Genomic DNA, 72,089 nt, shown 5'->3' on the forward strand with positions numbered 1-72,089 from the left:
ACGAAACATTTTAAGAAAGTCACAATTAAATTTATAATATAAAAGACAGACTTGACTAACACTGTCATAGGTACCTGTACAGATCATTGAGAGCAGAAAATATATTTGCCAAACCAGCCAAAAAACTGACAAATGGCTTATACAGTACATAATTATACTATATTGTATATATATACTACAGAGGGTCAAGCTGGACTTAAACCGTAACATATTGGTGAGGGATAACGATCTCTGACAGACTGGGAATGAGGGGAAAATTTTAATGAGTAAAGTTGAGGGCCAGTGGCAGGCAGAGACTGTTAAGGGTGACTAGAGTTAAAAAGGAGTTCCCAGAGAGAGTCCAAATCCCCGAGAATTGGTAATAACAGCCCGAAAACGTTTTGGTTGGAGGACTGTGGTGCGTTCATTCTTGACTAGTAATTGATTGACTGGTATTCTGTTGGCTAACGAGCCGATGAATAGCGAAGAGGATAAAGTGATCGTTTTGGTAATGTTAAGAAAGCTAAAGGAGCGTCCACCGCGGGTTGTAAACAGTGCCTCTGAGCCATGGCCGCTCTAACACGGGTCATTCCTCGGTTATTGTCTTATAATTATTCATTACCCAAAAGAAACGGTATTTCAGCAAAGCCGTATTTTATTTATCTAACGTCTATACACCAATTAAGATGCAAATTGCTGCAAATCAATCTATTTCACACAAGTTTACCGTTGTTAAAGGAAGTGGTTGAGGGTGGCTTGGGAGGAGACCCATACAGAAGACAGGTACAGTATAGTGCTGTATATAACTGTTGTATTAAAGGTTGTTCAAAAGAAACTCCATATTACCGAAAGAGTAATAGTCAGGAACAGTTGAGCACCTTAACTACGTACTGTACATTTCACTACTGCTAGTGAACATAAACTGTTTTCTTACCTCACTGAAATCTATGAAATATACACGAACAATAAGTTTTGCATTAATCACCGAGGGTTTTGGATGGGTTTTGAACGAATTTAACCTTCATTTGTATTGCAAATCACTAGATTCTTATTTAACGGGTGGGGGGTGATATCAGAAACTAGTGATTTGCATTAGAAACGAAGGATAAATTCGTTTAAAACATAAAAATCACTAGAAAAATCCCCATAGTTTTTACTTCTATGTCGTAGGTTGGGAATAAATGCCATTTTATTTAAATCACTTATGCATTTTTAAGTCTCGTCTGGGGAAAGGACTCCAAAATCCTTCTGCAGTGTCTTCAGTGTTTGTCATATATTACAGTACTGTATTGATTCTTTTCATAGTTTTCTTAGAGGATGAAAATACAATATGACTACAGTACTGTACAAGCGTTTTAGGTTGGGTAAGGTTTAATAGATTATATATTATTTGATAGTTTAGTTTGGTTCATTTTGCGAATGATAAATGAATTATCGATGATCCCTCTTGGTAACTGCTAGCATTCATGTAGGTATTGCTACATTCTATAATTTATGGTTTATAGAATGAATCAAGCTAAGCTCCATAACAAAATCTAACCTAACTTAACTTCGTCTAGCCTATCCTAAATTTTTTAGGTTCCGTGTACCTACACATTATCACCAGGAAGACAATATGGTGTTAGATGTCAGTTGGCTGTGCCGCCAATGTCATTGAATTAAAGCCGAAATAAATCCTAAAATTTATGTCACACAAAACACATTACTTGTGCACTTTACGTCAATTTCATGGGGTAAGAAAGCATTTATGTTCTTCGTTGAAATGTCGGCATGGAAGGGTATGGACTATAACCAGTAATATTTACCATAATCGATCTTGTACACCTAGACCACCTATTTTAGACTAGTTTTGTGTTGAAGGCTATTTCTTTCTTAATTAAATTTTTTTTAGCTAACTTAAGTGCTGGAATTGTAGAATTTGTAATTCCGTTTGGTGTTATGGTAGCACAGTGTCCCCTAAGAACCAGCAATTTTATGAACATTTACTATAGAAGAAAACTTAAGTTCTTCTTTCAAGAATATAGTACTGTATCCAAATGTTTTTTGTTTCTTCTGAACACATACCAGAACCCAGGAACAATCACCAAAACACAATTTAAGAAATGATGTGGTGAACTTGGTACAGTAGTATTCTCAGATTATTAGGTTAGGTGCATTTGATTACTTGAATGATTAATTTAAATAGAATACAATACTGTACACATACATACCTGTACTGTACTGTACATTGCTTATTTTTTGTCTGAACATCTGATGTGTAGGTGAAGAAATCATGCTCAAGTCTTTTACTGCATTAAAAATTACTGTACTGATACTGTATAGCAATTTAAATTGATGTAAGCCAATATTTTTGAGACAGGTAGTGTTGGGTATAGAGACAAGCTGTGATGACACGGGTGCTGCTGTTGTTGCTGACAGTGGAGAGGTTCTGGGAGAGGCACTTCACAATCAGCAGAGTGTACACTTGAGGTAAGTTGTTGAGTTGTTAGTATGTTACATACTGTATACTGTATCAGAATCAGAGTTGGTAAGTTGGGTTAGTTTAGGTTAGGTTATTCAGAATCACAATTATCCTGGTTAATTACAGTACTGTACTACTTTACTGTATATTTAACCATGACATCCATGGCCAAATATTCAATTATGGCCATACATTAAGTTCAATTAAAGCACATTACAGGTTATAAGTGTAATGTTTATTTACAACTATGAGCAATATCAAAGTGAGTTTTTGGGGGTAATGTCTGAATAGCCATGTATTTTATTATAAGTTTATTCAAAGTATTTTACAGGTTATATTGATCCATAAAATATGGGACAAAATAGATATATCAGTCAAGTAAAGTAACAGGTTAGGTTAGGGTGATCAGGGCCTCATAGCCACTGGCCATGGTAGCAGAGAAATGGGGTGTCAAGAGTATCTAGACTAAGAGACTGTTAAAATGATATGTGAGTAAAATTGCAGTTTCAGCCAATATGCCCTAGTAGTTTAGAAGTTAGTTTATCCTGTGCATTTTGGTGTGATTTAATCTAATTTGACCTTTATTTCCTCAGGCATGGAGGTATCATTCCACCTGTGGCACAAAGACTTCATGAACAAAATATTGAACAAGTTGTTAATGAGGCTCTGGAGAAGGCAGGAATGACAGTGAGAGACCTGGATGCTATTGCTGCCACTGTCAAGCCAGGTATCATTCTTTTCCTTTCTTGTGAAGTTATACTGTAGGTGGCTGTTCTGCTCTTGGCAGCCTCAGCATGTTTCATTCTTACTTATCATAGTACTGTACTGTAATAATACTGATGTAATATTTGAAACCTCAATACAGTATGATATAGAATATAGTATGAAATGAATATAAGGTGGTACAGTATTTGCCAAATTAGATTGATTTATTAATGTGTTTGTAAAGTTGTGTAAATCATATTAGATAATACAAAAATGATACAGAAACTGAACACTAAGCTTTGATAGTAAATTAGGAAGTCATTATCCTGCTGTATACTGTGCTGAATTCACGTTCATTGTTAAGGTTCCCCTCAGTTTTTTCTTTATGGCCAACAGGTCATCAAATGACCTGAGAGATCCATCAACACATTTTGAAAAGTTTTCCAATATTTTCCTCATATTTCCTCTCTCTTATCATAGTAAAAAGAGAAAGTGGGTTCAAGGGGGTTCCCTGGTCAAGAAACAGTGACATTTAGGACAGGATTCTTGTGCTACATTCAAACAGTTGCTGCACCCCACATTATCATTGTAACTTATAGCTATTATTAGATGTTTGTATAAAATAACATTACTTTTAGGTCTGTCCCTCTCCCTTTCTGTGGGCACAAGATATGGAAAGAATCTTGCAGTAAGTGGTAAGAAACCCTTCATTCCCATACACCACATGGAGGCCCACGCTCTTACTGTCCGCATGGTACACAAGGTAAGTTGGTCTATTTTTTTTTTTTTTTTTTAAGAAATAAACAAACCACTTTTAGATCATACAGTATGTTAGGAAGTTAATAATGAAAATGTTATTGATTTGAGTGACTGTGTTACAGTGTACAATTTATGACAGGAAGTCATATAAAAGCTACAGGGACCGAGTACATGATTTTTTTACATCTCAGGGTAGTTTAGGTAATGAAACCGGAGAAGTGGCTGTAGTTAATGTGAAGTGAAAGTTTTTGTATACATGCAATATGAATGAAGACATCTTGCCTGCTGATTCATATTACTTATATGAGTAATTATGTGAAACCTTTGTGCAAATACTGTATAGGAGCTTCATTTAACGTATGGGAATTCATAATTTTTATATTTTATCCTTCCCAGGCAGAATTTCCCTTCTTGGTGTTGTTGGCATCAGGTGGTCATAGCCTACTGGTGATTGCACACTCTCTTGACCATTGGTCAATTATTGGTCAAACAATTGATGATGCTCCGGGTGAAGCCTTAGATCAGGTAATTGTACTTGGATTTTATAGTAAACTGTAAACCTGATAAAATGAAATTCTGTTGTACATTCAATGACAATATTTTTATCAAAATGAATAATTACCATTGTCGGTGGTACAACAGTAGTGCACTTGCTTCTTACCACAGGGACTTGGGTTTATGCCCAGGTTGGATGTGAGAAAGGTGCTGTCTAGTGTGACCCTACTGAACAACACAGGTTTTCTTTGGTTACTCTGATTTCCTTTTGTACAGTACTAACACTGGACACTTGAAGGACAAACACATCAGGAAAAATGGGGAATTGAACAAGCCATTGTCTTTCTCCTCTCAGGAAAAGGGTTAATTCAAAATTAAAACAAAGTGATTAATGCAGACACCATCCATGAATGGTTTGAGCATATACTGTACTTCCTCATTCAGTAATACAGTACAATAATTTCAGATATTCATTGTCAATAGTTTTTAAGTTATAAGGTCATATATAAAGGAAATGAGTTTCTTTTCATGGGATACCACATTTCACATGCATTGATAATCATATTTGAGTACTAGGAGAAGTGAGGTTAAGGTTGAGACTGTTATGTTTATTGAAAAGGAGCCATTTTTCTTCCACAAAGACAATAGAACTAGGGAGGCTATTGCAGTACAGAGTTTATTGGGTGAGGAATCCTTGCAACATAATCCTAATTTTAATTTTTTTTTGGACTTAGGGAAGGTAAACATCACACGTTTTCTCCAGGTCCTCTGGCTTCATTCTGTACTAACACTGGACAGTAAAGGTCATAACAAAATAACTAAGAACTGCTCGAACAGCGAGTAAGCCCAGTGGTAAAATGATAAAATAAGAATGAATTAAAAAGATCTTGAGTGGTGAACAAAAAAAAAACTTTAATCAAGAGGTTTGTGAAGCTATGGTTTAGAGTTTGGTATTGTGATGCCTGTAAGTTTTTGTAATGTAGGTATGGGTAAAAAAAATTCTTAGATAAAACATAAAAGCACTGAGGAAATACTAGATCTGGTGAATGATGAGAGGTCTTGTATTTGATTCAGTCAGAAAGAGGCAAGAAATGGAGACAAAAGTATTTTGAATATACAGTACTGTTTGCTGATGGACATGGAATGGAAAAAATGGTAAGGTGCATAGTAGAAGATTAAGAGTGATGTTGTTGGACTGGCAAACTGAAGACTGTTTCCTTTTGACATAAGGGCTCAGAACTAAAGAACCTGGTACCTGTGGAGGCTGCAAACCAATCACTAAGATAGAGGCCCAGAGATTTAGTTAATCTGTTGTTACATACCCTTACTTTACTGTTGTGCTCAGTATGAGAATTTTGGATGAGTACTGTACTCCATATCACTTTTTGTGACAGTAATGAGTATCTACTTTTTATTATAGGGTGCAAGAAGATTGAAGCTACGAAATATACCTGAATGTGCCTCAATGTCTGGTGGCCAAGCAATAGAATACCTTGCAACAGGTGGTAACCCACGTGCCTATGAATTTCCAACACCTATGGGAAAGTACAAAGATTGTACTTTCAGCTTTTCAGGGCTTAAACATACACTAACAAGGCTTATTGAGAGACTGGAAGAGGAATATGGTAAGAAAATTATTGTTGTATTGTCTTTGGAAATTAGTGAGGTTATAATTATTTTGCAAACTTCTATTTTATATTTATTTATTTATACTATATAGTACTGCACATGACTTACAAATCATTAGCAAGTGTCCAGTTAAGTCCAAACTGCAGAGCTGTCTTTTGCCTAAAAACTTTTTTTGAATATAATTGGAAAAAGTCCATCATGTTGATAGACTTTAATATTGAGAAAACCTCCAACTAATCAATGGTTTTTATCCAGTTCTTGGTCTGTAATTAATGCCACCACATTGTTTAAAGGTTTTTCTCTACAATGCTCCAATCTCCACATTTTTGGGAGTCTCACAAAATAAATTTATGAATTACTGTACAGGTATTGTTAAAAAATTAATTTACTTACCGGTACTCATGCACCTGTGAAAGGCTCATTCACTTAACCTTTTTAGGAATTTTTCCATCTGATGAATTTACTATTTTCATTAAATGTTTTTTTTTATGTTCATCTGCAGAAGTTGAAGGTGGAAACATTATTCCACCCATTCAAGATGTGTGCGCCTCATTCCAGTATGCTGTAACCAAACATCTGGTGAGGCAGACTCAGAGAGCGATGGTATATCTTGATGTTCGTGATCTACTTCCCAGCCAAAATAAAACCCTGGTATGTTAATAGTACAGTACATGTAATTTGGTTTGTATTTAAGTTGTGTCCAGTCTCTACATGTTATCCATACATTATGTACTGTTGTCTTCTTAACTACCTGAAACTAGTGTATAGAGGATTTAGCTTATTATAGAGGAATTTTATTGAAAAGACATTTGGATAAAAGTATTTTGTGATGGTACTGTATAACATAAAGGATGAACCATAATTCAGTATTTAGAGGTATGAAGAGGAACATTTATGGCAGAGGAGATTAATGTAAGGAAGGAGAGGAGTGAGTCACCCTGACTGTCTAACTTAATGAGTGAAATAAATTGTAGAGTTATATTCCTTCAAGAGATCTTTAAACAAGATATGAAATTTTTTGCATTGAATTAGTTGTGGAGTAATTTACGTTTAGATATGTTAGCCATGACTTTTTTATCTTTTTTTCATTCTCAGTGCTAGAAATGAGAGCAGATACACACATGCAAATTTACCATTCATTCATTATGTTCATTATTATTGCTGTTAAAATTTTCAGCATTTCTCCTTTTCCTTGATCACATTCAAGCGCCCCCATATTTATTTGCTTTTGTTTCTTTTTGATAACCAAATACTGTACTGTACATCACCAGACTACAAGGGGGAATGCCTAAAGCCCCCAAAAGGATGGCCCTTCTTCCATGCCCATGAATGATGATGTGCAGTTATGAACACCTTAAATTCATGAGCCATATGTTACTGTAGATTTTTTAACTACAATTTTGATGCCCCAAAAAAGTACTGTACAAGTACAGTATTAAGATATCTAGAAATGCAAGGCATGTCCAGTTTGATAGTCTTTATTTTATACAGCTGTAAAATAAAGTAAACAGGAACCACTGTTTAAATGGGAAAACTGTTAATTATAATGGGGACAATGTAATTTTCTGCTCATATGTATTTTTTCCACTAGGTTGTGTCAGGTGGTGTTGCTTGTAACCAGTACATTCGGGCAGCGTTACAGAAGTTATGTGATACTACAGGCTATCAGCTCCTTTGCCCACCACCAAAGCTGTGCACCGATAATGGCATCATGATTGCATGGAATGGCATGGAACGTTGGTTGGCTAAAGCTGGTGTTCTCCATGATGAAGAAGACATAGCAGCAGTTGATTTTCAAGCAAGGTAAAATTTTTTGGGGTTGTAAAAGCCATTTTTTTTTTCAGATTTGTATTCAGTATGGATGAGTAGTGAGTTGATAATTTTGCTTTGACTAAAAAATGGGGAGCTAATGTGGAAAGGGTGAAATATGGATGAAATTACAGGTCTGTTTATTAACAAATTTGTTTGGTTTACATTACATGGAAAACTGTTTAATGTACAATATATATAGTATAGATGAATGAACATAGTTTTGAGTCATAATTAGTAATTATGACCAGGGGTTAATATCCTTCTCATAAGTTAAAGTTATACATTAATACTCCAGTTTACATCACCTTTTACGCCATTCTCCAAATATATTGTCACTTAACTTATACCATTACCCGATTTATGTCATGAGTACAGGTACTCTGCACTGAGACATTGTTGACAGTAACCATCTTTTTTTTATCTGTCTCTCAAGCCACCTCCCTTTTTGTCATGAACCGCATAGCTACATGGACTATGTAGCATCACTCATACGTGCTTGTACATATGGTACTGTTCAGTAAAATATATTATTTATATACTGTAGAGTACTGCTTTCTTGTTTCTCGTAGTATAAACAGTTTATTTCTGTACTCTTGTACTCAAATCTGTGGAGATGTATTACGTACAAACTATAAAGTTGAGGAATGATTCTGCTGTTGTCTTGGTACTTGTGAGAAACAGAGTCTAGAGCTGTAATGTGCCAAGATATACAGTACTGTATACTATGTACACAAATGCTATATGAAACACCTTCTTTAATAGAGAAAAGCACAAATCAAATGTTGATGTTGAGACACTGTAAATTATCAAGGTTATCTTTCAAATTTTCAGGTGTCCAATTGGAGAAGATTTAACAAATGATGTTCGAAGTCTTAGAATACAGGCTCAGAAATGGGTTAAATTTTGATGTAAATTATGGCATTGTGTACATCATAGATTTTATTTTAATTATCAATAAAACTACTAAGCAATTGCTCAAGTTAATTAGTTCCCTAACATAGGTATTTTTGGGGGGAGGACAATCAGTGTGAAATAATCGAGGCATAGGACTGGAAACTTAAGTCTTTTTATAGCTAACATAAATGAATTAATGAAAGTTATGGATATGTGGGAGGAAAGATGGTATACTGTACTGAACAGTGCTAGTGTATTTGCCTTTCACCACTGTATCCCAGGGTTAATTCCCCTAGTTAGATGTGAAAAGTTTGCTATAAAATTTATATCATGTGTTTATGTTTTACCACAAATATAAACAGACTATCATTTAGTCTTAATACACATTAAAACAATCTATTTTAATAATTTTAAACTACTAATGACTATTACGACAATTAATTACCAAAAACAATTTTGCTGAAAATCTCAGTACAATATACCGGTAGGTAGTTTTCAACATGCTGATTAAAGATGTCGTCAGAAAGCTGAAACTCTGATAATTACGTTGTACCCGTAAGTTTTAAATCACCTTTATATACATTTTTTTCCAAGATTATAGACTAACTTTACCATTTAAGCACGTTAGTTTTCACATTCCAGAAAATCTGTATCTCACTCAAGTACGTTGTGCCCATAAGTTGTAAATCACCTTTATATAAATTTTCTTAGTAATATGACTGCCCATATGCTTTAAATATAGTACATTAATTTTCAGTTTCCAAAGAAAAGGAAAGTTGTTTATTGTGCAAATGACGACTGACCTACTGTTCCTATTGTTTCGGCATATGAGGTCAAAATGTGGAATTTTTTCAAAATTCATACAAACATACTCTTTTACTTTACATGCTAGTTATGGATCTGGGTTAAGAATTTTAAAATTCGAGTAATTGTTGTTAATTAATGAGCTTTGAAATACACGGGGCCCCCTAAATTTGCAGTGGTTAGGTTCTCAAAATGGCCGCGAATCGCAAAATCGCGAATAACATTTACGGACTGGGGGAGCAGGGGGGGTTACATTTTAACTTGTGTACAAATAAATGTATATTCCCTCTATGTGTTTGCCCTTAGGACAATTATTTCTTTTACCTGTAGTATTGTATATGTGTGTGGACATGCACAAAACACATACAAATAAATAATAACTGGAAAATCCTCACAAATAATCGGAAAAAAGTTTATTAAAAATGTGAGTCTACCCCCAAGTCCGTGCTCTGCTAATAAAGTACTGTAATAGAGCACAGACTTGAGGGTAGGCTCACATTTTTAATAAATTTGTTTCTGATTAATCGTGATAGTATTTTCCAATTATTATTTATTTGGATGTGTTTTGTGTGTGCGTGTGCGTCTACACACACACATTTAATTACAGTACAGTTAAAGGAAATTACTGTCTCTAGAACAAATGGCTCCCTGTCCCAGCCGCAAAAATGCCGGCAACTTTAAAACTATACACACACATTCTTGGGTACATCTAGGGTGTCATCTGCGAATAACAGAGAACCGCGAACTTGAGGGATCCCCTGTACTTTAATACTTACACAATATTTATAATGTCAATTACGTTGTGCCTATAAGTTTTAAATAACCTTTGTATACATTTTATTAGTAATACTGTATAGACTATCTTTACACTTTAAACATGTTAGTTTTCAGTTTCCAAAGAAAAGGCGTTTTATTGTGAAAATAACAACTGACACAAATCTACCAATCACAAAGGCAAGTTCACCTACAGTACATGAGTTATCATGTAGCTGCTTCTTTTAATATGGTGTGCACCAAGGCCCCACATGGCCTGTTCACAAGCTCCAAAAATTTATCTTTATGTCACAATGGACAAAGGATTTTGACAACCTTGCTGAAACACTGGAAATCACAGTGTTCATTTTGAAATTCATCAGACACATCCATAAAGATACTTTTTGGGGTGTGTGTACAGTTGTGGTTAAAAGTTCTCTCCCCTTGGTGAAACCGAGTCTCAGGAATGACTCTTCGAACTTACTTACCCTGCCTGTCGTCTGCTGTGGTTGTGCTGTTTTATCCCATTTGGTATCGATACTGCTTCAGTTGGGAGGGAGCGAACTTTTAATTTGATCCTGACTGTACATAAAAATACAGTCCAGTATAGGAACCAATGTTAACCTCATTTCTGCCATTCAAATACTGTACTGTCAACCTTACTGAGTAGAGTACTTAAATAAATAATGTAAGAATTTTGATATTAAAACAATTTGTACTTCTCTATGTATTAAAAGTGTCACACTGTCAATCCAGTAAGCATAACATTACAACACATATTTTCTTTGTATGCCATAGAACTATTACCAAATTTAACTTAAATCTTCCAATTGTAAACTAACATGTGAAAATCCACAGCCAATAACATCGGATGGTTGTGTTTTAACATTAAGTCTTATAAATGGTTGCTCTTAAATTACATCACACTGTGCAGTCTAACAATAAGGCCTCATGTTCATCTATTAAAATGTACTAATAACAAAGCACAATCATAGTTGTATCCTGTGTGCAGTTTGTACAAGTGCCTCTTTATATGGAAGGAGTCAACAACAATGGATGTACAGTATTGTATATTCATGTATCAACCGTGAAAGTTCTATGATTTCAGTCTTGCTATGATGTAAAATTTGAAAGGTAATATTTGGTATACAGTCGAGTCTGGATTTACGCGGTTTTTGTTTACGCGTTTTGTAATTTACGCGGTGCCTTGCTAGAATTGAAATGCTTTAATTACGCGGTAAATTTGGTCATTTACGCGGAGAGCAGCTGGCGGTCCAGCCGCACGCCATTTTGGATTCAAACCTCCCGCCATGCCTGACCACAAGCGGGGGGAAGCGGCGCAGGGAGGGGTGCGCAGTATGTCGCTGTTGCGTTATCGGTGACGTCATATGACGTATCGGACTGTGATTGGGCCACGCATCCTTACCTCCCTCCCCCGCTAGCTGTGATTGGTTTAATGTAATATGACGTGCCCGGCCACGGGAGGGAAGAAGTCGCTGACCTAGCAGGGCCTGTCTCATTGTTCTCAGTCCGTGTATATACAGTTCTCTCTTGTGCCCGCTATTCCTCTCACAACTCACAATGGCTGCCGCGGGACCCCCACCACCAGAGAAAAACATTGAATTACCTGGACCAAGCCATGATAATGTGAAGGAAATCATCGAGTTGGGGGAGAAACTTAAGCTCATCCTTGACAACGACCCAGACAAGCATCGGTATGAAGTGTCTAATAACCATCTGACGAAATTTATGGAGCTGTATATCCAGATCAATCTCGACAACATCAATGCTAGTCGTCAACGTAGTATTGAGGACTTCCTCGCCCGCAACCCACCACAACCACAGCCAGCCCAAGTCAGTGATAGTGATATTGACAGTGAGGATATGAACTTTGAGGGGTTTGTCTGGGAGGCCCTGCAAACCTCTGCGAGTAGTGAAAGTGATTCACCGGAGGGCAACTAATATGCCCTCTGCCTCGGAATCAGCTGCCATCCACGTGTGCCCAGCCATCTTTTCTACTAACGTAAGGGTTAAAAACCCTAATATTATTGATACTTCTCTTAATTATTAATTCTGTGTGCATACCATCATAAAATTAAGATGTTATTTTTACTACAACGTAGGTATTGTGTCAGAAAAAGTGGAGTTTGGGGGTCGGCCCAGTCTTTATTTCAATTAATCCCATATGTTCTGTTATTTCATTTACGCGTTTCTCGTTTTACGCGGGCCTCCACGGGTTCAATTGACCGCGTAAATGAAGACCCAACTGTATAATTTGATGCTATTGTTAATACACTGTCACATAAAGCACACACTATGGCAACTATTCACAACTGCAATACTGTACATCTAAGACTGTAAATTAGAAAGAAGGGAGGACAACAGATCAACATTAAAAATGTAGCCTCTATAAACAATTACCATACATCATTGCCACAAAGTAAATTAAAAACTAATATGTTCAGTAACCTAAAATACATACAGTACAGTATCAGTAACTTTGAAACAATATCGGGGAGCTGTCACCGAATGGTAACATAATTAAAATTTGACTAAGAATATGACCAACTGCTTATTAATACAGTACACGAATTTATTATGGGTATTTTTTTTATCTGTTTGCAAGATAACTAATGTTCATTGTTTTGAGTTTTTCTTGAATGTGAGAACTGTTAATCATGAGCTGTAGTGTAAGGTATGATCACACTCACAACCATATGCCCTTGTTTTAGGAATGAGCTTTTTACCTGTAAATAATATTGGCTCTGAGTCTTCACAGAATCAGAAATGTCTGTGCAAAGTACTGTAACGGACTTGGAGAGAGCCCATCATTATTTATTTGTATGTGTTTTGTGTGTGTATATACACACACACACATATTTACAATACAAGTAAAGGAAATTACTGTCTCTAGAACGAAGGGCTACCTGTCCCATCCGTGAAAATGCCGGCAACTTTAAAACTACCCACAGACATTCTTGGGTATATCCATGGTGTTATCTGCGAATAAGCAAGAACCGCGAAGTAAAAATCCGCAAACTTGGGGGGGGGGGCCTCTGTATTGTATTGCAAATTGACACAAATTTTTGCAAGCTTTACAATATAAGTTGTTAAATTCACAGGCCAAATTAGGTGTCCTGGGTATGGTACCACAAAGAGATCAAAGAGAAAAGGTTTAGCAAATATCAATACAGTTGAAGAAAAAAATGACAAAAACACAAAGGCAGGATATCAGAGTTTTCCTTCACATACATGTAGATTAAAAGTTTGAGACACAAGCTATATATATATACCCTAATGATGGGTGATGCTTGGTTGTAGGTTATGGAAGGGGAAATGCCATTTACATGATAAGCTTGCAAGAGTGGAAAAAACTATGTCCTCAGAAAGTGTAGTGCACTGAACACATAATTAGTATGCCAAAAAAATTGCTCTCCAAACTTTATAGCAATGTGAAAACCTCCTCCTTCTTTTTAATGTTAACTCTTACATTGTTTTTAATACTTCAATCACCTTGACAGATATTAAAGCATTAGAGTAAGTGTATGAATGACTGACCACAATATCGGCTGACAGTAAATTTTCATAATTTCTACATCAGTTTCTACATTTGTGAATAACTAGAAAACACAGTGATATACAGTGCCCATATATATTAGTAAAATGTTAAATCAGATTTTGTTACCAAATTAAAAATATCCTTAACAGATTAAACCTGTACAGTATCACCATGGTTTCCAACCCTCAGAAGTGAAAATAATCTGGCAAACCTCCAAATTCATGACACATTCAACTGCCATTTGGCCCCAGACCTAATTCTACCATTATTTTATGACACTGAAACAATAATCACCCACTAAAACAAAAATGTAGTCCTAAAATAAGAAGAAAATTAAACAGTTCTTCTAATAAAAGAGTGAAGTTCAGTGGCCACTCATCTATTTGGGCTGAAACTGAATTAATTCTACATATTTTTAATTATTATTTTATTATTTCCTTTCTTATACATTTATAAAATATTATTGTTAGAATTCCATTAATTATCAAACCTTTTATTTAATGGGAATTTCTATCATCCAGCATGGCCCTGGTCCCAAGGTTAACAGATAAGAGAGCGTCATTCAATACTATCATCTCCAGTTATTACAGGGGATTATTGTACTATATTTTAAATATACCTTTCTGTACAGTACATATATTAAACATTATGGCTAGTCTACTGTATATCTAGGTGGAAAGTATGCATGTAAAACAGCTTCTAACCACATCAATGAAAACTATACAGAACAAGATAATAATTACACTTGCTGTCAAAACCTACAATTTTACTATATTTTTCAAAAAAATATAAATAATAATAATAGTAACTCCTTCCTTTATACTACTGTACGGTACATTTCTTTTCCTACCTTTAAATGATTCATAACATAATCATAACTGTCTCAACGGCTTCAACCAAATTATTGTCACTACACAAAGGCATAATTAAAAAGCCTTCAAGCTTCCTTACAATTCCTTATTACTAGAGCCATCTATTCACATGTTCTCCATTTCCTCTACAACAGTATCTAGTCTCTGTAAGTATAGTATCGTGAAACATGCTTTGATGGAGCACAGTTTGGCCTTCCTACAAAAAAAAATATATATATATATTAAAGGGGCAGTGGTGGGAGGTAACAAGGAGTCAACTGTTGAAAATTTTGTGACAAAGAAGCAAAGTGGAGTCACAAGAAACTGTAGAGAAAGTAGTCTAAGTGGAGTGTAAATGTGGGTGGCGACTGCTTTGGTAGAAGAGCTGCAGCAGTAGAAAAGTTGTGCTCTATACTGTATAGTGTAGTGGAGACAGAGTACAGCTCTTGTGTGGGGGTTGCTAAGACTATGAAGAGTACGTACAGTCTTACATCAGGATAAGTTAGGGTACAGAGACCTGGAAAGGTAGACTCCAGTTCTGAGATAAAAATGGATGATAAAAAGGAAGCACATTTTACAGGTAAACCTCAAGATATGATGGGGTCAGGTTCCTGAAAAACTCATTGCTAGGTGAATTATCTTAAATAGTGAGCATTATAACTTAGGTTCAATGGGATACATTCCCAGCCAGTCCCAAAACACACATGTATCACCAACAATAAAATTCCTACAATACTACTATTAGTCCCCTTCAAGGCTAAGGTGGAGTGGAGACATCAATCTGACTCCCTTACAGCCTCTGGGGAGTATCATGCTTTTTAACAATGTCAAGCTTCTCCTCCAGAGACATGTTTGTCTTGGATGCCTTGGCCTCCCCAGACATTTTCAAAGTTACACTGCTCACTTCATAGTCACAAAAATAGAGCAAAAGCACCTGTCACAAAAACAGATCGAACGATGATAACAAAAACAATGATAGCAACCGACACTGCTCACATTTTCAAAACAACAGTCGACGCACCTTAGTCACAAAAACACAGAAAATATCACTTCACAGTCACCATAACACAGGTTAGTGCTGTCCTCTCACTATATAAGAAAAAACACTGACGATAAGTACAAAGTACGATGCTGTCTGATAATTGTGAAGCCATGCGATGGCGGGTTTACGATCAACAAGGAACTAAACACAGGACTGTAGTGAGCTGGTTGGTAGACTTACAAGTGAAGGTAAAGATGCGTGGTGCAAAGGGTTAAATATTGTTTCCTTATAAAATGTTACTGACTTGACGTAGAAAAATATAATTTGCATTGCTGGAATCCTTGCAAGACAGCGATTAATTTGAGTCTATACAACCCATAATTTACACAAGAGATAAAAAAAACTTTCAACCAATTGATATTCATGGCTATTCAATGGATACTGCGAGATGGTCTTAATTTATAACCATCGTTAAAGTGGAATATCGCATCTCGGGATATTTGTATCTTGAGGTTTACCTGTACAGTACTATGATATATTTTCTTATAAATTAATACTGTACTGGTTTTAAACCAAATATTAAATAAAACTTGTGAATAACTAGAATTAAGTTCAGTATTATATTCTATAGCAGTCTTGGAATGTCAAGAGCCAACACTGAAGTCTGGTGCCATATTATCAGTTATGGTCCAGCTTAAAGCTGTAAGTGTGCAAGAAGCAGAGTTCATATAACCTAAAATGCTTTGCCTGGGGACTTTTTATTTTCTATAGTAATGATCAAATGTAACAACTATTTTTTACCTGTGATATCCAAGAGTCAGTGAAAAAGTACAGTAATTAGGCCTGGTATTTTTTCCACTCAACTATCCAGATGTTCAGCTTTTGGGTCAACCAGGGTCGTATCTGAGCTCAGCATAAATTATATAATAAAATGTTAATCTTGATGATCCCTAGACCTCGGACTTATAATTATCAGGACCAGCAAAGTTGTGAAATCCCAGGCCTGTATAATGCCATGAGTAATTTTTTCAAAGTTAAATCTCACACATATTAAACAGTTAACTATGCTGGAATGATATGGATGTTCCACCACTACCCGAAAAGTAACAGCACACTCTTCGGTTTACAGTATATACTGAGGTATACATTAATATGGCCACTGCGTCCTGGTTAGAAATTAAATCGTGATACATTGACTGACACACCTACTGTATACAAACATGGACAAGGCAAAAGCATACTGCCCTTTGGTGATGCTAGTTAGTGCATTTCTCAACAAAATATTCTAAAATATGCCCAATGTCATTGAAGACATTGACTTCTTTATTTACATACTTTAAGTACCAATGGCCTTCATCCCTGGATATATCAGATCAATAAGTCACCCAGTTTTTGAGAATTCCAACTTCGAATTTTTTTTCTTTCCCATAATCATGAAATATTTGAAAATGTAAGAAAAATCCATCAGTGATTCAAGCCATTAATCCCTTCATCTACATCAATGAAAAGTTAAGAATGATCCATCAACCAGCTCTCCTGACACAACTCTTCACTCACAACTAAAAAGATAGCATACTTGAAACACTTAACAACAGTTTGTAAGCAAATAACTTCTATGATGAAAGTTCACACATACACTGACATAAAAGAAAACTTTTCATCCTCTTGTTTATTTTCCTTTCCCATCAAAATCTTAGGTTTCTTTTTACTGAAAAATCTTAAGCACCCAAATTACATAACTAATTCAGAGGAACTAAAAGAATCATTACATTCTGAGACTTTGTAGAATGGATAAAATTCTCCGTTCAGCAAGGATATCAGCCAAGCAAAGTCATTCAAGATTATCATATCACTGAAAAATGACCAAAGGGCATTCTTGTGACTCAAGGCCATGAATCCTAACTAATACATTTATATAAATCATTAGTATCTCTCGTACTTTATAGATTTCTCTCATTAATTGCTGATGATACTCATTACCTTTATTACCATGTCTATCTCTGGATACAAAATATCTCACTTGCATAAATTCTTTGTTGTGTTTCATAGGGATTTAATGTATGAAAGGTGTTCTTCAGCTCAAAGTACGATCATATCATTATCATTTCTAAACAAAAACCTTTTATGATTATGATAAGATTCTCATAATGAAAGAGAACCAACGATCATGGTTACAGGACATATATCTTGCTTATTGTTATTTTTATTTTTTTACATGTACAAAACATAAAAAAAAGTTCCATTGGTCACTGTGACTGTGGCAAGATACTGTATGTATTTTTTTTATTTTCAACATATGGCTCACATATTACCCTCAAGCTTAGTATTATGAAGTTTTGTACTTTTCTCCTACAAGAAAAAATTATGCTGTTGTCAATTAACTGAGACAATTTTTTTTCTTGGAATTATTATGGTGAGACAGTGTATAGCGGGCAGAGTTAACAATCACAAGAGGCTTTCTGCCATCCCTGATTCTCATAAATATTTCATTTTCTTTTGCTACATTCACACAACAATCCACTCAGACTCTTCTTGCAAATTTGTGGCCTTTCTCTTCCCATCTGCTCATCACTTACTTATGAAAGAGTTACATCACCAGCTGTGGTAATGTCTTCTTACAGAGGAAAATTTGAAGGGTGTGTCATTCAATGAGTGTCTACAGTATTATCACAATACTCTCTGCACAATAGAGAACAGCACACAACCAGTCATAAATTTATTACTCATAAACTAACTTGACAACTGACACCTGGTATATATAAGTGTAATTACAAATATTCATGAAATCACAAAATAAGGTGTAAACAATAACACGATTAAATAACTTAGAAATGTTTCACAACAATACTGTATTTAATAGTACAGGGAGCCCCCCCAAATTCGCGAGGGTTAGGTTTTGAAAATGGCAGCGAATCGCCAAATCCGCGAATAACATTTGCGGCCGGTGGGGGAGGGGGTTGTGCGTTGACACACACACAAAACACATACAAATATATAAATAATAATGAGAAAATCCTCTCACAAATAATCAGAAACAAATTTATTAAAAATGTGAGTCTACCCTCAAGTCCGTGCTCTATTAATAAAGCACCACAGACTTAAGGGTAGACTGTCACATTTTTAATAAATTTGTTTCTGATTACAGTATTTGTGAGAGGATTTTCCAATTATTATTTATTTGTATGTGTTTTGTGTGTGTGTGTGTGTGTGTGTGTCTACACACACACTTATATTTGCAGTATCAGGTAAAGGAAATTACTGTCTCTAGAATGAATGGCTCCCTGTCCCAGCCACAAAAATACCAACAACTTTAAAACTACCCACAGACATTCTTGGGTACATCCAGGGTGTCATCCGCGAATAATAGAGGACCGCGAAATAAAAATCCCCAAACTTGGGGGGGTGGGGGCTGTATTTATAACACAATAAATATTCTTACCCACATATAAACAAACTGGCTTAAAATACACCATTCAAAGGCATACAAGAGTACTGTATAGTATATGAACATAAGTGACCACATAATATGTGTAACTGTATATTACTATACAGTTACACACACAGCCATACCAGTATGGTACTGTACTGTATGTATGCACATACAGTACGGTAATTACAAAAAATAAATAATACGTTCCTGGTACTGCTGTACGGGGTATTCTTAATTACCCACCGGTCATGTATCCTGACATTAACTTGATTTGTAAATTAACTTTATTACAACTTTAGTCTTACTGCTTGATCTTGAATCATGATGGTAGCATCTGTCAGTATTTTCCCAGTAGACAAACTCTGATGACATCAATCTACTAAACAGTATTTGTATTATATCTTAACCACTGCAGAAATGCTGTCTTCATTATTCTTTCTTTCCCTTTCTTTTTGCCTGTTCTCTGCCAGAACCTGTAAATAACAAAATTACTTTTCTAAACCATCTCTTTCTGGGTATTATGCTTCATTCACTTCCAATACAGGTTACTGTCATTTATCTTGGCTTCATAAGAACCAGATTTGCACATATTAGACACAATTTACTTTTTACTACATGGCTGCACGTCACATTCTTCCTTTTCCTCCAAGCTTAATGCATCATGGGAAAACATCTCATACACAGTACAGTATCATGCATCTCAAAGACTCTACCAAAATGTAATCCATTACTTTAATGGGTCTTAGCCACCATACACTACCAGCTTATTGTCCAGCCAATAAAAGAGCCAAGATAACAGCACTTCTGTGAAATATTTTTGTGTTGCGGCAGAGCACTAATGCCTTGAGAATATTTTGACTGAAATATACTTTTATCTCGGAATTGGAATTTAAGGGGTTTAACTACCGGTAACTCAGTACTTATTAGAATAACCCATAGTTGGTGAGTAATTAGCACAGAGCTCCTTAAATGTCCATCCCTCACTTACTCAGTAATGGTACTTACCTCACCCCATCCTTCCACCTCCTTTGGTCTAAAAGGAGGATCTTCAATCTTGTAAAAGAATTGAATAGAATTAATCAATTTGTCACTTACCCCATATAATGTTGTGAAGCTTATGACCAATGTAGACAATTAGAAGATTTGGCAAGAGTAGTGCTGCTAGGAACAGTGTTCTTTCTCTAACAGGCAGCATTTCAAATACAGGGTAAACCCAAATGCCAGCAATATATGCAATGTAACATATCCTGTAGAAAAAAAACAACAACATAAGTTTATCTCATAAAATTATCATAAGCCAAATACAGTACAGTATCATCATCATCGTTTTACAACCATTTTCCACATACCCCGTACACACCTTTAATTTTTATAGTATTTTCTCAAACCATAATGTGTATGGTAGTCAAGTTCAAGATTCTTTGAACACTGCTGGAGACAGCTGGCAACTCAAGGCTATTTGTTTACTATAGTACGTAGTCAAAAATATGAATGAATGTAAAATCCAGACCATTAATTAAGCAACGGGGAACTAAGTAACCAATCGCTGATCACTTTTACATTCATTCATAATTTTTACTCCGTACTATAGTAAACAAACGACCTTGAGTTGCCAGCTGTCTCCAGCAGTGTTCGAAGAATCTTGAACGAGACTGTACAAAGAGGCTTAATGCCACTTCCTCAAACCAAGGTGAACATCTTTCCAAATACACTTGGGTATACAAGATCTAAACTTCTAAAGCATTCCTTTTCACAAAAATGTTGAAGTTTACTCTGACAACTGGACTCATTCCTACAATGTCACCAATATTGTTTACAGCTTCCCCTTTAACACACAGAATATTCCCTAAAAGGACTTCAATAGCACGCCCTCTCATATTTACAATAGAATATGAAACATACCAAGACAGGTAGAGGATGTAGGCAATAATGATGGGCACGTATAACATCACTCCTTTTATATATGAGTGATTCACCATAACCAGCTCTAGGGTGGCAGCAACAACTGGCAGAGTATGCATGATATGGTTTAGCCAAGAAGGGAACCAGGCATCGAGTGAAGCTGGGAAGATCAGCTCACGGTCAACAGCATACAGAGCCCAGAAGATGAACGACACAAACTGTGAATGAAGTGATGGCATTAAGAGATATCTAATTATACAGTAGACCCTTGCCATTCGCGAGGGATAGGTTCCAAGAATTGGCACGAATTGGTAAAACAGTGAATAGCAACTTATACTACCTTAGTGCACTACTGTATACCTATACCAAACAACCAACCAGCTATGGCAGCACTCATTCCCTCTTTTAACTTATCTAATAATAAAACTTTCTTTGTCAGGGTCATCACTGACTTCTGCCTTTTACATTTCACTCCACTAGCATCACTCGCACTGACACTAGGCAGTCTATTAGGGAGGCCATTTCACACATAAACACTAAAGTTTTGACAGTACAGCATGAACGGCTGCGTGGGGTGACTCATTGTGCTGCGGGAAAGGGCTTGCAAGCTAGCCACCATCTGCTTACCGTGAATCGTCAAAATCACGAATCGCAAACTTGCGAATGGCAAGGTTCTACTGTATACCCATATGCAGTACTGTAGTTGTCTATAGTATCTGACTGTGTCAGATTACAAGTTGCAGGATCAACAAATTAAGAACCAGTGCTCTTCACATAAGGGAATAAAGAGGAGTTACAACTACCATGGTCTCAAAACACAAAACTGAACAAAAACCCAGAACCTCATGTAAATCATACCATCCAATATAAAAAAAATAATTATATGTCTTACCACACCCATTGGGAAGATTAAAGATGTGAAGAGAAAATCACGTAACTTCTGCAAGGTACTCCTTCGGCTGACAACTAGTGTTTCTGATCCAAAGATGTCGTTGAGCACACATAGGCCAAAGAATCCACATTGTAAGAGCTGCAAAGAGCAAAGGTTAAAATTTAATTCTTAATAATTTGGTTCTTTTGCATTTACAAAAAACATTCCAAGGAATATTTCAGACAACCAGGATGTTAAATATCACATGTGCTTACCAGTATACTGCATGTATATCATGATACAAAAAAATACTGTACACATCTAGGTACCTGGATTCAACCTTATACCAAACTACATCATTTAAAAAACTTGTAAAAATGCCATGCCATGCAACAGTATTGTACTGTACTGTACATCAATTTGAACTATCTACAGTGTAACTAACTTTTGTTAGCTCTCTTAGTAAGAATTTATCTCTATTATCAAAATCTCCAACATTTATCTCTTCACAACATTTTTTTTAACATCAACCCCAACAATTTACAAAGTTACCTTCCTTATTACTTTTTCAGGGACACAATCATATTATCTCTGTCTATTACCAAACAAAATCATGATTTTCACGATCAATAACACGTGAATCACATTTACTTTATGTCTTCAGCATGAGTTTCACACACTACTGGCTGATTATAAACACTCAATGAAGTCAGCTGTAGGTAGGCTGGTAGTCCTTGATTACCTCAGGGAGTTGCAACCCTGCCCTACCAGCTGTTCCCACCCCATGAGTTGGCATTACAATGGGCGTCCAGTTGTAAAACTTTGCTTCAACAATGCCTCATGGTAACCAGGTCACCAGAGTTGTGTCCATCCCCTGGTTTCTGCTGCATTTTCTGTGTTGCCAACCTGGGTTTGCTGTGGTGAGCAAGGGGGAAATATCCCATTTTGGTTTTACCCAACAACTACCATCAGGTATTTGTGGCTAACCCACACAAGTGTGGAAAATGGCCGTAAAACTTTGATGATATAACTCTGAGTACTGTACATGACATACAGAGACACTGACATGGCCTTGTACCTTATACTGTATTGTACAATGCTGTGTTAAAATATTCATTTGCTGTACAGACACCCTTACATGTTAATTTTTAGTGAAAATATCAAAATATCTAAAGTATCTCAGGAGCCCAGATTAAAGATGAAGGCTAATTTATTCAACATCTTATATACTGTAAGAACTGGGACACATAATAAATAGATCATGAAACTCTTGCTGTAGACAACATTTGATCATACAAGTCCTAACAAATTTATTGTCTACCCTGAAACACCTCTACAGAACTTGCACTGCACTACAAACAAAGTTTTATTTGCAAGGTACAGAAGTCATATTAATTTTAACACTTGATCTGGACTCATGTAATGATTACAAAAGTATTTTTAAAACATCTGTGAATACGTGTACAATATTGTATTATCCATAAGTTGTAGAGCTGTATCCAAGAATGTGTCGATGTATCAAGTTGTCATTGAAGCTCTCACCTGTAACATTTTACCATGTGTTGCATCACTCTTCCTATTGCTTCCCTTCTTTGAGGATTCTTAAGCCCTTCATCTACCTCACACACAAGTGTATAAAGTGTTAAATATCATGCACAGATAGCAGTACTGTATACTATTAATATACAAATACAGGGTATTAGTTTTTCCTTCTTTTGTAGAATACATACCAGTATACAGTATAGGTATTTATCTTAGTTTATACAGTATTCATTTATTATCTGTGTACTGCCTCCTGCAAACCATTAAAATAATCAAATGACAGTTCCCCACTGTTTCATTACACTATACAGTACATACATGTACAAAATGTGCTACTCTTAACCTCAATATTAAATTCTAAATACTGTACAATAAAATAAAAATTCTACATAATATACAATACAAACACTACTGTACTGTACTGTATGTTATTAAATTATCAATCCAGCTCTAAAATTACAGCTCCCAATAATTATTATTTTGGCTTTACTGTATTGCCATTACAATATAAATACCCTTTTAGTCTGATTTGCATGTACCTGTACTGTACTGTACTGTACCTTCACTTATGGTATACTGACCCTGTACATATCTAAACTTAAACCTAATTTTGCAATACACTATACACTTTACAGCCATTTTCCACACTTGTTTGAGTTCAAAGATACACATCACACCATTTCACTCTCTGAAGAGGTCAATGAGTATGTTATGTGGCACCGAATATATATTGAATTTAGATGTAATTACCTTACTTGTTCAGAGGTAATTACATGCTTGTTCAGTAGTTAGGGCTATATTTTATATTACTTTGTTCCTGCATGTAATAATTGTTTAAGGTGTTATAGTATATATACAGTATTAATTTATAATATGTATGTATTAAATAAATCTGCCTAATGTTGTGTATTAGTTTGGTAAAATAGTATGATAATTGAAAACATGGTATCAGCACTGTGTGGGTCAATGGTCCACCAGCTCAGCAGTCAGCAAGTGAGTGCAGGCAGGGAGGGAGGCATGCAGATGAGCCTGGCTGGTGTGAGCGTGTGGTACAAGTGTGGTATAGTTGGTCTGGTCACAGGATATACTGTCTGTATATGGAGATAAGTGGTTTATACTTTTGTACTGTTCAAGTGTATGGTAAGGCTGAGGTGAGGGTTTAGATTAATTTAGGTTGTGGTTGTTTGTATTTCATTAATTTTTGTTCTTGTACCTGTACTTGTCTTTCTAAATACATTCCCAAATTTTGTTAAATTAAGAAATTATGCAGTGTATGATTCCTCCTCAATACGATGCAAATATATTGAGTAAGTCTGAGGGTTAAGAACATAGTGGATATAATATTAGTCACTGTAGTGTTTACCCTGCTTCTTCTTGTGACCACTAGTGGCAGGGGTTTGTTTCTTTAAGCTTTCACAACTAAGCATAACAAGTACATGTTGCAAAAAGTGTATTTTGATATGTCTAAAGTTGAATAAATTGGGAGTAAGAAAGAGATGACCCAAAACTGTGGATAACCGACTTTTGCAGTTATGTACTGTATCTGTACTGTGTGTAAATAAGTCTACTTTACTTGTATAGTAATTTAAAAACTCCTGTACCGTAATTACAAGGTAAAGCTTTAGTTCTATACAACTATGGAATCTGGGATCTTTAACACATGCAATAGATATACAGTAGAAGTCCAAAAATCCGGACTGCTTGGGGATTGGGTCAGTCCGGATTTTCGGGATTCTCAGGTAGTAGTTTTAAAATTCAAATTTAAGGAGGAATAAAGAAGAGATGAACAGGTACATTTTGATAGTTTATTCATTAGCAAATATAGCATGCTTCATTTATCAACACGAGCAGTTTTAAAGAAAAAGCTGTGAATTCTAGAATTTTATTCTTTGCCTTTTTTGTATCATAAATTGTAGACTTTCCAATGTCGTATGTTTCCATTAGAACAGTATTGCTCACACCACGTTCTAGTTTCTTAATTATTTCAAGTTTGTCACTCAATTTCAAGGTGTTCTTCTTTCTCATCACACAACGAAGTTTATCTACTTTATGAGCCATTATTATGGGCTTGTACAGTACTCTGTAAATGGAAGGAGTAGGACTCAAAATTACATATGTTGTCACAGTTTGATTGCTCGTTTTAAGGTGGCGACCACGTGGTCGCTTGTTGTCGCTGTGCAGCTGTGGCGCTCATGCATGCGCACATACACACAAAAGCCTGCAAAAAAATAAATAAAAAAAAGTTTTCGAAAAGTCCGGATTCTCGAGTGGTCCGGATTTCTGGAATCCGGATTTTTGGACTTTTACTGTATCTCATGATTTTCACTAACTTTCAATCTATACACTTCCGTTGCAAGTGAATAACAATGAACCTAAGCTAACCAACCAAAGAAACCTTACCTAACTTCCTAGTCTGGGGGTTAACCCTCTGCTATATTAAAGAGAAAGTACTTATTTTGACATCTGTACCAATGAAAGCAACTTTGTTGAAGCATCATGGTGTAATTCTATGTTTTTTGTGGACTGAGAGTATGGTCAGATCGAGTGTGTCGGTTGTAAACAAACTGAGCAGACAACAATAAATCGGTGGTCATTGGCTAAAACAAAGGGCAGGTGTGCATTTATTGGCTAATAGGACACTGTCACGTCACCCCTCCTCCTCCCCTACACGGGGCATGCACGGTGGAGGAACGTATATACGGACACACCAAATCTTGCGGAAGTGGTGGTGACAGGTGCTCCTGTATATGATAATAACAAGACAATAAAACACATCCAATATCTCCGTTATTTGACATTTATGAGGTGTCATAGAATTATTAAATATATAGATTGCAAATGCCGAATGAGATGGTTGTACATATCTAAAATAATATCAATTACAGTACTAAACACTTATACTGTACTGTACAGTACATAATCATTGTCAAACATGCCACACAGCAAATATCCTCAAGTGTTTTAATACAATGTGCACAACAATTAATAAGCACACCCATCACTCTTCAATGGCACTACTGTACTCAGAACACAATATGAAATTATATGAAGAACAATTATTCCAATGATTTTGGTAGCTTTACAGATTAATTGCCAAGTACCACATCAATAACTTCTATAATGATACAGGAAGTTAAAAAACAATAAACTATTGTTCATCGCCATTCACACACTGAGTGAAGCACTAGCCAGCAGTAGTACCGTATACACCTTGATGCATGATAGCCTTACCAGATTTAGACGAGTCAAGAATTTGTATGATCCACCAAAGTTTTTCCTGAATATGTCACCCCTGGAGCCGGCAGGAGGTTTGCAATGGTGTTCATCATAATGCAGTCCATACATATAAGTGATGAACATAACTGCATGGCTCAATTTTACACTGGGAATCATCTTGTACAACTGTTATATGGTACAATCACTGCAAAGTAAAACAAATACAGTACAGTTCTCCTACACCGTGGTTTTGTGGTAGTTGCCTTCCTGAAGAATTTAACGTTATGGGAAAATCGGGTTGTAAGTTAAACAGTTGAGTCGATGGGAATTAAGGGGTTAGGGGTAGTAGGTTGGAAAACATCAACATAATTGACATTTTGCTTTACGTTTTATTGTATTATTGTTTGTTCTTTTATAATAAGTGTTTTAGTTTGATTTCAATCACTAATAGAATGAAATCATGAAAAGGGGATAAAAGTTTGTTACAGTGTGCTAATCTGTTGCTATGCAATAAAAAAACGTGGCCTTGAAGGTGAAAAAATGAAAATGGTGGAATGTAACTCGCTTGAAAACTTTGAGATTATAACCTTTTTAAAACAAAACCTTTCTTACTGTAAAGGATGTAAATAAACTTATAAAAATGTTTGAGAGACAAATAATATAGAGTAAAGCACAGTTTGAGATAAAAAGTACTGTCAAGTACAATGTGTATACCTGTACAGGTAATGGCACATGAGTATATCTCTTAAATTTTGTGTCCACCAGCTTCCAACCTTGTGTGACATAATGACGAGGTAGCCACACAACCTTTTATTCTTAATTGCATGACATAATTATGTTTACTCAACTGCAGTACAGTATATATCCAATTCACATCCACGCTGTAAAAAATGCGTTCCCTAATAATCCGTCGTGTTATAACTAATTCGTTTTATGAAAACACACGTTATAGGAGAACAGATTATAGGTACAAAGTTGTTCCCAACATTGAACAACCGTGAGATATAAAACACTGTCCTTAATATTATTCACAGTTTTATAATTTCAAATATAAAAGGAACATTCTCCTGTAGATTAACTTCACAAAAATAGTGAAGGGAACAGAATCTTTCGAGCAGAAGAAAAGTCTTTATCAACCATAATTATGTGTTTACTTGGCTTCTGACACTAATCAGTTAATTCTTTGCCCATAACTATTAATACTGTATAGTATAGTACAGTACTGTACATATAATCACTACCAAAAATAACTTAAAAGCATTAAATAAAATACATATATATTTATGAAAACTTTTCTCAATGACAATATGGATTTAAATTGTAAATATTGATAGTGTACAAAAAACAATTAAAATTATGAGAAAGATACACATGTACAATCTCAAAAACTGGATTTAACTACAAGTATTAACCTCATTTCTTTCAGCTAATCCAAGGACAGTATGGTGTAGGGGTGGTCAGACTTGCTTAACCTAAGAACCGCATACCATAACCTTCAGGTGTTCGAGAGCAGCAAGACAAAAAAATATAAAAACGTTTTGTGTTAAATACACAAATTATTAAAAAAATTATATGCAAATATTACCGTAACATACGTGAACGCAGTAATATTTACTAATGTACAGTATGTAGTTTTTAATATTTTGTTTCAATAATCAGAAGTAAAAATATATACAAAATGTTATCAAAATTGAGTGATGTTTGTTTTAACGGCCCTGAGCAAGTTTAATACATACTGTAATGAACTCAGAAAAAATATGCAAGTGCATTTCAATAACATAAAATGGGAAAAAAAGGTGAAAATAACTATCAAATATTTTTAATTATATTTATTTGTCTTGGTAAACATTTGGTCAAGACTTGGAGGAAAATATAAAAGAAAAACATGCAAACCAATAAAATTTCAGTTTAATCAGATACCACCTTACAAAGCTTGTTTTTCCGTAATTCTGATTTAGGTGGGTAATCACACGTGATGTTTTTGTTATTTGTTTTGTAGTGGTGTTTCAAGTTACTAGCTTTGTAGTGAGTGAGTGACACATTGCAGATAAAGCACAAAGGTTTACCTCCTTTAATGGGAAATGCAAAATCATCCTCCCACTCTGGTTTAAAATTTCTGTTTTCATCTTCATACTTTCCCTTTTTGCAATTGGATGATGCCATCTTCTTTCACAAAATTTTCAGACTCTGTCATCAAATAAATTTAACAGTATTTAACAGCAACTTATTTTTATGAATTGTAAACACATCCTGTATCTGGAGGGCACCAGTTAGATCTGGACAGTTCAACTTCCTGCTTTACATTGCATTACTGTGTCAGATCATGGCTGGGCTTCCTGCCCTGCCCCTCCTAATGACTTTCCTCCGTAATCCCTGACCTGACTCGGCACTGATGAACGACACCCGACTAAATTCTAGCATTAAAATTAAGATTTACACTCTTAAATATTTAACTTATGTTTTAATCCAGTGACCTCTAAGTTTATAAATGTAATGCTCAAATATTTTTATTATTTACCGGTACCCTTTAAATTGAATATGATGGAAAAAAAGAGTTCAGTCAAGATATTTTTGTGAGCCGCACATTAAGTGTCAAAGAGCTGCATGTGACTCGCAAGCCGTGGTTCAGCCAACCCCTGGTATAGTGCAAACTACTGTATGTACAGTAGTATTTCCAAACTGATCTCATTCCAATTCAGATCTGAAGTGTGCGAGACATTGCTATATCTCCTGAAAACAAATAACCTTATGCACTTACCGGTACAATATAGCCACAAGGGAATTATCATAGTGTACCCCCTAACATAATGCATAATACTGCATCATGTCAAGGCACAATCATTTGATATTTGAAATGTACTGACTGAAGCATTAAAGAACTGTCAACATAATATCCAGAAACAATGACTCGAATGAGTGATACTGTACAGTACATATTTACCTAACAATCTTCAACATATTTCAAGTGCAGCTCTACGAATTACGACGGGGTTAGGGACCCAAATCCAAGTCGTAAGTCGAATTGGTCGCAAGTCGAAAATGATACATAGAAAATCTAAAATGGGTGTCTCTTTTTCTTCTCAGCACCACAAAACTCACTTTTAAGCTTGCCAGCCATTTTAAAGGGAATTACAAATGAAAATTTTGTCAGTACACAGCGCAATCACTAACGTCGGGACTCGAAAATACGTAATTTGAAAAAATTTTGGTACGACTGGGGCAGTCGTAACTCGAGGAGTGGCTGTACAGTACAGTATACACTTGGCAACATAATTTAGTGACCTGGAACCCTCCAATACAGTACAGGTACTCCCCAGCTTACGACCACCCGGACATAAGACCGCCGCAATTGTATAAAATATTTTTCAAATTACGTATTTTCGAGTCCCGATGTTAGTGATCGCGCTGTGTACTGACCAAATTTTCGTTTGTAATTCCCTTTAAAATGACTGGCAGGCATAAAAGTGAGAGTTCTCGTGGTGCTGAGAAGAAAACAGACACTCATTTTAGATTTTCTATGTACAGTATTATTTTCGCCTTTTAGACTTATGACCTGGTCGTCGGTCCGGAACCCCGTCGCAAGTCGAGGAGAGACTGTATTATACTGTATAGTGTTTTCATTTTACAGTACATTGGTAAGGTTAAGAGCAAATAAAACAAGTCTGTTTCAGTTACACACAAACAAATATGTTTTTGATACTTGAAAATTTTGTGATAAAAGACGATAATGTTCATATGCAGTTACTCGAAGAACCAATAAAATCATATCATACAAATAAAAAAAAACAATATCAGTCAATCCATAATGCCTGAAGTTAAGTTTCTCAACAGTACTGCCTTTAAACTATAAAATGGACACCCACTTTATATTTACAAACCACCTTCCTACAATACAGTACTGTACTCTATTACTCTATGAAAATGCCTGTACATTTTACAATGTTTAACTAGAACTAGTCTGATTGATGCCATTCCATACCTGAATTTCAGAAACATTATTAAGGAAAACAAAGAAATTTGCAACAAAAGTACCATACCCACTACATGCTTACAAATATGCATATACACAATTAAGAGAAGACCTGCAGCACCTATTCAATTTTATACTGAAAAAGCATGACGATGATTACTGCAGCCAAGGAACAAGACAAATGATGCTTATTTATTACTATGCCAAACTAAAGACACCAGTATTTAATAATCATTAAAAATATAACAAATAAACTTATAATATAACTGGAGGACAGCATTTCAAAAAGGACTAACTAAAAGAGTCAGGATAGTGTATGTATGAGTGAATCACAACAGTTCACCCAGGCATTACCGTCAACAGCTGATCAACCGAGTACAGGACAGACAACAAACACATGTCTGCATTATAAACAGTACATCACACACGAACTTAATTATCATCATGTAGGTGGACAAACTACTACTTACTCCACTTAAGAAGGTAAGATACTTAAGACGACCTCCATACTGATTGAAGTTAAAGTCATAGTCAGGTTCTGGAGGTGGCTTGAGCTTCCAGTTGTTAGTGTACACTCCTGTTAGCCATAGACCAAACATCATCAAATGCTCTAATGTCAACATAACACCCATATCTTTGGAGTACTGACACTACCTTGACAAACTGTAGAACAAATAAGCATTAATAATATAATCTGACAAGTCAAAATTAATACCAATAAAACTTAACTAGTAAAATAATAATATCTCTGCATACCAACAAACTCAAGTACTATACTATATGCTGCACCGCTCACACTGATAGGCTTAAGCTTCTGAAAACCACTTTTGTGGAAGTTAGGAATAAATGTTTTCATCTTGTAGCACAGTATATAGAGAGAGATTGATATTCATTCAGTTAAATGATCATACAAGTTCACACTGGTTAGGTACACAGACAGGGCAGATATACAGTACCTGTACAAACACTTCATAAACAGTGCAGGTATGTAAACACTGTACAGTACACTCAACAAAAATTCTCCAGCACCTGGGCACGATGGATGTGAGAATGAGCAGAATTGGGCTTGTCATCTCGGAATGGTTCCAGATTCTTCGTTCATTTTTCAGATTGCATAGTGCTTATAGCGTTCAAGAAGTTTTTGGTGAGAGTGTACACAGTGTATGTGCACAAACATTGTACAGTACATAGTGCAGGTACACAAACACTACATAGACAGTGCAGGTACACAAACACTGTACAGGTACACAACCAACTGTACATAGACAGTGCAGGTACACAGTACTGTACATAGACAGTGCAGGTACACAGTACTGTACATAGACAGTGCAGGTACACAAACACTGTACAGTACATAGTGCAGGTAAACATACACTGTACAGTACCAACAATCAAATTCAGATATACGATTTGCCCCTTCCAGCACAGGGGCTAGTTTATTGGGCACCCTCTTTCATCTTGTGTAAGGCAAATCACAAAAGCATTACGGTAACCAACAGGGAAGCATGCACAGTTTATGCATGCCTTCTTGGACTTAGATGAAGGGCAAACAAGTGTGTCTGGGGGGCCATTAGTTTTGTTAGCAAGTTACACACATTAAAGTAAGAACAAGTGTACAGTATCTAATATACTATAGTGCTAGGCGTGCGTGTATCTGCTCTGGGCAGGCGAAACGGCACAATCGTTTTTCATCAAACTTCGTGGAAAAATCGCAAAAAATTCGTAGAGTGGAACAAACCTGGTCCCATGTCGACGGTTTCTTTAGGAACGCATTAATTAACGATTTTATTTACGCTGGCAACAGATGTCGCTGTCAGCCGGCCGGACGATTGCGGTTATCGTACTGCTCCCTCCCCCTCCCCCCCCACTTTTTCTCTTAGCCTACTTTTTTTTTTAATGTTGTTTGGATTAGTAAAGGAAAGAAGATGAGTAAATAGAAGAAAGGGGAGACAGACAATAGTTAGAGATAACTGGTGGGGGGGGGAGCTGAGTTTCATCATGAATCTGGATGCACAGTTTCAACTTTACCAGAGCATTTTTGGACCTTACGAGGCTACAGTGTGTACTTATTTCTCTCCTTATGGCTAATATTTCTTTAACTAATTATTCGAACCTTTATTCTATTCCTTCCTATAGTATATTAGATACTGTAAGTATCACGACCATGATTATAACAACCACGACCATGATCATAACCACGACCATGATTATAACAACCACTACTATGATTGTAACAAACACGACCATGATTATAACAACCACGACCATGATTATAACAACCACGACCATGTTTATAACCACTACTATGATCATAACAGCCACGACCATGATTATAACACCAACGACCATGATTATAACAACCACGACGATGATTATAAAAACCACGACCATGATTAAATACAGGCACGAGCGCACTTCTCCAAATATTCCCTCCATTACTGTTTTGTCGAACTATATAGCGAACTGGGCATGAAGGGCCCACGATCACTTGTATATACTATACAGTATAGGGAAGGTTACCAGTAGAATTCACTTACTTATGGGAAAGTACAGTACTGTACAGGGTAAGTACAATAAACTGAGATCTAAGTAATCTGTACAGTGGACAACTAAACACACAAGTTCTCAAAAAGCTTCCAGTCACAGCACAGTCCAGTACATGTACACTAAAGTACCGTACTGTATTTGATGAAGCCTAGTAACTTAGCTCCCCAAATTTCTCACAAATGAAACTGTTTTGCAACTTAGGTCAGACCACACAAAAAATTATAATTGGCTTACTTTCATAAAAATGTGTAGCACAAAATTATACAGCAAATGACCTAAAATTACTTAACCTAACGTAACAGGATGCTCTGCCCCCCTGGATCCCCCAGTATATTTAAGTCATTTGCGAAGATAACATCATCGAAGAAAAGTCTTAAAATTGCCTAAATTATCGGAAAACACATTGCTCAACACGAGAGCCGTGGTTGGTTGAACTACAAACCGACCATATAATTATAAATAAATGGCAAACCATTGGTCAATTTAACATCTAATAACCTCAGTGTCATAAATTAAAAGGCAAATTTCCACTGGGGTCATTTTGCTGTCAAAGTCTTATGTAAACACATCGTCTAATCTCCGGTAAAAAATTTGGGTAAATATATGGTCAATTTTTACTTATGCACTGGACTTTGTTTGGATATGAAAAATATGTTTTTCCGATGTTATTCGATGATTTTTGAATGAATTTAATGTTAATTTCCGCTGGAAATCTCTAGCTTTTGATCCCCCCCCCCAAAAAAATATATAATGGGGTGAACGCCTGGGTGGAGAAAACAAAAACGATTCATCTAACCTAACCCCTAGCGGACCCCCGGTAGGCCTAGCTTAAACTAACCTAAATGTCTCGGTAGTTAAAAACTTTGGGGCACGCCATGTCCGTAGTACAATGCCTCAGAAGTGGAAGGACCAAGGATACGTAGCAGTTACAAACACTAACCCAACTTAATGAACTTACTCGGTACCTAATGGGATGGAAGGAAGTAAAGATCATTCTGTCAATATTTCGTTTTATGTGTTTTAACCCCATATCTTCCCTCTTCATAGATCTGCCTACTTAACGTACACGGAGTAGTGGGCCATATATCACAAATGAAACATTGCACAAGAAACTCTTATCACGTGATAAAATATACTTCAAGAAAAACTTGGTCTTGTTGCTGGGTCGAGGAGCCTGTGTTTTATATATATTACCCAGAATGAGGCCCAAACCTCTTATATTGTAATCACCTTAAACAAGTCAGCTGGTCCCTGGTGTTGTTTACCGGACAACACACATCGAGGAGTGCCGATACTGGGCCGAAGAATATATCTTAATATATCTATATTTTATCTAGCTTATATGTGAGGTTTTACAAATAAAATACAAGTTATGTAATTATCTTTATTAACATTTTCGGTATCTGACTCTTTATATTGTAAAACCAGTCTAGAGAGACAAAACCAGTGGCGAAGAGGACAAAGATGTTTCTCACTGTTACTGTACTGTAGATAGTAATACTATACGATACAAGTCAATTTCGTGAAAATGTTATTATATGGCAATGAAAATTTTTGTTTTGGTAATGTGAACACTTGATACCATTATATTTACCTGCATAACCAGTCGATGGTGACGGTGCAGGTAGTGGCGTCAAGTTACCATAACAGTACACCTTTAAAGTATCCTGACGTAACAATGTGCAGGAAATTGTCACAATCCAAAATATAATAATATTGTTAAATTTAATAAGCTTTTCAGTTTAAATCTATCTTAGGCAATAACTATAATACCAAAGGAATTGAAGACAGTGATCTGGGATTGATTAGTTACCCAAGCACACCGGCAGAGTCCTGGAATCATGATTGTACTTACTGCGTTAATAAATGTCAGATACTTGAATCTTCCACCCAGGGACCAAAATGTTGCTTCGTACTCTGAACCTCTAGGAGGCTTAACGTCATAGTACAGTCCACTCACATAGCCCAGGAAAACTCCTAAATGGACTAAATTTAGCTCCATGACTACTGACTTTCTCACTGCACCAGGGTCGGCCTCAGAGAAAATGACGACGAACCGGGGGAACTGTGCCGGGGGTGCGTCGTTCACTGCAGCAGCAGCACTGGGACAAGAGTTGCTCAACAAAGTAACACGATTTTTGCTAACTAACTGTCGGGAGTGACTCGGCAGGTAGGCATACGGTGTCACTGGTGGTCACCTTACCGCTGAAGGTGGTGGTATTAGACAGGTGTCTTACTTAATTGTCTATTCATAGAAACCACCCTTGCACTTTGGTTATTCATGTACCTGAGGGGAAATCGATGATTGATCCAATGATTTAGTGCTAGTGATATATTTAACGTCAAGAATCAGTAAGAGGATATACTGGAGCAACACAAAAATTATTTATGACGGTACCTAATAACCCAAGGAATAAAACATGTGTATTACAGCACATATATAAATCCGACGTTTTATCATTTAATATAAAGAACAAAGCGTACGTTGTTTTTCTCAGTACAAACTAGTCCCATCCGAGTGAGTTTCATCGTACACCCGGCAGCCCCAGCCATAGCTACTGCCAGTCTGTTATACAAACTGTAATTAATGAAATGAGTATTCGAAGAGAAAATCTTATTAATGTACTTGTTGATTCAACAGGTTCCGTCGGTAGTCAGCGAGTTCGTTTTGGGTCTACTAGCACAAACAAACATACATACATAGTGTACATACTACTACTTTGCTGTTACTCGGAATCGAGTATAACGATCATCCAGCTGTGATACACTGAGTTATTAGGGATGCCACCTAGGTTGATGAGCTTTGGGGTGACCAAAGAGGTCGATAAGGGACCCGCAGCGTCGTTCACATTCGTTGCACTTGTGGAGGGCTGCATCTAGTGCGGGAGGGGCGGTGGCAGCGTCTTTCCGGCGTTGGCGCTTGTCTGCCTCAGTTTGCATTCGGGCTAACTCGAAGTATTGACACCTTGTGTGGTGCTCCTCCAAGCGTTACGGTGTGGAGTAATCGACTCCCAGGTGAGGGTAGATTTGGTACTTTTTCAGATTTGTATGAAGACTATCCTCATACCTTTTCAATTGCCCGCCGGCGTTACGTTTACTATTCGTTAGGTGACTGTAAAGTAGCTGCTTTGGCAGTCTACTGTCGTCCATGCGGGTAACTTGGCCAGTCCAGCGTAATTGCACAAGGATAATGGTAGCCTCGATGCTCCTCCAGTTGGTGTCAACAAGAACACTGGCATTTGTTCTCTTTCCTTTCCAGCGAACTCGGCGAATGGAACGTAGACTACGTTGGTGAAAGTTTTCAAGTGCCTTGAGGTGCCTCCTGTATGTGACCCATGTCTCACTGCCATATAGCAGGGTGGGGAGGACCACTGCTCGATGTATGTGTAGTTTTGTAGATAATTTCAGCTCCCTACAGCTGAAGACACGGTTTCGGAGTCTGCCAAAGGCTTGAGATGCACATCTGATCCGATGCTGAATCTCTTCATAGATGTCTGCGGTGGTGGACAGGTTGAATTGAATTGAATTGAAACAGTTTATTTAGCCAGAAAAAACACAGATACAGAGTGGATAATAATAACAATATTAACATGGCTGAGCCAGTTGAGAACCTGAGCTCTCTTTTAGGCCCATGATATATACTATACATTTTTCTCAATAAAGTATTATGTAACATTTAGTAACATCTGGAATAGTATAATAGCATGGTGGTAATAAGAACATCTCATAATGTTACCACGGTTATCACTTCAATATTTATTTATTTTATTTATTTATAATTATTATTTTATTTTAATATTATAAGCCGAGATACCAAAAGTGGGTAACATTAGAGAAGGTAATACCGTTAAGCCGGAAGGATAGTGGAGATGTCATACATACATACATACGTATGTATGGCATAATTATGCCAAATTGGCATTTTCAGAGTCCGGTTGGCATAAGAAAAATTAGCTTTTATGCCAAACCCCATTTGAATTATTTTTGGCACATTAGGTGATGTCTTTATATTGCTTTTTTCAAAATATGAGAGGGCCATAGATGATAGTCGTCTTGTTTATGTCTGAATTTATCATTAGCAACAACAACAAAAATGGTATCGAATTATGTCCTATATAATACATTAACCGGTTCCCTGATATTCACGAACAAATTTAATTAGATGACCAATCTTCTGGCGAAATAAACTGGGGTATCTAATCTTCACGAGAAATAGGCTGGGGTAATTTACCCCTGCCAGCAGCACCGCAGCATTACCAGTTCATTAATTTTTTTTTCAATGATAAATTCGTATCCGTAAATAATAATTATCTGACCTTTTTTATGTTTCACAGTTTCGTAGAATATTGGACTCATTATCATAGTACTTGAATAATGTCATTGTCATTTTGGAATAATATAATAAATTAATAATGGCTATAAACTTTTTTCGAATTGATAGATTTTGTTTTGAAAGAGATGGTATCACTGTATGAGGCTACGGTCTATGTCAACACTCAACGTAAGAAATTCAGTTGACTTTCAGAGGTCATGATGTGTGAGTGCGACGCATTTATTTGGATTAATATACCCCCAAACTGAAAATGCAGTCGCAGGAGGAGCAAAGTTCAGCATGTGCATGCACTGTATGTGATCTACTAAAGAATTCTCTTAGATCTCGTGACTTTACAAGTAAGAAAGTTATTGTGGAAAATGGCAGGCATTTGCTTACCCTAGCATTTTTCTCACGACACGCCACTGGTAATGAGTTATTTTTAACGCCTTTGAAATCATATTTTGAATACTGTTTTCTCGCAGACATGTTAAACTAGAATTCTTAAAACAATTTTGTTTACTTGCTGTGTGCTTGTACTCTGAATCTTTGCTAAATAAAATAAAATTAAATCGTCCTGTGCAATTAGATTAGTTTCGGTTGTCTAGCAGGCTCAACACCTCGCCTATACCGTTTTCTCTGGTATAGGTCGTGTCAAATGGCAGGTGTCGAGGGAGACTATTCTAAGGTTTCAGTGCGCTTTTTAAAAGGATTCATTAAGAGTGTCAACGCCTTTTAAGATGTTCAGTATTTATTAATCTTGATATCTATATATATCATAACATGAGCAATAATATCAGCTTATGATCAAGGCAAAAATATTAAAAAGCGTAAATTATTTCACTATGTTCTTTGCAACTACATGTACTTTATGAAGCCAGCATAGTGTTGCTCCATGCAACAAAGACCTATGTACAGTACATGTACTTATGACTTAGGAGGTTCAAGCTGTAGTTGTATCTTCCCTGCAAGAGGGAAGCATGACGTTTTTTCTTGTTTTTCTTTTCATAATATCTTTTTGGAAACAGTGTAACTCGTTCAGTTCTGCGCCAATGGAATTGAAATATGGCAGGTGTATATCAGTAACGTCACACGAGTACAACACCTCGGATACTTCTCATTAGGACCTTCCTTCCAGACGATACTTTATAAACAAACAATTATATCAAAATTATGACAAATCTTAAACGACAGTTACCGACAATTCCCTAAATAATTGGTCACTTTTTAATCCCTTTTAGCAAACCACAACTTACACGACCATATATTCTCTTCTGTTATCAACAATAAAGATATGCAATTATTAGTTTACAAGTGTGTTGAACAAGGAAGAACATAACGAGGTTGGTGAACGTGAGCGACGGATGGCCAGCTGCGGGCGGTTGTCGGCAGTGGCTATGTGCCATTCCTTGGTGACATAGGCTAAGCTTGTGCTCCCATATTTTACTCCTGGATTACTTTACGAGTGGCATCAGCTCTTGGATACTGATATGGTAAGACGTTTATGCGTTTGTCAGTCTCTTCGTCTTCTTCGAATGGCGAAAAAGTATGTATCCAGCATGCAGGTCGCGATGGATTGATGTGTGTCTGTCTCTGGGAAACTTGCCACATACCGCTAGCAACACCAAAGGTACTACTGAAGTGCGAAAATGACTCAAACCAACAGAGAGGCCTCGCTTGACATTAGTATTCATGTCTTGAGGAAACTTTTCTTACTTATAAATTTTCACAAATTTTCTTTGTGGATAGAAAATAATGAAATCAACATTCAACATGTGAATATTGTAATTCACGTGTTGAATTGTTATTTATCTTTCCACAAAGATTTTTGTTTATATTACTTTACTTTACAGGAAAGAGATTTATCCTTACAATATGAAGATTAATGTTAATTAAAACTATTATCTTAGTTTGTTTTCGTGTTTCCCGAGGAACGATTTCCACTCTCCTGCGGGAGACTGTATAGTTTGTGTTAAAAATTTTATTTTGATTTTTTGTGTTCGTATGCTTGTGGTCGGACACGTGTGCGTTTGTGGCTGTTTGTACGCGTGCTTCCTTTTTTTAAGGTGGTGAGTGTGCTTACACGATAAACTAGTTAACGTTCACCACCATAGTTGTCTGGTAAACATGCGCCAATAATGTATTGAAATAACGAATGAAAAGCAATAAGTATGTATGTTTTACAGGACATTATTTACTCCTTTAGATTTAGGCAGATTGTGAGTTAAGTAGTGAATTGTTATCTGGGAAGTGGCACTACCCACAGCGTAAAGCATTAAATCGGCCAGAGGGTATAATCATGGTAGGTAATAATGGAGAGACCTCGCTTAAGCAATCAATTACTAATAAGCTGGCGAATGTTTTCTGGTGCTGAATGTGCAGTGTCGCACCGAGAGGTCAACCATAGAACCTTATATTTATATCGGGAGATAACTCCAATAAATGAAATAATTGCTTAACTCTTATTACGCTTCCGTCGCAAATATATAGTTTTCAAGTTAATTTGACTTTCGATTTCACTAAAGTACAGTACAACAAGTTCGCTGGAGATGTTTACATCTTACTCCCGTGACTGTCCCGCCAGTCAGCGGAAGTCTGTGATACACTTTGGTAGTTTGTTATTAATTGAACTGGTTAGTGGCAAGATGGCTTCTCTGTGCGGGTGTTATTTCTTGGGTTGGCAAACCATTCAGGGTGTTTTTTGTAAATAGCGCCGCTGCTATTGAAATTTTCATTCCTATGGTGTTCTGTAAATTTCTGTAAAGTATGAAGACTGCCATTGTCGTGACAATAAATAAGTTTTTTTTTCACGAAACGATGCAAAATCGTCAAAACAACGGTAAGGTAAGGTAAGGTCATGTCTTGTCAGGTTTCGTCAACTAAAACAGTAACTAGTGTTTTGATCAAATAGGGATTACAAATTGTTCATGCCCGTGGTCAGGGGAAGGCACGTGATGATAATGGCCGTCTCCCTCCTTTCACTGCCCACCTCCACGAAAATCGAGATAATCTCCATAAAAGAGACGACACGAAGGTAAATATTCGTTTAATGGCTGTGGCTCCTTTTTGTCATGAGAATGTTTTTGTTTTTTTTTGCTTGTGTGTATTTGTGTGTTTTTACTCAAATCTAACCTAACATAACCCAATTTTTTTAATATTCCTAGAATAACTAGATTCGAAAATGTTGCCGCAGCCATTAAGCTAATATTAACCGATACGACATATCCGGTAACCCAAACCGTAATTAATAGGGCGTTATAGGACTGATCACTCTGGTACCCGCCGGTGAACGGAAATCATTTGCAGTGACAGCTGCTTGTTGGCTAGTTTAGGGTGAAGGGGCAGGCAGAGTACATGGAATGAGATGTGTCTGAAATAATGATATTAAAATTGCACTTGTCTATTGACACTTATATGTGCAGCAAGTGATGTTTCCTTGCGTTTAATTTTAGTTTATTGTACACAAATGTTACTATAAATGTCTGTCCGACTACTGTATAGGCTACGGAGATGTCGCTTGTTTCTCTCATGAAGTATTACAAGTATGAGAATGAAAGGTGAAATTCTAAGACCTTGATTAATTTATTAACATTAGTTGGATACAGACAGGTTCGTAAATACAGCGCGAGAATAAATCAATAATCTACAGAGAACACACACAGTCTTCGGTTGTGCATTAGGCCAACTCGGCTTGAGCGAACCATTGGTCTGTTGTAGTGAATAATTTACTGAGGTCGTAGAGTATTGATTATCCTTCAGTTAAACACTACTAGGCTTCGGTTAGTCAACTTTCACTTTCGGCTGTTAACATTAAAATAGACAATCCGATTGATGGCTCACTAGAACCTTCTGAACTCATAATATGGGTGTCTTTCACTAGTAGTAATTCTGTACAGTATATCATTCTAGCGTGACCCTCATAATAAACTGTACTGGTTCCATAAGGCTAATGTAAGCCTTTGTAATTTTCTGCGTGTTGGTAAGATGGTTATAATGATATTGTTGGCTACAGTAATTATTAAAATATGGGTTTAATTATGAGTGTTTTTTACCAGGAGGGTCGACGAACATCCCGTGATTTTAATCTGCCTCTGCTCCTCCCTCTCCCTCTCGCGACAGTAACCGGGAGTGACAGGCAGTGAGCCTTGCATGTTAACGCACAATTACCGTTATCACGTGACCCCCTTGTGTTTTTTGCTGGTGGGAAATGTAGAGATCGGAATAGGAGTGCGGGAAGCCTCTGCCTGTGTAGTTAAGCTTGTAGCCGGAATGGAAGTACAGAAATTAACCGTGAATGAATGTGGGAAGCCTTTTTGCCTTAGAGTAATATGGGAAGCCTGTTGCCTCTAGAAAGTGTGGCTATGGGGTTACGATGGAAGCATATCAACACCTGTTGGTTATAGCCAAAAGTGACAGCTCAGCATTTGATGTGAAAGCGATGTATGTACACAGTTGTGACCGTTGTATAACAAGGATTTATAGCTTCTTGTACGGTCTTTGACGTATTTATGGTCACGAAAAGCAGCGGAAATTATGAAGAAAAAATGGCGGGAAATGTGTGGGGATGGTAAGAAAATTGTCCCCTCAGTGTTGTCGGTTGGCGTCAGTTTTGCTTATTGTTCAGGAGTTTCTTTATGACCCGTCAGTTCACCGGTCCCTTGTGTGTCCTAAATTAACAGCCGCTATATGTCAACACCATAGTCAGTTACCTTTTATCGAGTGCCTTACTGTCATCAGCCTCTATCGACAGTCTCCGGAGGCCAGTAGAGAGGGTAGCGTGCCTGGTTCAGACCTCACAGTCCCACTACCGGCGTTCTCCATCATATTAAAAGCCCTAAACACCGCTCCTAAGTTCTGTCCTCCTTTTCATCGTGCGTGGCTGGTCAGACGCTGGCTAGGAGGGGCAGCGCGTACTGGTATGACAAGTTAATATTTCAGCGGAATTCCTCCCCCCCCCCCTCCCGTTTGTTTACGACGTGGGGGTGACCTGCTGCGAGGTTTATCGATGACGTCATTGGTAACTCACCAGGTTTTTTTACACATAGTAAGAATTTTTTTGGATAAATAAAAGAGATAACGTCCGGTGTGCTGTGTATGGTCTTCCTGAGTTTTGCAGACGTTGTTAAGGCATCGTTCGGCACAAGAAGAGTGACTGATTGATGCAGTAATATAAGAGTAAGTCGACAATGTGTATCACTTGGACAACTCCAAGCAATAATGATAATAATTGTTAATTTATTATTACAGTATTAATATTATAATACGAATGTATTAATATGTAATGTATAAACTTCGAGATTTCGGAAAATATTGAACAGCACACACTAGTTGTCATTATTCAAAACGATTATGATCTATTCATTCTTGCTTCCTGGATTAGTGTGCACCTGGGATGGATTACCAGAAGCAGGTTGGTAGTGGAGGCCTTGAGAGGCCAGGTGGTGGAGGTAACGATCGATAACCCGGTTTTAACTGTTCCGGCGACCTCGGCCGCCCGCTAGGGACGACCTGAAGTGCCGTAATTCTCCTTTATTGCCTCGTGAGCTGCCGCAGCGGGAGGCTTCTGCAGGTGGTGGTGCTCTTATTGTTGGTGGTGATGCTTCTGTGGGTGGTGGCAGTAATGATGATGGTGCTGAGGATCACCCAGGTCTCGCCCTTCAGCACATCCGCCCCTCAACCCCGTGACCTTGTACCACCAGCCACGAGGCAGCTTCAGTACTGTCTGTCGTGACTGTAGACTCCGGTGGTGGTCGTGCATTGTTTTCTCTCGGTTCCATCTGCCTTTATTCATGAGTACGACAATCGTGTTGGTGTGAAGTGAATTAATAAAACCTTAGATATTTTATTCTGTTTTTTCTTAGTCTCCCTTTCAGGACTTGTGGTGCTAAATTTATATTTAAGTAATTCCCCTTACGAAATCTGGCTGTGCGTATTGATACCTGACTATGTGCCCATTGTAGCCCACATCTGTGTTGGTTTTTGGGGGTTCAATAAAGAGAACCCATTTTCTTAAATTCGAGAGAGAAAGAGAGAGAGAGAGAGAGAGATTGAGATTTCCGGAGATTATATCCTAGCAAGGACCAAATTCTTTTCACCAGCGAGTGTGAAGATGGAAGAGTCGAGATGGAACATGATTAAGAACAGCAGTTGAGTTTGATTGACAAAGATTAAGATGGAGGGTTGAAAATTAATAGAAGAAAGATTAAGTGAGAGTAGAAATTGAATATGAAGAATAAGATAGTGTGAGTTGAGATTAAATGTGGTATCTAATCCCTTGTTTTCTCTCTTCCAGGTGATAATGGCGTGTGGTAGAGGCGGACTGTGTTGAGGTAAGTGTTCTGGTGTTCAGATGGCATACAGTATGTTTGTGTATGTATACATTATAGCATCACACACACACACACACATTTAGCACCTTATTACACAGTCTATGTCTATAAAAAATCTCTTCCCAGGTACTCGAACTTCCGATAACATCTCTACTCTGCTTTTTCTCAACTACTACTATTACCACCCCCGACCCCCTCGCCTCCTTATTCACTATCAACTTTCTACTTCAAAGTCTCCTTCTTCCACCTTTCCTTTCTTTTCTACAACTTTCTTTCACTCCTTATCAAATAGGAAGAGAGCGTTGAAGATCGTTATCAGACTTGTAAGAACGTGGGGGACAAGATCTATAATGCTCAAGACTTATGCCCGGAGTATCGTAGTAAGCCATAAAGCTGGCGAGCCCGTTAGCGACAGAACACGTCATCCACAAATTCAAGCTGAGATAGAGCAGCTTCACATGGACGCAGCTTGACCAGTGCTAATTGGTCAGGTTCCGTTAGCTACCTCGAAATATGATTGATTGGGGAGAGAAAGAAGTCACGTGCGATTACAAAGGTTTGAATATGTAATGGTTGTGTGTTGGAAACGGGTGGGTTCTTGGACACGTAGTTCTGACACCACCTGAGTAATTTATTATTTTTACTATTACTTTTGAGTACGAAGAGAGAAAAAAAAAAAGACATTTGTATTTTTTTAAAGAGCAATGATCAACCCCGTGCTTGACTCTATATCAAGATGCATGTATATTTGGGTGACAACGGGCAGACACTCTTTGCCCCTCGCCATACACCACTTAGGTCAGCCAGGCATACAGTAAACGAGTTAGTAGAATAAGCTTCTTAAACTGACCGTCGTTCCATCCACGTGCATAGGAGTATAGGGGGAGTAAGCAAGCAGGCTATGTTCCGAGTAACCTGATCTCTCTCTCTACTTGTTACAGAAACCCTTAAAAAAGACCAAGCAGGTACTGTACTTTCTCGCTGTACTATCGTTCTTCTGTATTTTCTATTATATTCAAAGAAAACAGATGTCCATTCATTTTCTGTTAAGCTGGGGGAGGGTAACTGCCCGACTACAGTGCGTATTAGAAAACGTTACGGCTCATCACCCCACCCCACCTCCACCCCACCCCACCCCACCCCACCTCACCTCCACCCCACCTCCACCCCGCCCCACCTCACCTCCACCTTCATACTACCCTACCTGTATAGCGGTGTAGTGCTTATCATCATTGGAGATGTAAGTTGCGCCATAGAAACTCACGAAGCCCGCCAAAATATCCCTTGGAATCTATCGTCTTGACATTTTGTTGATTTTTTTTTCGACAAACACCGACCCAAAAAAAAAAATAATATAAATTGTGCAGGTGAGACGAGTGAGCCTCTAAGGTGTCCATGATCGGTATTGGTGAGTGAGGCTTCTTGTTCACCCTCACCACCATATAAACCTTCTGTGTGTGTGTGTGTGTGTGTGTGTGTGTGTGTGTGTGTGTGTGTGTGTGTGCTGTTTGTTTGTTTGTTTGTTTGTTTGTTTGTTTGTTTGTTTGTGTGTGTGTGTGTGTGTGTGTGTGTGTGTGTGTGTGTGTGTGTGTGTGTGTGTGTGTGTGTGTGTGTGTGTGTGTGTGTGTGTGTTAAATTGAACGTAGTGATAAACTTCTTGTGATTATTGGAACCTGTGGGGTCCGGCCATAGTGTTATTAGTGCGTAGTACCGTAACAAAGAAATCGAGTATTGTTCGTCACCAGAAGGGAAGCGTAAATTCTGGTAAGTCTTTCATCCGTTAAAGTTAATACCTGTCAAAACATTACTTACTTATAAAAAATTACTTATGAAAAAAATTACTTACCTATCAAAAAATTACTTACCTATCAAAACATTACTTACTTATAAAAAACATTACTTGCCAATAGACATAAAAGTACACCAGGAAATGTTCTCCAGCGGCGGGTGAGGACCGTGTGTGGGGTGTCTATTATTTAGCCAATGGACGGCTGCCGTTAAGCCCAGCGGCCCACCAGGGGATTTACCCGAGACCTAACGAGACTAGAGTAACACACCCAATCTGTCGTCCACGTGAAGCATAAACAAGGTTATTGTCGTGTTGAGGTGGACGACCTTACCTCCCTTCCATTACACGCCGCCAACACTGATATTACCTCCTGCAGCACGTCTCTCTCTCTCTCCTTCCTTCCCGCAGCAGCTCTTACTTACCTCATTGTTTATTATGCCTATTATTACAGCTAAGTGATTACATCCTCTCTCTCTCTCTCTCGTAGTCATAAGTAGGGATATTATTTTGCATGTCATGAATAAGCAAGCCGCTGCAACCAACATTAACCAGAACGTGTGGGAATCATCCTGCATTGGTGTGTTATTTCAGGGTGGCGTTACAGTGACGGGTTGCAGTGACAGGGTTTCACTGTCACGCCGCCCAGTGTAGATATAAATTCTCACTACCAGACCTAACAGACGTTTTTTTATTGGACAGAATTTAAAAACAAACAAATTCTTTACCAATTAACTGGACGGTAGTAAAAAAATTCTGAACACATTACATCTTATTAGGCTAAGTTTATCTCCTAATCTAACCTAACCTCACCTAACCTAACCTAACCAAACCAAACCAAACCAAATAGCGTTAGGGTGGTTCATCTTTAGGTAAAATAAGCTGGGGTGGAGACTCTTAAGGTGATTCAGAATTGATTTGGATCAGATTAGGTTAGATAAGGTTAGGTTAGGCTAGGCTAGATTAGGTTGACTTAGTGGAAGAAAGTAAGCTAGTGGATGAGGTGGTCGACTCCGAGACAAGGTGGTTGGTTCTGCACCACCTGAGGAGAGAAATGATCTAATTAATAGGTGTGGATGGTGTCATTTACCTCTACCTGGGATGTTTTCTCGTGGTGAACACTGACGAAGGATCTACAGGAACCGAAGAAGAGGAGGAGGAGGAGGAGGTTGGTGGTCTTTGGAGGGGCTGTAGGGAAGATGGTCTTTCCTGTAGCGTCAGGCAAGAGACACTAATTAACGTGTCTGAAAGGTGCTATTTCCCTCTACCCGGATAGTTTTCTCGGGGTGAACACTGACGAAGGATCTACAGGAGCCGATGAAGGACGTGTGAACGTCTTGGTCGTCCTTCCTGCACCACCAGACGGGAAGAGACAGTAATTAACGGGTCTGGGAGGTGTTTGTTACGTCTCTCCTGAATACTATACAACGTCCCTGTCGCCGCCACACCCAGCCCACATTTTCGCGTCAGATCCAAGTCGTGATAAGAAGTTTCGTTCTCGACGTCTCCTGGATGGTGTCGACCCCCCCCTTCCACTATTTGCTTTATCTCGTGTTGGTGTTGACGTTGGTGTTAATGGCAGAACTTATCCCCATGTGTTGTGTGACTCGTGTCTTGTAATTCACCATAAAAGCGCCTCACTGCAGAAGGCATACGGTGGGGTGTGAGAGAGGGGTGGGAGGTACGTTTAGTGTACCTTTCGTAGAGCCTGTTGTTGTTGAGAGGTGCTGTTGATCGCTCGTACTGGCGGTGTTTTCATGGTGGGGAAGGTGTGTGTGTGTGTGGTGCAGCATCACTCGTCCTCGCCGCCCCGCCAGCTGCCGCTCCTCTATTGATTACGTCTTCATACTCTTGTATCTTGCCCGTTTTTCGTCTGGGTCCCGGTGAGGCCCCACGTCCTGTCTGGGTCTCCTCACTCTCACCAACTATCTCCTCAACTTGACCCCCGGCGGAGTTGGCCCTTTTTTTTTTCTGACGCCTCTGTCTCCTCGCCTTAATGACGCTCCCTCATATCATACACGAGTGTTGGCGTAATTGATCTCTCGCCGTGGTGCCCTCAACGTTAAACATGACGGAACATGTTATGAATATTGGTAATCATCCCTCACACCTGTTGCTTTCATGCTTGGCACAGCACACACTATTATACTAGGTCATAGAGTTTGCTAATCTCAGTAGTTCAACAACCGTTCCTTCCATTAAAAGCATTCCGAGAAAATTTTAATAATTCATCATCTGCATTAAGACAGGAGGGGGGTGGGGGAGAGGCGGGACGGGCACGGCGGCCTGTGATTGGTGGAATGGTGGTGGGGCGGAGGCACGTGACCGCGCAGGGGATCAGCTGATGCTCGCTGGCTGGCACACGTGGGCTGGACCCCCCGCCACCACCAGCAAGGCTTTTAACCTCAGGATGTACAAGCCTCATACATCAGGTCATGTCACGTCTAAAACAAAATTAACCCAGAGTATCCTAACTCCTCCTGCGGCTAGTTAAGTAAATTCTGAGGAATTAATACAAAAATGAGTGGTAATATAAGGTAAATCATATTGGTAATGTAACAGAGGCTAACGTGTTGATTGAAAACTAAACTAGATCTTTATTCTGAGGTTTGAGTAATGGATGGTGTCGGTGGTCGTCCTGGGAATAGATAGATAGATCCCCCTCCTCCTCCTCCTCTTCCTCCTCTTCGGCTCCTCCTTCACCTCCTCCTCTTTGGCTCCTCTTCCTCTTCGGCTTCACCTCATGGAAGAGAAGGTTCAGACTCCGTGTTCCCAGCTGCTGGTGTCAAGGCCCTGCTGCAACACACACACACACACACAACATGGAATTCCTCGTAATATGGAGAATGTGGGAACCAACCGGAAAAGGAGAAGAATAGACGATAATAAAGTAAGAGGAATGATAGACTAATTAAGGAGAGAAGTTGTGTATTACAGAAGATGTGTTCCAGGGAGGCGGTGAACTCTGGGCTGGCTTAAAGGTGACGGTGGTGGGGTGAAGAACACGTCGAGGATGCCTTGTGTTAGTGTAAATAAACTTCCCAAAACTTCATTAATTTAAGAGTTAAGTCAATACAGCATAGACCAATAATTTAAATGGTATAGAAGAGTCGGTTTTAGGACCTTTAGTTTTCATTAAATTATATAAAGATAAAATATTTGGTCCTAACTAGAGGAATGTTGCGTCTCTAGGCGTCATAAAACGAAACTCCACCACACACACACACACACACACACACACACACACACACACACGGGGGCGCTTAAACCTTTTTTTTTCTTCACTTGTATAAGATATTAATGTACAAGATTTTTTCTTCATGTTTTGATCTTGAAACCTGAAAAAAATTAAGTGGAAGTTATCGATGCATATTTTGGGATGGTGGGGTGGTCACCTGAAGATTGGGCACTCCAGCTTATTTCACTTGGAGATTAATCATCCTAATGCTAACCTAACCTAGCCCTAACCTCTTCTAACCCAACCCAGCCCAGCTTCTCTTTGTCTTTTATTTACATCTTTACGAGACGAAATAATAATAGTAATATACCTCTGTGTGTGTGTGTGTGTGTGTGTGTGTGTGTGGTACGTACATATCGCAAGAAACAATAGGGCCAGGCCATCACTTAGTGGAGTCGGCCGCAAGTTTGGCCATTTGTGGCTGGGGGAGGAGCACTGGGGTGAGTGTTAAGTTGCCTACGACTCCACCGTATCTCCCCGTCTGTTCCTCCCGCGTCTTGTCTCCCCGTCCGTTCCTCCCGCGTCTTGTCTCCCCGTCTGTTCCTCCCGCGTCTTGTCTCCCCGTCTGTTCCTCCCCTGTCTTGCCTCCCTCTGTTCCTCCCCGTTTTGTCTCCCCTGTCTGTTCCTTCCATGTCTTATCTCCCCTGTCTGTTCTTCCTGCGTCTTGTCTCCCCTGTCTGTTCCTCCCGTGTCTTGTCTCCCGTCTCTGTTCCTCCAGCTTATCTCCGTCTGTTCCTCCCGCGTCTTGTCTCCCCGTCTGTTCCTCCCGCGTCTTGTCTCCCCTGTCTGTTCCTCCAGCGTCTTATCTCCCCGCCTGTTCCTCCCGTCTTGTCTCCCCGTCTGTTCCTCCAGCGTCTTGTCTCCCCGTCTGTTCCTCCCATGTCTTGTCTCCCTGTCTGTTCCTCCTCGTCCTCCCCTGTCGAAGATTTTCCCCAACTGCAATAGCTTCTGCATACCTTAACGTTGTATGTGTGTTTGGTCCACGAAGATTGGTCTCCTGCCTTATATCACCTGAGATTAAACACACCCTATTTCTGTTACTTGGGGAGTTAAGTTAGGTTGGAGTTAAGGCGCTTTATCGGGTGAAGTAAGCTCACCATCCACCAACGCCACCCACCACCAACGACGCCCACCACCAACGACGCCCACCACCAACGCCGCCCAACATCAACGCCACCCACCACCAACGCCGCCCAACACTAACGCCACCCACCACCAACGCCGCCCAACACTAACGCCACCCACCACCAACGACGCCCAACACCACCAAACCCACACCAACGCCGCCCAACACCAACACCACCACCACCACCACCACAAGTATCATCATGTGGCCGCAGGAGAAAAAGTACCAGAGCTGCCATAGGTGGACGTGTGGCCGTGTCGTGGCTCCTGCTCCTCACTGCCTTAAGGTGAGGCTGATGGCTCCTAACATGTTATATACCGAGTACCGAATGTTGCCTCTCCTCACACACCACTACCACCATTACCACCATCATAAACACCATCATGACTATCTTACCAGCTCAGATAATGGAGTGTGATACAAGTTGTAGTGTTGTGTCGTATAGTGCCTGGTCTCTCTCTCTCTCTCTCTCTCTCACATAAGCTGTAAATTTCTCCTTTTATTTACTTTTAACTTCTAAATTTATCAAGCTGAGACAAGAACGAAACTGATGAATGCTTTTGGTATTTGAGTTAACACGGATGATACATGCAGTTAACGCAGACACGATACAGTTAACGCAGACACGATACCAAGACAGGTGACCTGGTCGTGTGAGGCACCTTGCTGGAGGGATATAATTAATACGTGTACCGTACTGCTTGTTTAGTACTGCTCTTATCATTTAGTTTTGAGAGCTGTGTACATGTACCTACAGTTTTACTTGTACAGTACTTGTAGTTGAACCTGTACTTGTGCTTGTACCTGCATTTGTACTGTACCTTATAATATTGCCTGTACCTGTATTTTTACCCTGTATTTGTAATTGTACTTGTTTTCTTGATTCTGAACTACGTGTTATTTCCTCCAGGGGGCGGGCCTGGGATGGGTTGCCTGCCACTCCTGTTGTAAGTTTTTTGGGCGTACAAAGGGTCATTTTGTGCTCTTAAGTGGTCCAAGTTAAAGCAGGGAAATTAACTTAGCCTAATGTTTCCCAACGACAAAAGTTAGTGGCAGCGAACTCGAGGAGGACCAAGTTGGAGAGGGTCTCGAGTGGCGGCCAACTTGTTGTGGGAGTCAAGTGTGTCTTTCTCTCCTCCCCTCCTTGTCCTCCTCGATAAAGCTCTCCTCCTCTTCCTTTTTGGCAAAGTAGTCCTCGTCATCGACAAACGTGTGTGGCTGTCGTGGGTACTGTGAGGGGTGGGGGTGGGGGGTCAAGTTAGTGGGAGAGGTAGTGAGTAAAGGTCCCCCCCCCTCCTCCTCCTTTGTCAACTAGGTGTTACTTAGTACACCAGAGGAATTACGTGACAACATCGGTACATAACGATTTAGAGCTACAGACAAACGTGACTTCGTTGTTAAATTACTGATATTTCAACCTAGTCGTTATAATTCTCCCAATATCGTATCGTTAATTACTTCGCTCGGCAGAGGATAAAGTTACGATATCGGAACTTTTTAACAACTTGGATGTTATACCTAAGGAATAGGCAATAACCCTGATTAACGTAAGCTAAACGTACCTCACGAATTAAGTTAACCTGATTATCTTACCCAAATATGACGTTAACCACCAGGACAATGGCTTTCCGATATCGTAACGTTAACCATTTTGTTCGTTTTATCGTCGACCAATGATGAGAGCGTGGGAGTGAAGGGTGTCCTTGTGTGGCCCCTCAGTATTATCTCCCGGTCGTCTCTCGTGTTTGTCATCATTTATTGTTCTAAAGGGATGCTGCTGTATAATTATTAGTAGTAGTAATACGGGTGGTCGTAGTGGTAGTAGTTGTGGTGGTTGTAGTAGTAGTAGTAATTAACGAGCTTTGCGGTAAAGTAGCCTGCACCTGGATGCTCCATTACCCACACGTAAGAATACGTCTCCCCACCACCTGTCTGGTGGTGATGTACTGTCACGTTGACTCTCCCTCGACCACTACCATCGACGTGTCCCTGATTCATGGCACTGTACCGTAAGGGTCACGGGGTTCACTATAATCATAGCGGCTGGCGGATTAAACAAGATGGTGTGTTGACCATCGTGTGTGTGTTTCACCATCCACGGGGCGCCATGAGTCATGTGCGGGGGAGGTGCGGCCAGCTTCACTGTCGTCACTGCTGCGCCGTGGAGATGCAGCAGCAGCCCCGCCCCCGTCTGGCAGTGACGGTGGTGGCGCTGTGGTGGTGGCGGAGTCGTGGTGAAGCGGCGGCAAGCCTCGGCCCTCACAGATGGTAGCAGGGGCGGCGTCGGTGAGGGTGGTTGGTAGTGGTGAGGGTGATGACGGACGGGTGGTGATAAGAGTGGTGACGCTCGCCTGCTGCTGCTTCACCGTTACGTCACCGCGTCACTAGTGGTCTACGTCACAGGTAACAGTTTCCTCGTCCCCCAGCCAGTGGTCTAACTTTAAGGTGTAGTTAGTCCCGTGTTGTACCCAGCGAGTGGCGCTATGATGTAGAGACGACCTGTGTGTACCATGTTCCTCCCCTTCCTTCCTTCCCCCCTCTCTCTCTTTCCCTCCCTTCCATCGCTCCTCCTCCCTTCTCACTTTTTCTCATTTTCTTCTCCTCTTTCCCCCTTCCTCTCTCTTCATTCATTCTGATTTTACTCTCTCTCTCTCTCTCTCTTCATCTCTCCATTCTATAGTCATATTTATAGTTCTTGTATTAAATAAAAAAAACCATTAGTTTCTCGCCAATTGCACCACCTTTCTCTTAACCCACACCTGTACCCCACACCTGTACCCCACACCTGTACCCCACACCTTTTTAATCCTACACCTGTCCCTTTCGTTTGATTCTGAGAGGTAGGTTTATTTTGTGTGTTGTGGCACTTTGAGAATTTTAGTGTCAACGGGCGGGAGGGTCGTGGCACTGTGTGTGTGTGTGTGTGTGTGTGTGTGTGTTTTTTTTTTTTTAATTCTACAGAGCTTCCTTCATTCTAGTCCTTGCCACGTGTCATACTGCTCATACTATTCCTTGCCACGTGTCATACTGCTCATACTAGTCCTTGCCACGTGTCATACTAGTCCTTGTCACGTGTCCTACTCTGGCCCGGTGTCTCAGTCACTACCGGGCTTCGTTCTGTCACGTCAACACATCAGGCGGATTCGCCAGAAAAGTTTTTAAGTAAATTGCGTTTATCGTGTTGGTGGGTTAGGCTAGGTTAGGTTAGGTTAGGTTAGGTTAGGTTAGATCAGATCCATCTAAAGGTATATTGTGATTATGTTGGGTGTGACTATTATTATTATTATTATTATTATTATTATTATTATTATTATTTAATACACCTAAATTTCATATTGGTTTAAATGCAAAGATTCAGAGTTAACAAGACACTATGTTTTAGACCTCTATTCCTCCTAGTAGACCCAAGTCCTTAGTTTCTAATGGGTGATAATCCCTATTCCCAACAGACCCTATATCTTAGGACTACTGTATAGTCCTAATAGCCAGCCCCCAAGCCTCTAATAGTCCCTAGTTGACCTGCAGCGTCTGGTGTGAGGTCAAGGGTGTCGGAGCCTCTCAGAAGCTTAATCAAATTCTCTTCCCCTCCCCCCTCTTCCCTCCCTTTCCCCGCAACGGCCTCTCGCTGGAGACCATTTAGAGGATAATTAGTTTAACGGTGTGAAAATTATTCCCGGCCATTTAACAACGTAATTACCTCATCGTAGTTAGACTTGAGTGTGTCGATAATGGACACACCCCCGTCAGAGTTAATGATCTCCCGACTGTTAGGTTTTGTCGCTGGGATTTGGGTCATGTTGGTGTCTAAAGGAAGGGACAGACAGACAGACAGACAGAATAACTTAAGGAATTTAGCAAGGATAGAAAAGACGTCAACATTTCTCCCCATTGGACGGACAAACAGACGTTGGTACCTGGCGTCACACACACACACACACACACACACACCCTTCACTGGGGCCGAGATATATACCAGTGACACTCTTGTTAGTATTCAGGTATGCAGGAGAGGCGCTCTTGGGTAACACATACACCAGCGCGGCTCTGCTCCTCCTGACGGGGAATGTCTCTCGCTTTTACACGTTTTAGGTGAGATTCGGGCGGAGGAAAATAAAATTCCTTTATTGTACTCGGCAAACTTTTCCTCCTCGCCAGGGATTTCATGTTAGTGTTCAGTATATCGAGAGCCCCTTAGTCCTGTCTCCTTCCTCCTTCTTCGCTGTATAACTTCGTCTCCGCCACACTGTACCTTGTCACATAGTGTATTTCAAGGTTAGGTTAGGTTGGGATTAGCGAGTTTCCCGAAGAACTCACTGTGGATATGTTAATTGTTACAAGGAGTGATGAATGAAAATGAGGATTAGTGGTCCCTGCAGGAGCTGGATAACGCCAGGAAAGGCTCTTGTGTTGACAGTGACGAGGAGGGATTTTAAACTGATGTCGCCAGCGGTCATCTATCTGTAAACATCTCACATTTAGTCTCCTAGGAAAATAATTTTATTCCTTTACTGTCCACAAGCACAAACCAAACTCCAATAATGCTCTAGTGGCGACTGTGTTTTGTTTACTATTTTGTTTTTGTATGCGGGGAGGGGTTAAACCTTCAACATTAGCATTACTGTATAAATGGTTTAGGGATGTTGCAGAGGGTGTTTTAATTTACCCCCAGAGGCAGCCGCTTATATCAGGGTCCGGTGTTATGACGAGTGAGCTGTGTGACTGTTGTTGATGTCTCCACAGTCTTCATGTGAGTGAGAAACTGACTGGCACAACAAAGGCAGATTTTTGTGAGTCATTCCGTCAGCTCGTGTTAAAACCCATCCTTCCCTTTGCTGGGTCTTAGACAACACCTCAACAATAGCTTCACCAAGAGTGTCCCGAGACAATATAGTAGACCTTTTCTTTACTGTCTTATGAGCGTGCAGGACTGGAATGAAGATTTGCCTCGGCTTTGTGCATGGAGAGGAGGACCTTTTGTGTATAGGCATCCCGCTCGTCAAGGTCACTATTATCAAAATGTTTACCGAGTCACCAAGTTTAATCCTGCAAGAGTCCATCCCTTCTTATATCGATGCTTTAATTTCTCTCTTGACCTCATCGGGAATTACACCATAAGTAAGGGTTATCGTTGGTGTGACCGGTGATACGGCCCAATAACCTCACGTTAACGACTGTGGAGATTGGCCCGGTGTACATTATGGTATTACCTTCTCGGAGTAAACTAATATAACGTGTATTTAAGTTTTGTTTTGGTGGTCCGTCACTGGCTCGTCGACCCCCGAGTGTTCGTGCACACACTAGATTGCGTTTATTGTCACTTAAGACGCGGGAGGAAGAGGTGGTGTTGACCTCTGCCTCCACGTTCACTGTTGACCTGGTGTCTCTGGGTTGCTTCTCTCTCTCTCTCTCTCTCTCTCTCTCTCTCTCTCTCTCTCTCTCTCGCCATCGACCAGGCAGAGAACACACCGCGGGAGGGTATTGCACACCTCCAAAGAGCTTTTCATGATTGATTGCCCTACGTACCCATCGCTCCTCACCACCATACGCTGTTTCCCTATACCTGGTCCACGCTAACCTCTCACTCACCTCTTCCTCCCTCTCACTTCTCACTCACCTCTTCCTCCCTCTCACTCACCTCTTCCTCCCTTCCACTGTATACATAACCCCTTGAGTGCGATATCTTAACCCCTTGAGTACGATATCCCAACCCTTTGAGTACGATATGCTAACCCCTTGAGTACGATATCCTAACCCCTTGAGTACGATATCCCAACCCTTTGAGTACGATATCTTAACCCCTTGAGTACGATTTTTTTTAAGAATTGGGTCAGCTTTATTTTTCCGTTCACTTACGTATAAAATTAACAATAGCACCAATATATTAATAACAATAGCACCAATATATTAATAACAATAGAACAAAATAATAACACCAATATGTACAAACGACAATGGCGCTCATGTGAATATTAATGGCACTTAGGTATAGTTTAATGGCGTTAATGTAGGAATGATTAATGGTGTTGATATACCAAGTAGGATAATGTGAGTGATGGAATCAATAGAATGTGAGAAAAATAAATAAATACTGAGAGAGAGAGAGAGAGTAGGAGGTGAGATAAAGGAAAGGGAGGAGAAAGGGAAGTAGAAGGCAAAGAAAGACAGACAGACAGTAGAATGAAAGTAGACAACGAAAGGGAGAGAAAGACAGAGGAAAGTAGCTAGAATGAAAGGGAGAGCAAGACAAAGGAAGGGAGAGAGAAAGACAAAGAAAAGGAGAGAGAAAGACAAAGAAAGGGAGAGATAAAGACAGAAGAGAAGAGAAAAAGACAAAGAAGGGGAGAGAGAAAGCCAAAGAAAGGTAGAGAGAAAGACAAAGGGAGAGAGAAAGACAAAGGGAGATAGAAAGGTAGAAAGCAAGACAAAGAAAGGGAGAGAGAAAGACAAAGAAAGGGAGAGGGAAAGACAAAGAAAGGGAGAGGGAAAGACGAAGAAAGGGAGAGCAAGACAAAGGGAGAAATATAGACATATAGGGAGAACAAGATTCAGGAAAAGCGATAAACAATGACTACATCAACATGTTTTCATTACATTCAACATTAATATAACATCTGGAACATAAACACATACACACATACTGTCCCTCCCAGGTAGCTAATTATCACATACAACATACACATTCCCTCGTACTTGTCACATTACACAACATATTTATTCCTCACTCACTCACTCCCTTTACTGGCAAAGCTTGGAGTACAGTTTCCCTATTCTGAGTAATTTTGTCAGGTCTTGACACTGAGGGTGATATCACTGTTGACTGCCACGTAGGACAGAGGTGAGACCAGCTGTAGCCAACACCTGTGCGAGTCCTATCATCACACAGGTGTAAACATGTACACTAGCGACCTGTGTGTGTTCCCAGTCGTATGTGTTGTGGTTATTATTATTATTATTATTATTATTATTATTATTATTATTATTATTATTATTATTACTACTACTAGTATTTATTATATTGTTGTTGTTATTCTTCATTCTTATTATTTTGTAAAAATCTTGTTGATATGATTTAATTACTTTTATTCTTATTTATTCATTAACAAGGTCTTACTGTTTTTTATTTACTGAAAGCTGTGCGTTTTATTACTAGTAGAGAGAGAGAGAGAGAGAGAGAGAGAGAGAGAGAGAGAGAGAGAGAGAGAGAGCTGTGTTGTGTATATTTAGGTAAGGTAACCAAGGTTGAAATAAATGTGTCATAAGGTTGATATGTGCTCAAGGGTTGTCATCGGCCTCGAATCATCGTACTCAAGGGTTGAAGTCATCAAGGGTTGAAGTCATCGTACTCAAGGGTTGAAGTCATCGTACTCAAGGGTTGAAGTCATCGTACTCAAGGGTTGAAGTCATCGTACTCAAGGGTTGAAGTCATCGTACTCAAGGGTTGAAGTCATCGTACTCAAGGGTTGAAGTCATCGTACTCAAGGGGTTAAACACTGTTATAATACTTGTTACTTAATATCTATATAACATCTAACGATATATACATACATATATTACCTCCTGTTAGTAATATCATTAACACTGATGCTAAAAGTAATATTCAAATTAACATCACTATTACCTTTATCAACATGCCATTAACATATTTACCATTCTTTAACAAATTATGGTCTCGCATATCATTAACAATTCATATAACTTATATTTTACTTTATATTTTACTTTACTTTTCGTTAATATAGTAAAATTCATTTAAATTCGTACCCGACTTAAACAATACACAACTAATAATATTATTGACATAAAATATAAACAAAATATAATATCAAAATATATATTTGATGATGAATTCTGTAGGTATTTTATATTTTCTTTTTTTCTTTCGCTTATTGGTTTGTACCTGAGTGTGTGGTGCTCATGCGTGGCGGCCTGGAGTGTGGGTCTGACTGGGGTGTGGGAGGTGGCTCTCTCTCTCTCTCTCTCGTATACCAGCGAAATTAAACGAATGAAAGGATGGAGGATAAAGAGTTTGAACACACACACACACACACACACACACACACCTACGTGACCAAAAGGGCCAGTAAATTTGAGAGCATGTGTCCATATGTATGTGTAGTGTGTGTTTGTATGAGTGTGATTTTGTCGATATATGTATGTATGTATGTTTGTGTGTGTTCGTTCTCTACACCACGTCTAGAGTGTGGAGGCGGTACAGTTAGAGGCATCAGCACCTTGTGACACTGTACCCTCTACCGACTCTCTCTACCTGAGTTGGTGTGGCGAAGGAAGCATCCATCACTAGTGGGAAAATAAACAGAAGGAAATAGACTAAAGTGGCAGCTCATTACGTAACCAGGGAGGTGAAGGAGGAAGAGGTGGCGGAGGAAGAGGTGGCGGAGGAAGAGGTGGAGGAGGAAGAGGTGGCGGAGGAAGAGGTGGAGGAGGAAGAGGTGGAGGAGGAAGAGGTGGTGGAGGAGGAAGAGGTGGTGGAGGAGGAAGAGGTGGAGGAGTAGGTGGGAGTAGGAAAAGTCGAGAACGTTATACATTATTAGTTGTGTCCTTTGTTGATTAATGGGCCAGTCAACGTTCTGTAAATAATCATCATCAGTGCTTGAGCCTTCGTCCTTCCTTGTTCACGTGGCTGTGTTAGCGGGATGTCCTCTGTGTTCAACTCTGGTGTTTTTTTAGTGTTCTCTCAGGTTAGGTTAGGTCTCGTAGGTGAGGAGCATCAGGGTGTCCACTGTCCGTATAAGACAGGCTGGTACAAGGGAAATGTCGCGATTGTGTTTTTATATTTTTCTTTTACTATGGGTGGGGGGTGTCAGGTGTCATTAACGGAGGTCAGAGTATAAGGTTATGATCAGGTATGACACGAAACTTCCTGGCTGCGGGGAAAAGTTGACACCGTGTTGGAGGGGGAGGAGAGGAGGGTTGTGTCCTGGTGATGCTCACTCAACTGGGTGTTTCATGTTCACAATTGTCGGAGTCAGTAATAATGTGTCACTGGAAAAGGTGAGGATTCAGGCAGGTTAGGTTTCGCATCCTGGCGGCTTTAACACCTGGTGGCAGTTTACGTATTGTTAAGAAAAGTCGTGTTGAGACTTGTCTCTCAATCGAGGTGTGTCGTGGCTGGCCGTCGCCGTTGTTACACCCAGGTCCCGGTGCTGTCACCCCCACTGCTACAGACGAGGCTTCATTCTTGCCTCTAGTGTAATAAAGCTGCAAGAAATGAGTTTGTTTAGGTGGGGGGTAGCCTCCTCCTTCCTCCGTGAGGGGCGCCGCAGCCACCAGAGGCACGTCAGCAGGGACTCTCGCTCTGTTTATTTCTCCCAAAATAAACTGAAGCTGTCGGACACGCTCGTTACCCGTGATGAGTTGAGGAAACTAACATCCAGAATGTGAGTTTTATTTGTTTTGACGTGTCCGGGAAGGAATTTTGAAACATTACACGAGCAACGCAGACGGGAACTAACCAGCAGGAGGTTTGACTAGGCTGGGATGGGGTGAAGGTATAGGGCAGGTCCGCCTTGTACCTTTTAGTACGTAATTTACTGACTGAAATATGTTCCTGTTTATGAATCCTATCGCCGCACTGTACTGTAAGAGACCAGGAGCCGCTGTGAGGGTCTTGGTCAGTGTCGCCGCCCTGAGATAAAGTTAACATGAAAGATTGTGTTATGGTGTCTGTCTTTCAGCCTTCAGTCATCATTGAATTAACTAGGATACACCACGGCAACGCCAACCTAACCTAACCTCCTCCAAAATAGTATCAGGGTGGTTAATCTTCAGGTGAAATAGAATAGAATGGAGCTACTTCAGGTGGTTGTATAAAGTCTTAATCATATTGAAGTTATATATACAAAGACATCTTACGTTTTTTTGTTGAGTTTGGTAGCTGTGAATTCCTGCCGCCTCAATACCAGGCAGGGGTCAGGAAGATACCAGGTCGGTCTGCCTCGTTACGTATGCATACAGTAGTTCTCATTGCTCTTATTATTTTATCTCGATTATTTTTCTACCATTAGTAATTAAGGCGGGGAATACTCGTAGAGAATTAATATTACGGTTTGTGTGTTAGTCGAGGAGGTGTAGGGGTAGTTGGTTAAGTCATCCTGCTCAGTGGTCAAGATCTCGTAGATGTAATGTAATGTTGATTAAACCAAAGTAATGGAATTCTAATATTTGTTTTAATACCAAATGAACTCGAGTTAATTTAATGTATCAAGGAACATTTGCAGTCCATTTCAGTTGGAGTGAGTCTGTGTCTCGGACTCCTCTCATCACATGTGTCGAGTTTTATAACTATTCGAGTCTTAATCATCGTATTTTACCTGTGTCTTAGATAATTAACCCCAAGCTTGTTACATAGATGGCGTTGTTAGGGTGTTTGTGTCTTTCCATCCCTACTGTTCTCGGCCCTTCCCTTCCTCTCTTGTTATTCCTCACTCTCTCCTTTGTCCCTTTCTGTACTAAATACTTATTGTGATAAGTTAAATGTGGCGTTAGTACAGGCAATCTTAGCGTGGATTAGGTTAGGTTTTGTTTACTATAAGCATTTGTGAATCTCCTGTGCTGTTGTTTTCTGAATTAATAAAGTGAAGTGTTTCGCATGTAAACTGCTGTATTTTGAAGGGTAATTGCTACATTTACAGGGTGTCCATAAATGATTACCCTGATTAAAGCATGAGAGCATACTGTTTTTAGGGTAATCATTTATGGACACTCTGTAGATTATTCATTAATTGGTTACAGCGCTTGAGGTGAGAATTAAGGGTGTGTGTGTGTGTGCGCGTGTGCGGTGCAGGGTCAGGGGGGGGTGTATTAGCCCCTTTCCTGTGTCTTGGTAAAGGAAATTGAAAGTCTAGATTTGTTTCACCGTCCTGAGTCACAAACACAATTTTAGGCCAGGTTTTTTTTTCTTTTGTTTTTATTGTTTTTTGTTGATGTTATCCGTTTATTGATTATTATTTTGTTTTATTGGTGAGAGGTAACACACACACACACACACACACACTCGGTCAATTACTGGTTAGCTCTGGTAAAGAATAGAAATACGACTTTAAGGATATTATTATTATTATTATTATTATTATTATTATTATTATTATTATTATTATTATTATTATTATTATTGTTATGGTGTTGTTGTTGTTATTATTATTATTATTATTATTATTATTATTATTATTATTATTATTATTATTATTATTATTGTTATTATTATTATTGTTATCGTTGTTGTTACCTCCAATTCATATTTCATAAATGATCATACTCTGGCTGCCAGGCGTCGTATTAAGTAGTTAGGCGCATTAAATTTCAATTCTGAGTAAAGGTGTTTTTGGCCTAAAATCTTATCAGGGGTTAGAGTAGGTTAGGTTAGGTTTCAGAAAGAATCTTATCTCACCGATTTTGTTCAGAATCTCAATATATATGCTCTTGAACGCGCTGATTAAGGATCGCTTGTCTGCAGTTTGGTATCTGGATAATTACTTGACCAAATGACATCTTAATAATTTAATTACTTTACTAACGCTAATTACTCGCCGCCTATGTTTTCTTAAGATCACTTGCTGATGTTTGTGTTATTCTGGATGTATTTAACACAAGTAAAGGTTAATTATCGCCAGTCATTGTTGTTTACTTTGGTAATGTGTTGTTCCTTCCTGCCGTGAGTACTGGTTGTCCTTGAAGGTGGCGGCGACGGTGGTAATTACCCGCCCCTGAGAACTACCTGAAGGTGACGGTATAGCAGCCGGTGCCTAATGTGATCACTTACGGGGAACCAACACCTTGACGAGTTGATGACGTACGGCTAGAGAGCGACCGTCAGCCAGGTTGTGATTGGTTGGAGGGTGTGACTGTTTCTAATGTGACCTTGGCTACAGGAACCAACCAAACCTAACGTAATCCTGATTGATCTTTTTTTAGAGTGGTTAGACTGGTTGCTTGGGTAGGGTAGGTTAGGTTGTGTGTGTGTGTACGTACGTACAGAAGACGTTTATAGTGGCTCATATTGGGCGAAAAATTAATAGTCATGCCAACTTTGAACACCTGACCTAAAAACTCAGGTGTGTTGGAGAGATGTATGTATTGTGTTACAGAGTCCCCCAACACAACTTTATTTTGAACACGTCTAAAGCTGCTGTCGCACTAAAGTTTCTACCCAAAACAAACCTATCGTAGCGTTGATTTGTTGCTTGTGGATGAAATGCTATCGTGGACTTATTGCACGGAAAACTACAGTGTGACCGAGATCACCTTATAGGTTCGTAGTTAACAAGATACTAAATTTTAGGCTCATAACACAATACAAACGTCTAATTAACTATATATATATATATACAGGTTACGTAAAATAGTCCAGTGTCAACATGGAACCCCTTGAGGTGACCCCTTAACGCACGAGTCTCTGGGGGGGCTGAGGGTAGTACAGAAAGGTAGTGAAGATGTTAGTCATTGTTTGGTGGGAGTCAACCAAGCGTGGTGTGGACTGCTGCTTGGTCCACCTGCCTCCTCACACTTTACTACGTCTCTCTCTCTCGTTCTCTCAACCACACACGGCCTTCCTACCTGGTTCCCCCCCCCTCTCTCTCTCTCTCTCTTTGTGCCCATCTTCCCCTCACATCCTCCTTCCCTCATCCCCTCAGCAGGACAGGAAGCATCCTAACGTACCCACTCTTCCTCTCTCCCTCCGTCCTCTCTTTCACCGCCCTCTCCGTCCCTGTCTCCTTCCCTCCCTCTCCTTCCTTCTCCTCTCTGACCATTTCTCTCCTTCTTCTACCCCTCCCTCTCTCCCCCTTCTCCCTCCCTCCCTTCTCCCTCTCTCCCCTTCTCCCTCTCTCCCGTTCCTCCTCTCTCCCACCTCCTCTCCCCTTTTCTCCTTCTCTCCTCCTCCTTCCTCCTCCCCTTTTCGCCCTTTCTCCCCCTTCCTCCTCCTCCCCCTTCTTCCTCCTCCTCTCCCTTCCTCCTCCTACTCGACTGGGTCTTCTTCCTGTGTGTCAATATAAGTGTCGTCTCATCGCTGTAACTCTCAACGTCCGGGAGGGAAAACTGTCAGGTCCTCATAAGTGTGAATTTCTCCTCATAAATAGCGTTGTTTTGATGTAAGGGTCACTGTAGCGGTGAACCATGATGGACACTGCTGTAAGCGTCGGTAACAGTGAATAGATAATATTGGGTTTCAGTTTAATTGTTCTGTGGAGGAATGGTGAACAAAATCTCAGATAACTTCAATAATAATCAACAGTTTCTCTTATTAATGTCTTAGACTTATGGCTCCTTTGGTCTGTGTTGTGTGGCGACGGCAGCCTTGTCTACTAGCAGCCTTGTTCACATTAATCACTACTTAAGATAACTCTGCTAATGACTGTGACAACGGTGAGATGACCTGATAACAACATCCTCAGCACGATAATGTAAACACACACATGGTATCATTACTAACACCCACTTCGAGACACCTGTGTGATAGTTACCAGGTGTGTGTGTGCGTGTGTGACGACCTGAGTAAGGTGATCTGAGTGGCTGGCAAGATAAGGTATCACCATCTGCCTTATCTATCCCACATTCTTCTCGGGTTATTATCACAATGTTAAGTAGAACGATATGATGTAGAGTGTTTCGATACTGAATGGTCTCCGTTAACAGCCAGACTGAAGCTCAGGAGAAATATTTACCGTGGGGAGCTTCTGGACACCCGAGCGGCGGCGACAGTAACTTGGGACGATTCTGTTGGTGTTCGTGTCCCGCTGTGGCCGTACGTAAGTCAGGTGGTGTCAGTATCCTAATAGGCCCTAACCTATTGTATCTGACCATTGATATTGGGGCCTATTAGGACTGGGGTCTGATAGAACTAGATAATTAAGACTATGGATTGGTAGGATTTGGGCCTATTATCACTGGGGTCTAAAGGACTAGGATCTTGTGGGTCTGGGGTCCGTTTGACTAGTTAGGGGGGAAGTAACATTTAAAGAGTGTCAAAGAACATGAAATCTGCCTCGTGAGAGAGAGAGAGAGAGAGAGAGAGAGAGAGAGAGAGAGAGAGAGAGAGAGAGAGAGAGAGAGAGAGAGAGAGCTAGCTTAGGCCCCAAACTTAAGAAAAAACAGAAAACTATAAATCACAGAAACACACAAATAAGACCTCACTAAGATCAGTTAAGTGGAGCCTTTTGTACCTGACGAAGGAAAGACTCGTCCAGTGGGCCTCTTTCTTCTTCACTAGAGCCCCCAGCAATACCGAAAACCCATATAAGCCTCCCTAAGCCCATGCTAAGCCCACAGTAAGCCAGCTGTGCCCTCACCCATAATCTCCTCGATGTTTCAAGTCCCCTCCCCCAGGGCCAGTAGCATTGTTAGAGTGACTGTCTTGCGAGAGAGTTACCCAGTGGTTTGGTGGCTGCTGGGGAGAACATAAGACTGGAGGAAACTGTAGCGGGCCTATTGCTCCACACTGGGCAGTCCTGGTTTATACCCAACCCCTATCGCTCATATATCCATTCAACCAATGTTTACCTATCTGGCGCCTAAATCTAAATTTCTCTAATTTAAAACCATTGCTACGAGTTCGCTCCTGTTTGGATATTTTGAATAGGTTTGTTATATCACTTTTGTTTAGCCCTGACTTCCATTTATACACCTCGATCATATCGCCCCTCACTCCACGTCTCTCGAGGGAGTGCAAATTAAGATGCTTTAACCTGTCTCTGTACTCAAGGTTCCTAATGCCCGGGATTAGTCTTGTCATTCTTCTCCTTTGTATGAATCCAAGTACTTTGTTAGCCTTGTTTCGAGGGTGTTGACTGAGGGGAAGAGGATGTTGGCTGTCCCTAATGCTGGAAGTGCCATACTGTAGGTACTGAAATTGCTCCTTGTGGATTACTCTTAGTTCCACCCTTATGAGCCAATCGTAATGACACCTTTCACTAGGGTCTTAAAGAGCTCCTCTGGCTACGTAAAGTAAAGACTGTATTGGCTCAGCAGCATCGTTTTTGGCCGCTTAAGTGTGGTGGTTGTATATGCCTCTACGTGGTCCTGGCCCCTCTACCACACGACACGAAACGACACGACACACACCTTACTGACAATTGTTATACACAACATATAACTAAATAAAGACATGACGGAATAAGACATAATTATAGGTAACATGAAACTAATTGTGGTGACTTGGCGTGTGGTGGTGGTGGAGAGGGCGTGTAGGCGTGTGCTGAAGGGGAGGCTGTGTGATGGAAGGTGTGTGGTGGCTTGGAGGAACGAGGTGGTCGCGGGTGGGTGACGGGTCATTCATCAACGCCTCCAGGATGTGAGGGGAGGGTACGTACCTTACTTTACTGGGTACAGGCTTCGACTAGTGGGCACCAGCTTACTTTAGTGGGCATCAGCTTACCTTGATGTGTTGGTATCATTAGTATCAGTTTACCGTAAAGTGGGTACCAATGTCTACCAGCTTACCTCACTGGGTATCACGTTTACCTTTGCGGGTACTAGTGGGCAGGTTAACTCATTAGCTACCAGTTTACCTTTGGAGATCTTTCGTATCATCATGAATATTGTAAACTCACCTGAAGTCACTGGACATCATGTCGACTCTCTTAAATTGTTAGTTACTTAATGTTTCCCCACACCTACAGGGTTTTGTGAGCTGTTTATAGTTGGCCCGACATTATATTTTTGAACCTGTGTTGTGGATTGGGCTGAAACATGGCGACAATCACCTTTTCCATAATATCCTGGAAATAAATTGAGACCTTAATTAATTTAGGAATGTTATTAGGCTGGAGTGTCAGGTAGATGGTAGGTAGAGCCACACAGGTATCAGGTGACACTCAGGCTGGGTCAGGTGTTGGTGGCTCGTCAGATGAACACACCACAACAGCCTCGTCACCTGCTCCTGCCACAGCGTGTCTTGTGGTGCAGTAACACAGTACCTGAGAGATAGATACTGTTGTTTATTCCTCTTCCTCACCATCCACACTAACCTCATGCTTATTTTATTTATTTATTTATTTATATACAGTAGTTGGACATATTTTATCGTAAACCCACACACAAGTATCATCAATCATAAGAGACCATTATCAAAACCTGTCAACCTGAAACTTGGTATAATGTTCACACGACAACTGGACCAAATATTATGTTCCCAGAGATAATTTTTTTTATACAATCCCAATTAAAAAAAAATATCGAGAATACACATCTTGTCGTGTTTCTCTCTCAGTTTATAACAATATTGCTCTTAATTGATATTTCTCCAAGTATTTAATCCCAGGAAGGGTATTAGTGTCCTCCCCCCATCCCAACACACACATCAGCCAAGGCCATCTTACGAGGTCACACAGGTGATCCTCGCTATTTTTCATCTCAGTGTTTAGTGTTTATTGAGGTAATAAGAAATTGCCTCATCACGTACTAGGGTACATCCTCTCCTCTGGCTATTATGTTACAGGATGTAGTGTATTGTTATCAGTAAAGCCACAACATTTTTATTGTATAAAAATTCATCTTTTGAGGAAAATATTTGGTCCACTTGTCTTATTAACATTATAAAGGAAGAGTAAAGTGACTTATACCCAGTCTCAGGTTCATAGGTGTTATTATTATTATTATTATTATTATTATTATTATTATTATTATTATTATTATTATTATTATTATTATTATTTCTATTACTATTATTATCATTAGTAGTAGTAATTAATGTTTCGTTATCATTCTTAAACGCTGCTGATTACAATTTATATGAATTTTGATATTTAGTGTCATTATTTCCCGTCAGGCGGCAGGTAAAGAAACTTACCAGAAACATTTCCCAAGCGACTTCTCAGTCCACTACCATGTCTGTCCCAACAACGACACCGCCGCTCCAAACTCTGGCTGGGAAACTCAACCTGTTGTTTTGGGTTGTGTGAGGCCCCTTGAAACGCCAACCGCAGCCACGAGACACAAAAAAGGGAATGAAATAGAAAACATCGACAGTAGAATCAGAAAATGCAATAGTCGTGTAAAAGAATTAGAGGTTGTCTGGGCAGGAGTGGAAAAAAGAAGTTTCCCCTGTAATAGAAAGCTCTGAAAACGAGGGGTTAGATATTGAATATATTTTGATGGATCTACGAGTATTTACGGCTGTGTTAGGGGATAGTTCTGCCTCCTGCATATCCACAGCGGCCTTAGCAACCGTCTTAGCTTGACTCGCATAGCAACCAGCATCCAGTCAACGATTTATAATTTTCCTTTGGTTACAATGGACTCCAAAAGGGGGCGGGGCTTATTCGACTGGCCAAATATTTTTTTCTACTATATCAAGGTTACGTTACCACTTTGTTGACACTCACCGCAGGGAAATTATTGCTCTTGGATTTATAGCGTTGATAAATTTACCCAACAGGAATGAAGGTTTGATAAGGGAGTGATATGTAAACCTATACTAGTACCTGGTGTTTAGGAGGAAACTTTGTGAATTAGACAAGTTTACAGCCATTCTTTTGTCCTCTTCCCGTAAAAAAAGACGATGCGAAATGGGATGGTTGAGGGAAATGATTCAAGGAGGAGTAAGAGTGTGAAGTGAGGGAGGTGAATCAGGGACAAGTTTGAGTTTGAAGTGAGGGAGACGTAGAGGTGAGAGGGGTGGGTGGTGGACGGGGACAGGACAGGAGGTGGGTGAATCAGCCGTGACGAAAGATGGTGGACGTTTTCACGCCGCCCATCCGTATCATCCATTGTTCCTGACCACCACTGCCCGCCCTCCCACGCCCGCCCACGCGCATGCACCTGCCTCCACGCCCTCTAACCCTATCACGTCTCCCTCACAGCCTGCACCCTCATATAAGTATCTACGTTTATACACATGGAAAAGGATGACCTCCCCCATCTCTCTCTCCCCACCTCCCTCACTTGCCCTCTCCCCACCTCCCCCCCTCTCTCTTTCTCCACCTCCCTCACCTGCCCTCCACCTCTCCCCCATCTCTCTCTCTCCACCTCCCTCACCTCCCCACCTCCCTCACCTGCCCTCTCTCCCACCTCCCTCACCTGCCCTCCTGCCCTCTCCCCACCTCCCTCACCTGCCTCTCCCCCACCTCCCTCACCTGCCCTCTCCCCACCTCCCTCACCTGCCCTCTCCCCCACCCCTCCCCACCTCCCTCACCTGCCCTCTCTCCACCCCACTCACCTGCCCTCTCACCTTGAACTTCAAACTCACTATCTCTCACTCCCTCTTGTCAGTTCCTATTCTTCCTCACCCTCTTTCTTATTCTTTCTCTCTCTCTTCCCGTCTTCGTCTTTTTCTCTTTCCATTGCTGCTCACTTTTTTCTTTTGTATTTTTACACTACTCATTATAACCTGTTCTTGACTCTTGACGCTCTTCCTCTTCCCCATTCTCCTTTCCTTCTCCTCCCCTCCTTCCCCTCCTACCTCCTCCTCCCTCTCCTAATCCTCTTCTCCTCCCCCGTTCCACCCCTCCCCACCTCTAGGAGCCAGCCAAGTACCCCATGCACTAAGGGCCAGTCACTTCGGGTTCGCAGATTCGGATTTGTGTATGTGCGTGTGTGTGTGCGTGTGTGTGTGCGCGTGTGTGTGCGCGTGTGTGTGCGCGTGTGTGTGTGTGTGCGTGCGTGTGTGTGTGTGTATGTGTGTACTTTCTCTACTGTCTTGACTCCTCCTTGCCGCTGCTTCGTGTTCTTACTTCCCCGATTTTATCTTTGTTACTTTTACTTTTATTTCTTGTTCGGTGTCTAGTTCTTTTCCCCTTCAGTGCCGTCTGCCGGAGCTCTATACCGTGTGTAGTGGTTTGTTTTGATTGTGTTTTTTCGTGTGTGTATGTTTATATGCTTGTGTTTGTTAGTGTATGTGTTTGTGGATGTATATGTCTGTATATGTGTTTGTTTGTGAGTGTGTTTGTACATGTGTGTGTTTGTATGTGTGTCCTTATTTTAGACGCTATATATTGCATTAAGGTTTTAAAATCAAGCAGACAAGAAGAAAATCCACAAATGGCGATTTTTTCGTCGACACATACTGAATACTTTTGTCGACACATACTGAATACTTTCTAATACTTTCACCTGTTTTTACGATATACATCTCATAACAAAAAGAAAAAAATACAAAATATAAATCAATCAAGTTTCTCTCTCGGGCGGCGGTTCAAAAATTGTACTGTAACAAAAAAACAAAAGTAACAGAAGAAGAATTTGTTGCCACGTCACTATAGGAGAGTGTGTCTGGCTGTCAGGTGTGATGGAGAGACTCAGGTAGCCAGCCTTAAGTCTCGTAAGGGTGGTAATGTATTCAGAGATGTGAATTAAATTGGTTAGTTAGTTCAGGTGGATATATTGTTGTGAGATGACAGGTGTGTTTGGAGGGAGAGAGGGTGGGAGGAGTGTGGTGGAGGGAGAGAGGGAGGTGGGGTGTGTGGTGGAGAGAGGGAGGAGTGTGGTGGAGGGAGAGAGAGAGAGGGGAGGGGGTAGGCTCTACGTGCAGGTGTCCAGGTGTAGACAGTCATGCCTACTGAATGAGCCCCGTGGTGTGTGTCTGTTTGTACACCTGCTGCTTTTATGTACACACCATGATTATGTGTATACCTGCAGGGAACGGTCACACTCTAATTTTGTATACACAGTGACTGAGTATTGAACAACTTTACTAATAATTCGAAGACGCTACCTTGCCTTACCTGTGTCATTAGTATTATTATACACAGGTGTAGTGGTGTTAGGTCAGATGTCTTCCACAACTCAGATTTACTCCAAAAAATATTATTAAGGTCTCGTGAATAAACTGTTTATTTTATTGTTATTATTTATTTTAGACGTTTCAACTGCCAGGACTATTAATCTCTCTCACTCTCTCTCTCTCTCTCTCTCTCTACATTGTTTACATCATCACCACTAGGGAGAAGGTTGTCAGCCATCCATCACGTCACTGCTGTATCATGTTGGCCGTGATTGTCGGTCACCTTTGAGTCATTAGTATCATGTCTTTCCGGTAGATTACCCATCATGATAACAGCTGGTCAGGGTGTTGGGGGGTGATGGTGGGGATGGGGGAGAGGCAGGGAAGGAGGGGATGGGGATGGAGGGTGAGAGAGAGAGAGGGATGGAGGGAGGTAAAGAAGGTGGTGGGGATGGATGGAGAGGGAGGTAGGGAGGGAGGGAGGTGGTAGGGACGGATGAAAGGAAAGAAGGAATGAGGGAGGTAGGGAAGGAAGGATGGAGGGAGGTAGATGGTAGGAGGCAGGTAGAGGGAAGGAGAAGGGGAGAGATAGGGAGGGAGGAAGGTTGTTTACATCGTGTTATGGGTAATGGCCTGGAAACTGGCTATTAAGACAAGTGTGTTGTGACTTACTGCCGCTTCAGGACCAGGGAGTAACACACACACACACTGAACACAATGTTTGGCCTTGTTTTCCTCCAAAGTGGTTTAGGTTAGGTTAAGTTTGGTTAGGTTAGGTTAGGTTAGTTTAAGATAGGTTAGTTTAGGGCAGTTCCATTTAGGTTAGGTTAGGTTAAGATAGGTTCGTTTAGGGGAGTTTAATTTAGGTTAGGTTATTTGAAGTTAGGTTAGTTTAAGTTAGGTTAGTTTAGGTTAGTTTAGGGCAGTTCCATTTAGGTTAGGTTTGTTTAAGATAAATTAGGTTCGTTTAGGGCGTTTTAATTTAGGTTAGGTTAATTTAAGTTAGGTCAGTTTAAGTTAGGTAAGCCAATCGGAGTGTACACATTACTGGAACACCTCTTTGTACACTCACCAGGGGAACGTACAGTACATTTCCAACAACAAGTATATCCGTATTTTACCTTTCACGGACCCGGAGGTAAAACACAGCCTATTAGTCCACAACAAAATGAAAACAAACGCAATGAACACACACGGTGGGAGTTTGTAGGTCATTGACGGTGCAGAACTACAAAGTTTCTACCGGAAGTGTTCGTTCGGTGTTTCCTGGTGTGTTGTGTGTGTGTGTGTGTGTGTGTGTGTGTGGCAGGCATTTAAAGTGTATCAATGGACCCCAAATATCAGCCTTTGAACCACCAGAATAAACTATAGAACATTCACGTCAGCCTGTAAGTGTAGAGGGTGAGAGTTGATCCCTTGAGTGCGATGACTTGACCCCTTGAATAAGATGGCTTAAGACACCGTACTGAAGGGGTTAAGGTGTCTAATCAATGGACTAATCATACTCAAGGGGATCTCCTCACATTTCATGGGTTAAAGACCTACTTGGGTAGAGTGGTAGGGCGAGGTGTGGTGGGGTGGGGTGGGGTGGGGTGGAGGTGTAGGAGTACTGGTGCCCCCCCCGGTGTTAGTGCGTTATTGATCACAGGGGCGTCAGGAGTGGCCGCTGCAACAGGCTGAGTCCTCCCCGTTGGTCGCCCCTGCCAGGATTCACGGAGTTACTTTGAGTTAGAATAATGAAGGTTCGTATTAATTGGTAAATAAACTTAAGGTTTTTCTACAGAAGTTAAGTGTGTTTACTTTATCCTAACGAGGAATATTTAATTACTTTTTTCTTACTGTTTATTCCTTCTTTCTCATTATCTTTCTCCTTCATCTTTTTCTTCTCTATCTGCTTTACCTTTTCCTCCTCCTCTTTCTCCTCTGTCTCTCTTTCCCTTCCCTCCTCCTCCATCTCTCACTTCTCCACCATTTCTCACCAATTCACAAGACGTTGATATAATGTCATCACTGCACATCACCAACTAAGGTCTTTAAAAGTGTAACAAGGATGGTTAGTAATAACACTGTTACCAGAACGATTAAAAATTACGAAAGGTAGAAGACTCTTATCACCTGACACCGAGTGAGTCAGGTGAGGCGACACGACCCAGGTGGTGTGGTTCCTGGTCCTGTCTCATTATGTTACCACACCAGCCTTGAGTCACAGTCTGAGGCCCCGACCTATACTGGCACGAGTCTCCGAACTGCTGAGACGAATCTTTAAACGAGTGGGACGAGATTCTGACCTACTGGAACGAGTCCTCACACTGCTCAAACGAATCCTTAAACTGGTGGAACGAGACCGGTCCGACCTGCTGGAACTCTCTCTCTCTCTCTCTCTCTCTCAGGATGACACTAGCACACATACAACTGGGGACTAAGTAAAGGTATTCAACCCACAGATACAAACACACCTGAACCTC

At 39.8% G+C, this 72,089-nt stretch overlaps 1 protein-coding gene across 3 annotated transcripts; it reads left to right on the plus strand.

Annotated features, from left to right (window-relative positions):
* The first annotated feature begins 509 nt into the window (after positions 1–509).
* On the plus strand, positions 510–28,861 carry LOC121876370 (probable tRNA N6-adenosine threonylcarbamoyltransferase, mitochondrial). 3 transcript variants are annotated; one of them, XM_042381444.1, is made up of 9 exons: positions 510–762; positions 2,339–2,448; positions 3,034–3,167; positions 3,784–3,908; positions 4,301–4,429; positions 5,820–6,024; positions 6,531–6,679; positions 7,620–7,831; positions 21,099–24,691. In XM_042381444.1, exons 1-9 carry the CDS (start codon positions 547–549, stop codon positions 21,241–21,243), a joined length of 1,425 nt encoding a protein of 474 aa, XP_042237378.1. In that variant the 5' UTR covers positions 510–546; the 3' UTR covers positions 21,244–24,691. The 3 variants fall into 3 exon arrangements, with proteins under 3 accessions (XP_042237378.1, XP_042237390.1, XP_042237384.1); XM_042381456.1 differs by lacking the exon at positions 21,099–24,691 and adding an exon at positions 28,071–28,861 and having other exon boundaries at positions 511–762; XM_042381450.1 differs by lacking the exon at positions 21,099–24,691 and adding an exon at positions 8,672–8,814 and having other exon boundaries at positions 511–762.
* The last annotated feature ends 43,228 nt before the right edge of the window (positions 28,862–72,089 follow it).

Source organism: Homarus americanus, unplaced genomic scaffold (genome assembly GCF_018991925.1).
Source record: "Homarus americanus isolate GMGI-L3 unplaced genomic scaffold, GMGI_Hamer_2.0 scaffold33468, whole genome shotgun sequence".
NCBI classification, from domain to species: domain Eukaryota; kingdom Metazoa; phylum Arthropoda; class Malacostraca; order Decapoda; family Nephropidae; genus Homarus; species Homarus americanus.

Excerpts from the sequence above, each read along its gene's own strand:
- LOC121876370 (XM_042381444.1), top strand. The coding sequence starts at position 547 with ATGGCCGCTCTAACACGGGTCATTCCTCGGTTATTGTCTTATAATTAT. Across the intron at positions 2,449-3,033 it reads CAGCAGAGTGTACACTTGAG|GCATGGAGGTATCATTCCAC; the intron begins GTAAGTTGTTGA and ends TTATTTCCTCAG. Across the intron at positions 7,832-21,098 it reads GCAGTTGATTTTCAAGCAAG|CTCTAGGGTGGCAGCAACAA; the intron begins GTAAAATTTTTT and ends CACCATAACCAG.